The sequence below is a fragment of the Carcharodon carcharias genome, chromosome 12, assembly GCF_017639515.1.
Source record: "Carcharodon carcharias isolate sCarCar2 chromosome 12, sCarCar2.pri, whole genome shotgun sequence".
Classification (NCBI taxonomy): Eukaryota; Metazoa; Chordata; class Chondrichthyes; order Lamniformes; family Lamnidae; genus Carcharodon; species Carcharodon carcharias.
Genome location: NC_054478.1, coordinates 145,199,803 through 145,271,891, shown reverse-complemented (window position 1 = coordinate 145,271,891; position 72,089 = coordinate 145,199,803).

Below are 72,089 nucleotides of genomic sequence, written 5' to 3'. Positions count from 1 at the left end.
CACCTCTGGCCAGGCTGTTCACTATTCATTTCTGGCCGGGCTGTTGCCTATTCACCTCTGGCCAGGCTGTTCCCCATTCACCTCTGGCCAGGCAGTTCCCGATTTTCCTCTGGCCGGGCTATTCCCTATTCACCTCTGGCCAGACTGTTCCCTATTCAACTCTGGTCAGGCTGTTCCCTATTCACCTCTGGCCAGGCTGCTCCCTATTCACCTCTGGCCAGGCTGCTCCCTATTCACCTCTGGCCAGGCTGTTCCCTATTCACCTCTGGCCAGGCTGTTCCCTGTTCACCTCTGGCCAAACTGTTCCACATTCACCTCTGGCCGGACTGTTCCCTATTCACATCTGATCAGATTGTACCACATTCATCTCTGGCCAGACTGTTCGCTAATCACCTCTGGTCGGACTTTTCACGATTCACCTCTGGCCAGACTGTTCCCTAATCATCTCATATCAGGCTCTTCCCTACTCCCCTCTGGTCCGACTATTCCCTATTCACCTCTGGCCAGGCTCTTCCCTATTCTCCTCTGGTCCGACTATTTCCTATTCACCTCTGGCCAGACTGTTCCTGATTCACCAGTGGCCAGAATGTTCCCTATTCACCTCTGGCCAGCTGTTCCCTCATAACCTCTGTCCGGTCTGTTACCTATTCACCTCTGGCCGGGCTGTTCTCTATTCACCTCTGGTCAGAGTATTCCCTATTCACCTCTGGCCATGCTGTACCCTTTTCACCTCTGGCCAGGCTGTTTGATAATCACCCCTGGTCAGACTTTTCTCGATTCACCTCTGGTCAGATCGTTCACTATTCACTCCTAGTCGGACGGTTCCCTATTCAACCCTGGCCGGGCTGTTCCCTATTCAGCTCTGGTCGGACTGTTCCCTAATCACCTCTGGCCAGGCTGTTCCCTATTCACCTCTGGCCAGACTGTTCCCTATTCACCTCTGGCCCAAATGTTCTGGGTTCACCTTTGGTCGCATCGTCCCCTATTCAACTCTGGCCGGGCTGTTCCCTATTCACCTCTGTCCAGGCTGTTCCCTATTTACCTCTGGCAAAGATATTTCCCATTCACCTCTATTCAGACTGTTCCCTATTCACCTCTGGTCAGACTGTTCCTTATTCATCTCTGGTCAGACTGTTCCCTATTTACCTCTGGTCAGACTGTTCTCTACTCACCTCTGGCCAGACTGTTCCCTAATCATCTCTGATCAGCCTGTTCCCTACTCACGTCTGGCCAGGCTGTTCCCTATTCTCCTCTGGCCAGGTTGTTCCCGATTCTCCTCTGGCTGGGCTGTTCCCGATTCACCTCTGGTCAGACTGTTCACAGTTCAACTTTGGCCAGACTGTTCGCTATTCACATCTGGTCCAGTTGTTCAACATTCACCTCTGGACGGACTGTTCCCTATTCACCTCTGGCCGGGCTGCTCCCTATTCACCACTGGCCGGGCTGTTTCCTATTCACCTCTGTCCAGGCTGTTCCCTATTCAACCCTGGCCAGACTGTTCCCTATTCAACCCTGGTCAGACTGTTCCCTATTCAACATTGGCCAGGCTGTTCCCTATTCACCCCTGGCCAGACTGTTCCCTAATCACCTCTGGTTGGACTTTTCCCAATTCGCTTCTGGACAGACTGTTCCACATCAGCCCTGGCCAGACTGTTCCCTATTCACCTCTGATCAGACTGTTCCCTATTCACCTCTGGCCAGACTGTTCCCTATTCACATGTGGTCAGGCTGTTCCCTATTCACCTCTGGCAAGATTGTTCCCTATACACCTCAGGCCAGGCTGTTCCCTATTAACCTCTGGCCAGGCTGTTCTCTATTCACCTCTAGTCAGACTGTTCCCTACACATCTCAGGCCAGGCTGTTCCCTATTAACCTCTGGCCACAGCTGTTCCCTATTCACCTCTGGTCAGACTGTTCCCTATTTACCTCTTTTCAGACTGTTCCCTATTCAGCTCTGGTCACGCTCCTCCCTATTCACCACTGGCCGGGCTGTTCCCTATTCACCTCTGGCCAGACTGTTCCCTAATAACCTCTGTTCGGTCTGTTCCCTATTCCCCTCTGGCTGGGGTTTTCCCTATTGACCGCTGGCCGGACTGCTCCCTGTTCATCACTGGCCACTCTCTTCCCTATTCAATACTGGTCGAACTGTTCCATTTTAACCACTGGCCAGGCTGTTCCCTATTCATCTCTGGCCAGGCTGTTCCCTATTCATCTCTGGCCAGGCTGTTCCCTATTCATCTCCGGCCAGGCTGCTCCATTTTCACCTCTGGCCCGATGTTCCGTATTCACCTCTGGTCACGTTGTCCCCTATTCAACTCTGGCTGGGCTGTTCCCTATTCACCTCTGGTCAGGCTGTTCCCCAGTCACCTCTGGTCAGACTGTTCCCTATTTATCTCTGGTCAGACTGTTCCCTACTAACCTCTGGACGGACTATTCCCTATTCACCTCTGGCCAGGCTGTTCCCAATTTGTCTCTGGTCAGACTGTTCCCTATTCACCTTTGGCCTGCATGTTCCCTATTCACCTCTGGCCAGGCTGTTCCCTAATCACCTCTGGCCAGGCTGTTCCCTATTCACCTCGGGCCAGGCTGTTCCCTATTCATCTCTGGCCCGAATGTTCCGTATTCACCTCTGGTCGCGTTGTCCCCTATTCACCTCCCTCCAGGCTGTTCCCTATTTACCTCTGGCAAGGATATTGCCCATTCACCTCTGTTCAGACTGTTCCCTATTCACCTCTGGTCAGCCTGTTCCCTATTTTCCTCTGGTCAGACTGTTCCCTACTAACCTCTGGCCAGACTGTTTCCTAATCACCTCTGATCTGCCTGTTCCCTATTCAGCTCTGGCCGGGCTGTTTCCTGTTCATCTCTGGCCGGGCTGCTCCCTATTCACATCTGGTCAGACTGTTCCCCAATCAACTTTGGCTAGACTGTTCGCTATTCACATCTGGTCAGGTTGTTCAACATTCAACTCTGGACGGACTGTTCGCTATTCACCTCTGGCCAGGCTGTTGCCAATTCACCTCTGGTCAGACTGTTCGCTATTCACCTTTGGACTGCTTGTTCCCTATTCAACTCTGGCCGGGCTGTTCCCTATTTCCCTCTGCTCAGACTGTTCCGTATTAACAGCTGGTCACTTTGTACCATATTCACCTCTGTCCAGGCTGTTCCCTAATGACCTCTGGCCGGGCTATTTCCTATTCACCCATGGTTGGACTTCTCCCGATTCACCTCTGGCCAGACTGTTCCATATTCAGACCTGTTCAAACTGCTCCATATTCACCTCTGGCCAGTCAGTTACCTATTCACCTCTGTTCAGGCTGTTCCATATTCAGATCTGACCAGACTGTCCCGTATTCACGTCTGGACGGACTGATCCCGATTCACCTCTGGCCAGGCTGTTCCCAATCAACACTGGCCAGGCTGTTCCCGATTCACCAGTGGCCAGGCTGTTCCCAATCAAAACTGGCCGGGCTGTTCCCGATTCACCAGTGGCCAGACTGTTCCCTAATCTCCTCTGGCCGGGCTGTTTCCTATTCACACCTGGTTGGACTTTTCTCAGTTCGCTTCTGGACAGACAGTTCCACATCAGATCTGGCCGGACTGTTCCCTATTCACCTCTGGTCAGACTGTTCCGTATTCACCTCTGGTCAGGCTGTTCCCTATTCACATCTGGCCAGACTGTTCCGTATTTACATCTGACAAGGCTGTTCCCTATACACCTCTGGTGAGTCTGTTCCCTATACACCTCACACCAGGCTTTTCCCTATTAACCTCTGACCAGGCTGCTCCCTATTCACCTCTGGTCAGACTGTTCCCTATTCACCTCTGGTCAGACTGTTCCCTATTCAGCTCTGGTCACGCTCCTCCCTATTCACCACTGGGTGGGGTGTTCCCTATTCACCTCTGACCAGACTGTTCCATATTCACCTCTGGCCAGCTGTTCCCTAATAACCTCTGTATGGTCTGTTCCCTATTCCCCTATTGACCTCTGACCGGACTGCTTCCTGTTCACCACTGGCCATGCTGTTCACTATTCAACACTGGATGAACTGTTCCATTTTAACCTCTGGTTAGACTGTTCCCTCTTCACCTCTGGTCGCGTTGTCCTCTATTCAACTCTGGCCGGGCTGTTCTCTATTCAACACTCGCCAGGCTGGTCCCTATTCACCTCTGGTCGGGCTGTTCCCTATTCACCTCTGGCCAGGCTGTTCCCTATTCATCACGGTCAAACTGTTCCCTATTCACATCTGATCAGATTGTACCACATTCATCTCTGGCCAGACTGTTCCCTAATCACTTCTGGTCGGACTTTTCCCGATTCACCTCTCGTCTGACTGTTCCCTAATCAACTGTCTCCGGGCTGTTCCCTATTTACCTCTGGTCAGACTGTTCCCTACTCACCTCTGGCCAGACTGTTCCCTAATCATCTCATATCAGGCTCTTCCCTATTCTCCTCTGGTCCGACTATTCCCTATTCACCTCTGGCCAGGCTGTTCCCTATTCACCTCTGGTCCGACTATTCCCTATTTACCTCTGGCCAGGCTGTTCCCTATTCACCAGTGGCCAGACTGTTCCTGATTCACCAGTGGCCATACTGTTCCCTATTCTCCTCTGGCCAGCTGTTCCCTAATAACCTCTGTTCGGCTGTTCCCTATTCACCTCTGGTCAGGCTGTTTGATAATCACCCCTGGTCAGACTTTTCCTGATTCACCTCTGGTCAGATCGTTCCCTATTCACTCCTAGTCGGACTGTTCCCTATTCACCCCTGATCGAACTGTTCCCTATTCACCCCTGGCCGGGCTGTTCCCTATTCACCACTGGTCGGACTGTTCCCTATTCACCTCTGGCCAGGCTGTTTGATAATCACCCCTGGTCAGAATTTTCCCGATTCACCTCTGGTCAGAACGTTCCCTATTCACTCCTAATCGGACTGTTCCCTATTCACCCCTGATCGAACTGTTCCCTATTCACCCCTGGCCGGGCTGTTCCCTATTCACCACTGGTCGGACTGTTCCCTATTCACCTCTCTCCAGGCTATTCCCTATTTACCTCTGGCAAGGATATTCCCCATTCACCTCTGTTCAGACTGTTCCCTATTCACCTGTGGTCAGACTTTTCTCTATTTACCTCTGGTCAGACTGTTCCCTAATTATCTCTGATCAGCCTGTTCCCTCTTCACCTCTGGCCAGGCTGTTCCCTATTCACCTCTGGCCAGGCTGTTCCCTATTCACCTCTGGCCAGGCTGTTCCCTATTCACCTCTGGCCAGGCTGTTCCCTATTCACCTCTGGCCAGGCTGTTCCCTATTCTCCTTTGGCCAGGTTGTTCCCGAATCTCCTCTGGCTGGGCTGTTCCCTATTCACCTCAGGTCAGACTGTTCAATATTCGCCTCTGGTCAGACAGTTCCCAATTCATTCCTGCTCATTCTGTTCCCTATTCACCTCTGGCCAGGCTGTTCCTAATTCACCTGTGAGCAGGCTGTTCCCGATTCACCGCTGGTCAGACTGTTCCCGATTCACATCTGGTCAGATTGTTCCCCAATTCAATTTTGGCAAGACTGTTCGCTATTCACATCTGGTCAGGTTGTTCAACATTCAACTCTGGACGGACTGTTCGCTATTCACCTCTGGCCAGGCTGTTCCCAATTCGCCTCTGGTCAGACTGTTCGCTATTCACAGGAGAAGAAAAGAGTTGATGTTTCGAGTCCTCATGACCCTTCGACAGAAATTGAGTTCGAGTCCAGGAAAGAGCTGAAATATAAGCTGGTTTAAGGTGTGTGTGTGGGGGGCGGAGAGATAGAGAGACAGAGAGGTTGGGGGGGGGCGGGTGTGGTTGTAGGGACAAACAAGCAGTGATAGAAGCAGATCATCAAAAGATGTCAACGACAATAGTACAATAAAACACATAGGTGTTAAAGTTAAAGTTGGTGATATTATCTAAACGAATGTGCTAATTAAGAATGGATGGTAGGGCACTCAAGGTATAGCTCTAGTGGGGTTTTTTTTTATAATGGAAATAGGTGGGAAAAGGAAAATCTTTATAATTTATTGGAAAAAAAAGGAAGGGGGAAACAGAAAGGGGGTGGGGATGGGGGAGGGAGCTCACGACCTAAAGTTGTTGAATTCAATATTCAGTCCGGAAGGCTGTAAAGTCCCTAGTCGGAAGATGAGGTGTTGTTCCTCCAGTTTGCGTTGGGCTTCACTGGAACAATGCAGCAAGCCAAGGACAGACATATGGGCAAGAGAGCAGGATGGAGTGTTAAAATGGCAAGCGACAGGGAGGTTTGGGTCATTCTTGCGGACAGACCGCAGGTGTTCTGCAAAGCGGTCGCCCAGTTTACGTTTGGTCTCTCCAATGTAGAGGAGACCACATTGGGAGCAACGAATGCAGTAGACTAAGTTGGGGGAAATGCAAGTGAAATGCTGCTTCACTTGAAAGGAGTGTTTGGGTCCTTGGACGGTGAGGAGAGAGGAAGTGAAGGGGCAGGTGTTGCATCTTTTGCGTGGGCATGGGGTTGTGCCATAGGATGGGGTTGAGGAGTAGGGGGTGATGGAGGAGTGGACCAGGGTGTCCCGGAGGGAGCGATCCCTACGGAATGCCGATAAGGGGGGTGAAGGGAAGATGTGTTTGGTGGTGGCATCATGCTGGAGTTGGCAGAAATGGCGGAGGATGATCCTTTGAATGCGGAGGCTGGTGGGGTGATAAGTGAGGACAAGGGGGACCCTATCATGTTTCTGGGAGGGAGGAGAAGGCGTGAGGGCAGATGCGCGGGAGATGGGCCGGACACGGTTGAGGGCCCTGTCAACGACCGTGGGTGGAAAACCTCGGTTAAGGAAGAAGGAGGACATGTCAGAGGAACTGTTTTTGAATGTAGCATCCTCGGAACAGATGCGACGGAGACGAAGGAACTGAGAGAATGGGATGGAGTCCTTACAGGAAGCGGGGTGTGAGGAGCTGTAGTCAAGGTAGCTGTGGGAGTCGGTAGGTTTGTAATGGATATTGGTGGACAGTCTATCACCAGAGATTGAGACAGAGAGGTCAAGGAAGGGAAGGGAAGTGTCAGAGATGGACCACGTGAAAATGATGGAGGGGTGGAGACTGGAAGCAAAATTAATAAATTTTTCCAAGTCCTGACGAGAGCATGAAGCAGCACCGAAGTAATCATCGATGTACCGGAGAAAGAGTTGTGGAAGGGGGCCTGGAGTAGGACTGCAACAAGGAATGTTCCACATACCCCATAAAGAGACAGGCATAGCTGGGGCCCATGCGGGTACCCATAGCCACACCGTTGACAGGGCCCTCAACCGTGTCCGGCCCATCTCCCGCGCATCTGCCCTCACGCCTTCTCCTCCCTCCCAGAACCATGATAGGGTCCCCCTTGTCCTCACTTATCACCCCACCAGCCTCCGCATTCAAAGGATCATCCTCCGCCATTTCTGCCAACTCCAGCATGATGCCACCACCAAACACATCTTCCCTTCACCCCCCTTATCGGCATTCCGTAGGGATCGCTCCCTCCGGGACACCCTGGTCCACTCCTCCATCACCCCCTACTCCTCAACCCCCTCCTATGGCACAACCCCATGCCCACGCAAAAGATGCAACACCTGCCCCTTCACTTCCTCTCTCCTCACCGTCCAAGGACCCAAACACTCCTTTCAAGTGAAGCAGCATTTCACTTGCATTTCCCCCAACTTAGTCTACTGCATTCGTTGCTCCCAATGTGGTCTCCTCTACATTGGAGAGACCAAACGTAAACTGGGCGACCGCTTTGCAGAACACCTGCGGTCTGTCCGCAAGAATGACCCAAACCTCCCTGTCGCTTGTCATTTTAACACCCCATCCTGCTCTCTTGCCCATATGTCTGTCCTTGGCTTGCTGCATTGTTCCAGTGAAGCCCAACGCAAACTGGAGGAACAACACCTCATCTTCCGACTAGGGACTTTACAGCCTTCCGGACTGAATATTGAATTCAACAACTTTAGGTCGTGAGCTCCCTCCCCCATCCCCACCCCCTTTCTGTTTCCCCCTTCCTTTTTTTTCCAATAAATTATAAAGATTTTCCTTTTCCCACCTATTTCCATTATATAAAAAAAAACCCCACTAGAGCTATACCTTGAGTGCCCTACCATCCATTCTTAATTAGCACATTCGTTTAGATAATATCACCAACTTTAACTTTAACACCTATGTGTTCTATTGTACTATTGTCGTTGACATCTTTTGATGATCTGCTTCTATCACTGCTTGTTTGTCCCTAAAACCACACCACCCCCCCCACCTCTCTGTCTCTCTATCTCTCCGCCCCCCACACACACACCTTAAACCAGCTTATATTTCAGCTCTTTCCTGGACTCGAACTCAAGTTCTGTCGAAGGGTCATGAGGACTCAAAACGTCAACTCTTTTCTTCTCCGCCGATGCTGCCAGACCTGCTGAATTTTTCCAGGTAATTCTGTTTTTGTTTTGGATTTCCAGCATCCGCAGTTTTTTTGTTTTTATTTTTGTTCCCTATTCACCTCTGGCCAGGCTGTTCCCTATTCACCTCTGGCCGGGCTATTTCCTATTCACCTCTGGCAAGTCTGTTCCCTATTCACCTCTGTTCAGGCTGCTCCCTATTCAGATCTAACCAGACTGTTCCATATTCACCTCTGGATGGACTGATCCTGATTCACCTCTGGCCAGACTGTTCCCTATCAAAAGTGGCCAGGCTGTTCCCAAATCTCCTCTGGCCGGGCTATTTCCTATTCACACCTGGTTGGACTTTTCTCAATTCACTTCTGGACTGACTGTTCCACATCAGCCCTGGCCGGACTGCTCCATTTTCACCTCTGGTCAGACTGTTCCCTATTCACCTCTGGTCAGACTGTTCACTATTCACCTCTGGTCAGACTGTTCCCTATTCAGCTCTGGTCACGCTCCTCCCTATTCACCACTGGGTGGGGAGTTCCCTATTCACCTCTGAGCAGACTGTTCCATATTCACCTCTGGCCAGCTGTTGCCTAATTACCTCTGTATGGTCTGTTCCCTATTCCCCTATGGAGGACTGCTTCCTGTTCACCACTGGCCATGCTGTTCACTATTCAACACTGGTTGAACTGTTCCATTTTAACCTCTGGTTAGAATGTTCCCTCTTCACCTCCTGTCGCGTTGTCCCCTATTCAACTCTGGCCGGGCTGTTCCCTATTCACCACTCGCCAGGCTGTTCCCTATTCACCACGGTCAGACTGTTCCCTATTCACATCTAATCAGATTGTACCACATTCATCTCTGGCCAGACTGTTCCCTAATCACTTCTGGTCGGACCTTTCCCGATTCACCTCTCGTCTGACTGTTCCCTAATCAACTGTCTCCGGGCTGTTCCCTATTTACCTCTGGTCAGACTGTTCCCTACTCACCTCTGGCCAGACTGTTCCCCAATCATCTCATATCAGGCTCTTCCCTATTCTCCTCTTGTCCGACTATTCCCTATTCACCTCTGGCCAGGCTGTTCCCTATTCACCTCTGGTCCGACTATTCCTTATTCACCTCTGGCCAGGCTGTTCCCTATTCACCAGTGTCCAGACTGTTCCTGATTCACCAGTGGCCAGACTGTTCCCTATTCACCTCTGGCCAGCTGTTCCCTAATAACCTCTGTCTGGTCTGTTCCCTATTCACCTCTGGTCAGGATGCTCCATTTTCACCTCTGGTCATACTATTCCCTATTCACCTCTGGTCAGAGTGTTCCCTATTCTCCTCTGGCCGTGCTGTACCCTATTCACCTCTGGCCAGGCTGTTTGATAATCACCCCTGGTCAGACTTTTCCCGATTCATCTCTGGTCAGATCGTTCCCTATTCACTCCTAGTCGGACTGTTCCCTATTCACCCCTAATCGAACTGTTCCCTATTCACCCCGGGCCGGGCTGTTCCCTATTCACCACTGGTCGGACTGTTCCCTATTCACCCCGGGCCGGGCTGTTCCCTATTCACCACTGGTCGGACTGTTCCCTATTTACCCCTGGCCGGGCTGTTCCCTATTCAGCTCTGGTCGGACTGTTCCCTAATCACCTCTGGCCAGGATGTTTCCTATTCACCTCTGGCCAGATTGTTCCTATTCAACTCTGGTCAGACTGTTACCTAATCATCTCTAATCAGCCTGTTCCCTATTCACTTCTGGCTGGGCTGCTCCCTATTCAACTCTGGCCAGGTTGTTCCCTATTCTCCTCTGGCCAGGCTGTTCGCTATTCTCCTCTGGCCAGGTTGTTCCCTATTCTCCTCTGGCCAGGCTGTTCCCTATTCTCCTCTGGCCAGGCTGTTCCCTATTCTCCTCTGGCCAGGTTGTTCCCTATTCTCCTCTGGCCAGGCTGTTCCCTATTCACCTCTGGCCAGGCTATTCCCTATTCATCTCCTGTCCTACTGTTCCCTATTCTCCTCCGGCCAGGTTGTTCCTGATTCTCCTCTGGCTGGGCTGTTCCATATTCAGCTCTGGTCAGACTGTTCAATATTCGCCTCTGGTCAGACAGTTCCCAATTCATTCCTACTCGGGCGGTTCCCTATTCACCTCTGGCCAGGCTGTTCCTAATTCACCTGTGAGCAGGCTGTTCCCGATTCACCGCTGGTCAGACTGTTCCCGATTCACATCTGGTCAGATTGTTCCCCAATTCAATTTTGGCAAGACTGTTCGCTATTCACATCTGGTCAGGTTGTTCAACATTCAACTCTGGACGGACTGTTCGCTATTCACCTCTGGCCAGGCTGTTCCCAATTCGCCTCTGGTCAGACTGTTCGCTATTCACAGGAGAAGAAAAGAGTTGATGTTTCGAGTCCTCATGACCCTTCGACAGAAATTGAGTTCGAGTCCAGGAAAGAGCTGAAATATAAGCTGGTTTAAGGTGTGTGTGTGGGGGGCGGAGAGATAGAGAGACAGAGAGGTTGGGGGGGGGCGGGTGTGGTTGTAGGGACAAACAAGCAGTGATAGAAGCAGATCATCAAAAGATGTCAACGACAATAGTACAATAAAACACATAGGTGTTAAAGTTAAAGTTGGTGATATTATCTAAACGAATGTGCTAATTAAGAATGGATGGTAGGGCACTCAAGGTATAGCTCTAGTGGGGTTTTTTTTTATAATGGAAATAGGTGGGAAAAGGAAAATCTTTATAATTTATTGGAAAAAAAAGGAAGGGGGAAACAGAAAGGGGGTGGGGATGGGGGAGGGAGCTCACGACCTAAAGTTGTTGAATTCAATATTCAGTCCGGAAGGCTGTAAAGTCCCTAGTCGGAAGATGAGGTGTTGTTCCTCCAGTTTGCGTTGGGCTTCACTGGAACAATGCAGCAAGCCAAGGACAGACATATGGGCAAGAGAGCAGGATGGAGTGTTAAAATGGCAAGCGACAGGGAGGTTTGGGTCATTCTTGCGGACAGACCGCAGGTGTTCTGCAAAGCGGTCGCCCAGTTTACGTTTGGTCTCTCCAATGTAGAGGAGACCACATTGGGAGCAACGAATGCAGTAGACTAAGTTGGGGGAAATGCAAGTGAAATGCTGCTTCACTTGAAAGGAGTGTTTGGGTCCTTGGACGGTGAGGAGAGAGGAAGTGAAGGGGCAGGTGTTGCATCTTTTGCGTGGGCATGGGGTTGTGCCATAGGATGGGGTTGAGGAGTAGGGGGTGATGGAGGAGTGGACCAGGGTGTCCCGGAGGGAGCGATCCCTACGGAATGCCGATAAGGGGGGTGAAGGGAAGATGTGTTTGGTGGTGGCATCATGCTGGAGTTGGCAGAAATGGCGGAGGATGATCCTTTGAATGCGGAGGCTGGTGGGGTGATAAGTGAGGACAAGGGGGACCCTATCATGTTTCTGGGAGGGAGGAGAAGGCGTGAGGGCAGATGCGCGGGAGATGGGCCGGACACGGTTGAGGGCCCTGTCAACGACCGTGGGTGGAAAACCTCGGTTAAGGAAGAAGGAGGACATGTCAGAGGAACTGTTTTTGAATGTAGCATCCTCGGAACAGATGCGACGGAGACGAAGGAACTGAGAGAATGGGATGGAGTCCTTACAGGAAGCGGGGTGTGAGGAGCTGTAGTCAAGGTAGCTGTGGGAGTCGGTAGGTTTGTAATGGATATTGGTGGACAGTCTATCACCAGAGATTGAGACAGAGAGGTCAAGGAAGGGAAGGGAAGTGTCAGAGATGGACCACGTGAAAATGATGGAGGGGTGGAGACTGGAAGCAAAATTAATAAATTTTTCCAAGTCCTGACGAGAGCATGAAGCAGCACCGAAGTAATCATCGATGTACCGGAGAAAGAGTTGTGGAAGGGGCCCGGAGTAGGACTGCAACAAGGAATGTTCCACATACCCCATAAAGAGACAGGCATAGCTGGGGCCCATGCGGGTACCCATAGCCACACCGTTGACAGGGCCCTCAACCGTGTCCGGCCCATCTCCCGCGCATCTGCCCTCACGCCTTCTCCTCCCTCCCAGAACCATGATAGGGTCCCCCTTGTCCTCACTTATCACCCCACCAGCCTCCGCATTCAAAGGATCATCCTCCGCCATTTCTGCCAACTCCAGCATGATGCCACCACCAAACACATCTTCCCTTCACCCCCCTTATCGGCATTCCGTAGGGATCGCTCCCTCCGGGACACCCTGGTCCACTCCTCCATCACCCCCTACTCCTCAACCCCCTCCTATGGCACAACCCCATGCCCACGCAAAAGATGCAACACCTGCCCCTTCACTTCCTCTCTCCTCACCGTCCAAGGACCCAAACACTCCTTTCAAGTGAAGCAGCATTTCACTTGCATTTCCCCCAACTTAGTCTACTGCATTCGTTGCTCCCAATGTGGTCTCCTCTACATTGGAGAGACCAAACGTAAACTGGGCGACCGCTTTGCAGAACACCTGCGGTCTGTCCGCAAGAATGACCCAAACCTCCCTGTCGCTTGTCATTTTAACACCCCATCCTGCTCTCTTGCCCATATGTCTGTCCTTGGCTTGCTGCATTGTTCCAGTGAAGCCCAACGCAAACTGGAGGAACAACACCTCATCTTCCGACTAGGGACTTTACAGCCTTCCGGACTGAATATTGAATTCAACAACTTTAGGTCGTGAGCTCCCTCCCCCATCCCCACCCCCTTTCTGTTTCCCCCTTCCTTTTTTTTCCAATAAATTATAAAGATTTTCCTTTTCCCACCTATTTCCATTATATAAAAAAAAACCCCACTAGAGCTATACCTTGAGTGCCCTACCATCCATTCTTAATTAGCACATTCGTTTAGATAATATCACCAACTTTAACTTTAACACCTATGTGTTCTATTGTACTATTGTCGTTGACATCTTTTGATGATCTGCTTCTATCACTGCTTGTTTGTCCCTAAAACCACACCACCCCCCCCACCTCTCTGTCTCTCTATCTCTCCGCCCCCCACACACACACCTTAAACCAGCTTATATTTCAGCTCTTTCCTGGACTCGAACTCAAGTTCTGTCGAAGGGTCATGAGGACTCAAAACGTCAACTCTTTTCTTCTCCGCCGATGCTGCCAGACCTGCTGAATTTTTCCAGGTAATTCTGTTTTTGTTTTGGATTTCCAGCATCCGCAGTTTTTTTGTTTTTATTTTTGTTCCCTATTCACCTCTGGCCAGGCTGTTCCCTATTCACCTCTGGCCGGGCTATTTCCTATTCACCTCTGGCAAGTCTGTTCCCTATTCACCTCTGTTCAGGCTGCTCCCTATTCAGATCTAACCAGACTGTTCCATATTCACCTCTGGATGGACTGATCCTGATTCACCTCTGGCCAGACTGTTCCCTATCAAAAGTGGCCAGGCTGTTCCCAAATCTCCTCTGGCCGGGCTATTTCCTATTCACACCTGGTTGGACTTTTCTCAATTCACTTCTGGACTGACTGTTCCACATCAGCCCTGGCCGGACTGCTCCATTTTCACCTCTGGTCAGACTGTTCCCTATTCACCTCTGGTCAGACTGTTCACTATTCACCTCTGGTCAGACTGTTCCCTATTCAGCTCTGGTCACGCTCCTCCCTATTCACCACTGGGTGGGGAGTTCCCTATTCACCTCTGAGCAGACTGTTCCATATTCACCTCTGGCCAGCTGTTGCCTAATTACCTCTGTATGGTCTGTTCCCTATTCCCCTATGGAGGACTGCTTCCTGTTCACCACTGGCCATGCTGTTCACTATTCAACACTGGTTGAACTGTTCCATTTTAACCTCTGGTTAGAATGTTCCCTCTTCACCTCCTGTCGCGTTGTCCCCTATTCAACTCTGGCCGGGCTGTTCCCTATTCACCACTCGCCAGGCTGTTCCCTATTCACCACGGTCAGACTGTTCCCTATTCACATCTAATCAGATTGTACCACATTCATCTCTGGCCAGACTGTTCCCTAATCACTTCTGGTCGGACCTTTCCCGATTCACCTCTCGTCTGACTGTTCCCTAATCAACTGTCTCCGGGCTGTTCCCTATTTACCTCTGGTCAGACTGTTCCCTACTCACCTCTGGCCAGACTGTTCCCCAATCATCTCATATCAGGCTCTTCCCTATTCTCCTCTTGTCCGACTATTCCCTATTCACCTCTGGCCAGGCTGTTCCCTATTCACCTCTGGTCCGACTATTCCTTATTCACCTCTGGCCAGGCTGTTCCCTATTCACCAGTGTCCAGACTGTTCCTGATTCACCAGTGGCCAGACTGTTCCCTATTCACCTCTGGCCAGCTGTTCCCTAATAACCTCTGTCTGGTCTGTTCCCTATTCACCTCTGGTCAGGATGCTCCATTTTCACCTCTGGTCATACTATTCCCTATTCACCTCTGGTCAGAGTGTTCCCTATTCTCCTCTGGCCGTGCTGTACCCTATTCACCTCTGGCCAGGCTGTTTGATAATCACCCCTGGTCAGACTTTTCCCGATTCATCTCTGGTCAGATCGTTCCCTATTCACTCCTAGTCGGACTGTTCCCTATTCACCCCTAATCGAACTGTTCCCTATTCACCCCGGGCCGGGCTGTTCCCTATTCACCACTGGTCGGACTGTTCCCTATTCACCCCGGGCCGGGCTGTTCCCTATTCACCACTGGTCGGACTGTTCCCTATTTACCCCTGGCCGGGCTGTTCCCTATTCAGCTCTGGTCGGACTGTTCCCTAATCACCTCTGGCCAGGATGTTTCCTATTCACCTCTGGCCAGATTGTTCCTATTCAACTCTGGTCAGACTGTTACCTAATCATCTCTAATCAGCCTGTTCCCTATTCACTTCTGGCTGGGCTGCTCCCTATTCAACTCTGGCCAGGTTGTTCCCTATTCTCCTCTGGCCAGGCTGTTCGCTATTCTCCTCTGGCCAGGTTGTTCCCTATTCTCCTCTGGCCAGGCTGTTCCCTATTCTCCTCTGGCCAGGCTGTTCCCTATTCTCCTCTGGCCAGGTTGTTCCCTATTCTCCTCTGGCCAGGCTGTTCCCTATTCACCTCTGGCCAGGCTATTCCCTATTCATCTCCTGTCCTACTGTTCCCTATTCTCCTCCGGCCAGGTTGTTCCTGATTCTCCTCTGGCTGGGCTGTTCCATATTCAGCTCTGGTCAGACTGTTCAATATTCGCCTCTGGTCAGACAGTTCCCAATTCATTCCTACTCGGGCGGTTCCCTATTCACCTCTGGCCAGGCTGTTCCTAATTCACCTGTGAGCAGGCTGTTCCCGATTCACCGCTGGTCAGACTGTTCCCGATTCACATCTGGTCAGATTGTTCCCCAATTCAATTTTGGCAAGACTGTTCGCTATTCACATCTGGTCAGGTTGTTCAACATTCAACTCTGGACGGACTGTTCGCTATTCACCTCTGGCCAGGCTGTTCCCAATTCGCCTCTGGTCAGACTGTTCGCTATTCACAGGAGAAGAAAAGAGTTGATGTTTCGAGTCCTCATGACCCTTCGACAGAAATTGAGTTCGAGTCCAGGAAAGAGCTGAAATATAAGCTGGTTTAAGGTGTGTGTGTGGGGGGCGGAGAGATAGAGAGACAGAGAGGTTGGGGGGGGGCGGGTGTGGTTGTAGGGACAAACAAGCAGTGATAGAAGCAGATCATCAAAAGATGTCAACGACAATAGTACAATAAAACACATAGGTGTTAAAGTTAAAGTTGGTGATATTATCTAAACGAATGTGCTAATTAAGAATGGATGGTAGGGCACTCAAGGTATAGCTCTAGTGGGGTTTTTTTTTATAATGGAAATAGGTGGGAAAAGGAAAATCTTTATAATTTATTGGAAAAAAAAGGAAGGGGGAAACAGAAAGGGGGTGGGGATGGGGGAGGGAGCTCACGACCTAAAGTTGTTGAATTCAATATTCAGTCCGGAAGGCTGTAAAGTCCCTAGTCGGAAGATGAGGTGTTGTTCCTCCAGTTTGCGTTGGGCTTCACTGGAACAATGCAGCAAGCCAAGGACAGACATATGGGCAAGAGAGCAGGATGGAGTGTTAAAATGGCAAGCGACAGGGAGGTTTGGGTCATTCTTGCGGACAGACCGCAGGTGTTCTGCAAAGCGGTCGCCCAGTTTACGTTTGGTCTCTCCAATGTAGAGGAGACCACATTGGGAGCAACGAATGCAGTAGACTAAGTTGGGGGAAATGCAAGTGAAATGCTGCTTCACTTGAAAGGAGTGTTTGGGTCCTTGGACGGTGAGGAGAGAGGAAGTGAAGGGGCAGGTGTTGCATCTTTTGCGTGGGCATGGGGTTGTGCCATAGGATGGGGTTGAGGAGTAGGGGGTGATGGAGGAGTGGACCAGGGTGTCCCGGAGGGAGCGATCCCTACGGAATGCCGATAAGGGGGGTGAAGGGAAGATGTGTTTGGTGGTGGCATCATGCTGGAGTTGGCAGAAATGGCGGAGGATGATCCTTTGAATGCGGAGGCTGGTGGGGTGATAAGTGAGGACAAGGGGGACCCTATCATGTTTCTGGGAGGGAGGAGAAGGCGTGAGGGCAGATGCGCGGGAGATGGGCCGGACACGGTTGAGGGCCCTGTCAACGACCGTGGGTGGAAAACCTCGGTTAAGGAAGAAGGAGGACATGTCAGAGGAACTGTTTTTGAATGTAGCATCCTCGGAACAGATGCGACGGAGACGAAGGAACTGAGAGAATGGGATGGAGTCCTTACAGGAAGCGGGGTGTGAGGAGCTGTAGTCAAGGTAGCTGTGGGAGTCGGTAGGTTTGTAATGGATATTGGTGGACAGTCTATCACCAGAGATTGAGACAGAGAGGTCAAGGAAGGGAAGGGAAGTGTCAGAGATGGACCACGTGAAAATGATGGAGGGGTGGAGACTGGAAGCAAAATTAATAAATTTTTCCAAGTCCTGACGAGAGCATGAAGCAGCACCGAAGTAATCATCGATGTACCGGAGAAAGAGTTGTGGAAGGGGCCCGGAGTAGGACTGCAACAAGGAATGTTCCACATACCCCATAAAGAGACAGGCATAGCTGGGGCCCATGCGGGTACCCATAGCCACACCGTTGACAGGGCCCTCAACCGTGTCCGGCCCATCTCCCGCGCATCTGCCCTCACGCCTTCTCCTCCCTCCCAGAACCATGATAGGGTCCCCCTTGTCCTCACTTATCACCCCACCAGCCTCCGCATTCAAAGGATCATCCTCCGCCATTTCTGCCAACTCCAGCATGATGCCACCACCAAACACATCTTCCCTTCACCCCCCTTATCGGCATTCCGTAGGGATCGCTCCCTCCGGGACACCCTGGTCCACTCCTCCATCACCCCCTACTCCTCAACCCCCTCCTATGGCACAACCCCATGCCCACGCAAAAGATGCAACACCTGCCCCTTCACTTCCTCTCTCCTCACCGTCCAAGGACCCAAACACTCCTTTCAAGTGAAGCAGCATTTCACTTGCATTTCCCCCAACTTAGTCTACTGCATTCGTTGCTCCCAATGTGGTCTCCTCTACATTGGAGAGACCAAACGTAAACTGGGCGACCGCTTTGCAGAACACCTGCGGTCTGTCCGCAAGAATGACCCAAACCTCCCTGTCGCTTGTCATTTTAACACCCCATCCTGCTCTCTTGCCCATATGTCTGTCCTTGGCTTGCTGCATTGTTCCAGTGAAGCCCAACGCAAACTGGAGGAACAACACCTCATCTTCCGACTAGGGACTTTACAGCCTTCCGGACTGAATATTGAATTCAACAACTTTAGGTCGTGAGCTCCCTCCCCCATCCCCACCCCCTTTCTGTTTCCCCCTTCCTTTTTTTTCCAATAAATTATAAAGATTTTCCTTTTCCCACCTATTTCCATTATATAAAAAAAAACCCCACTAGAGCTATACCTTGAGTGCCCTACCATCCATTCTTAATTAGCACATTCGTTTAGATAATATCACCAACTTTAACTTTAACACCTATGTGTTCTATTGTACTATTGTCGTTGACATCTTTTGATGATCTGCTTCTATCACTGCTTGTTTGTCCCTAAAACCACACCACCCCCCCCACCTCTCTGTCTCTCTATCTCTCCGCCCCCCACACACACACCTTAAACCAGCTTATATTTCAGCTCTTTCCTGGACTCGAACTCAAGTTCTGTCGAAGGGTCATGAGGACTCAAAACGTCAACTCTTTTCTTCTCCGCCGATGCTGCCAGACCTGCTGAATTTTTCCAGGTAATTCTGTTTTTGTTTTGGATTTCCAGCATCCGCAGTTTTTTTGTTTTTATTTTTGTTCCCTATTCACCTCTGGCCAGGCTGTTCCCTATTCACCTCTGGCCGGGCTATTTCCTATTCACCTCTGGCAAGTCTGTTCCCTATTCACCTCTGTTCAGGCTGCTCCCTATTCAGATCTAACCAGACTGTTCCATATTCACCTCTGGATGGACTGATCCTGATTCACCTCTGGCCAGACTGTTCCCTATCAAAAGTGGCCAGGCTGTTCCCAAATCTCCTCTGGCCGGGCTATTTCCTATTCACACCTGGTTGGACTTTTCTCAATTCACTTCTGGACTGACTGTTCCACATCAGCCCTGGCCGGACTGCTCCATTTTCACCTCTGGTCAGACTGTTCCCTATTCACCTCTGGTCAGACTGTTCACTATTCACCTCTGGTCAGACTGTTCCCTATTCAGCTCTGGTCACGCTCCTCCCTATTCACCACTGGGTGGGGAGTTCCCTATTCACCTCTGAGCAGACTGTTCCATATTCACCTCTGGCCAGCTGTTGCCTAATTACCTCTGTATGGTCTGTTCCCTATTCCCCTATGGAGGACTGCTTCCTGTTCACCACTGGCCATGCTGTTCACTATTCAACACTGGTTGAACTGTTCCATTTTAACCTCTGGTTAGAATGTTCCCTCTTCACCTCCTGTCGCGTTGTCCCCTATTCAACTCTGGCCGGGCTGTTCCCTATTCACCACTCGCCAGGCTGTTCCCTATTCACCACGGTCAGACTGTTCCCTATTCACATCTAATCAGATTGTACCACATTCATCTCTGGCCAGACTGTTCCCTAATCACTTCTGGTCGGACCTTTCCCGATTCACCTCTCGTCTGACTGTTCCCTAATCAACTGTCTCCGGGCTGTTCCCTATTTACCTCTGGTCAGACTGTTCCCTACTCACCTCTGGCCAGACTGTTCCCCAATCATCTCATATCAGGCTCTTCCCTATTCTCCTCTTGTCCGACTATTCCCTATTCACCTCTGGCCAGGCTGTTCCCTATTCACCTCTGGTCCGACTATTCCTTATTCACCTCTGGCCAGGCTGTTCCCTATTCACCAGTGTCCAGACTGTTCCTGATTCACCAGTGGCCAGACTGTTCCCTATTCACCTCTGGCCAGCTGTTCCCTAATAACCTCTGTCTGGTCTGTTCCCTATTCACCTCTGGTCAGGATGCTCCATTTTCACCTCTGGTCATACTATTCCCTATTCACCTCTGGTCAGAGTGTTCCCTATTCTCCTCTGGCCGTGCTGTACCCTATTCACCTCTGGCCAGGCTGTTTGATAATCACCCCTGGTCAGACTTTTCCCGATTCATCTCTGGTCAGATCGTTCCCTATTCACTCCTAGTCGGACTGTTCCCTATTCACCCCTAATCGAACTGTTCCCTATTCACCCCGGGCCGGGCTGTTCCCTATTCACCACTGGTCGGACTGTTCCCTATTCACCCCGGGCCGGGCTGTTCCCTATTCACCACTGGTCGGACTGTTCCCTATTTACCCCTGGCCGGGCTGTTCCCTATTCAGCTCTGGTCGGACTGTTCCCTAATCACCTCTGGCCAGGATGTTTCCTATTCACCTCTGGCCAGATTGTTCCTATTCAACTCTGGTCAGACTGTTACCTAATCATCTCTAATCAGCCTGTTCCCTATTCACTTCTGGCTGGATATTCCCCTATTCAACTCTGGCCAGACTGTTCCCTATTCTCCTCTGGCCAGGCTGTTCGCTATTCTACCTCTGGCAGACTGTTCCCTATTCTCTCTGCTCAGCCTGTTCCCTATTCACCTCTGGCCAGGCTGTTCCCTATTCACCTCTGGCCAGGCTGTTCCCTATTCTCCTCTGGCCAGGCTGTTCCCTATTCACCTCTGGCCAGGCTATTCCCTATTCATCTCCTGTCCTAGCTGTTCCCTATTCTCCTTCGGCCAGGTTGTTCCTGATTCTCCTCTGGCTGGGCTGTTCCCTATTCAGCTCTGGTCAGACTGTTCAATATTCGCCTCTGGTCAGACAGTTCCCAATTCATTCCTACTCAGGCTGTTCCCTATTCACCTCTGGCCAGGCTGTTCCTAATTCACCTGTGAGCAGGCTGTTCCCGATTCACCGCTGGTCAGACTGTTCCCGATTCACATCTGGTCAGATTGTTCCCCAATTCAATTTTGGCAAGACTGTTCGCTATTCACATCTGGTCAGGTTGTTCAACATTCAACTCTGGACGGACTGTTCGCTATTCACCTCTGGCCAGGCTGTTCCCAATTCGCCTCTGGTCAGACTGTTCGCTATTCACAGGAGAAGAAAAGAGTTGATGTTTCGAGTCCTCATGACCCTTCGACAGAAATTGAGTTCGAGTCCAGGAAAGAGCTGAAATATAAGCTGGTTTAAGGTGTGTGTGTGGGGGGCGGAGAGATAGAGAGACAGAGAGGTTGGGGGGGGGCGGGTGTGGTTGTAGGGACAAACAAGCAGTGATAGAAGCAGATCATCAAAAGATGTCAACGACAATAGTACAATAAAACACATAGGTGTTAAAGTTAAAGTTGGTGATATTATCTAAACGAATGTGCTAATTAAGAATGGATGGTAGGGCACTCAAGGTATAGCTCTAGTGGGGTTTTTTTTTATAATGGAAATAGGTGGGAAAAGGAAAATCTTTATAATTTATTGGAAAAAAAAGGAAGGGGGAAACAGAAAGGGGGTGGGGATGGGGGAGGGAGCTCACGACCTAAAGTTGTTGAATTCAATATTCAGTCCGGAAGGCTGTAAAGTCCCTAGTCGGAAGATGAGGTGTTGTTCCTCCAGTTTGCGTTGGGCTTCACTGGAACAATGCAGCAAGCCAAGGACAGACATATGGGCAAGAGAGCAGGATGGAGTGTTAAAATGGCAAGCGACAGGGAGGTTTGGGTCATTCTTGCGGACAGACCGCAGGTGTTCTGCAAAGCGGTCGCCCAGTTTACGTTTGGTCTCTCCAATGTAGAGGAGACCACATTGGGAGCAACGAATGCAGTAGACTAAGTTGGGGGAAATGCAAGTGAAATGCTGCTTCACTTGAAAGGAGTGTTTGGGTCCTTGGACGGTGAGGAGAGAGGAAGTGAAGGGGCAGGTGTTGCATCTTTTGCGTGGGCATGGGGTTGTGCCATAGGATGGGGTTGAGGAGTAGGGGGTGATGGAGGAGTGGACCAGGGTGTCCCGGAGGGAGCGATCCCTACGGAATGCCGATAAGGGGGGTGAAGGGAAGATGTGTTTGGTGGTGGCATCATGCTGGAGTTGGCAGAAATGGCGGAGGATGATCCTTTGAATGCGGAGGCTGGTGGGGTGATAAGTGAGGACAAGGGGGACCCTATCATGTTTCTGGGAGGGAGGAGAAGGCGTGAGGGCAGATGCGCGGGAGATGGGCCGGACACGGTTGAGGGCCCTGTCAACGACCGTGGGTGGAAAACCTCGGTTAAGGAAGAAGGAGGACATGTCAGAGGAACTGTTTTTGAATGTAGCATCCTCGGAACAGATGCGACGGAGACGAAGGAACTGAGAGAATGGGATGGAGTCCTTACAGGAAGCGGGGTGTGAGGAGCTGTAGTCAAGGTAGCTGTGGGAGTCGGTAGGTTTGTAATGGATATTGGTGGACAGTCTATCACCAGAGATTGAGACAGAGAGGTCAAGGAAGGGAAGGGAAGTGTCAGAGATGGACCACGTGAAAATGATGGAGGGGTGGAGACTGGAAGCAAAATTAATAAATTTTTCCAAGTCCTGACGAGAGCATGAAGCAGCACCGAAGTAATCATCGATGTACCGGAGAAAGAGTTGTGGAAGGGGCCCGGAGTAGGACTGCAACAAGGAATGTTCCACATACCCCATAAAGAGACAGGCATAGCTGGGGCCCATGCGGGTACCCATAGCCACACCGTTGACAGGGCCCTCAACCGTGTCCGGCCCATCTCCCGCGCATCTGCCCTCACGCCTTCTCCTCCCTCCCAGAACCATGATAGGGTCCCCCTTGTCCTCACTTATCACCCCACCAGCCTCCGCATTCAAAGGATCATCCTCCGCCATTTCTGCCAACTCCAGCATGATGCCACCACCAAACACATCTTCCCTTCACCCCCCTTATCGGCATTCCGTAGGGATCGCTCCCTCCGGGACACCCTGGTCCACTCCTCCATCACCCCCTACTCCTCAACCCCCTCCTATGGCACAACCCATGCCCACGCAAAAGATGCAACACCTGCCCCTTCACTTCCTCTCTCCTCACCGTCCAAGGACCCAAACACTCCTTTCAAGTGAAGCAGCATTTCACTTGCATTTCCCCCAACTTAGTCTACTGCATTCGTTGCTCCCAATGTGGTCTCCTCTACATTGGAGAGACCAAACGTAAACTGGGCGACCGCTTTGCAGAACACCTGCGGTCTGTCCGCAAGAATGACCCAAACCTCCCTGTCGCTTGTCATTTTAACACCCCATCCTGCTCTCTTGCCCATATGTCTGTCCTTGGCTTGCTGCATTGTTCCAGTGAAGCCCAACGCAAACTGGAGGAACAACACCTCATCTTCCGACTAGGGACTTTACAGCCTTCCGGACTGAATATTGAATTCAACAACTTTAGGTCGTGAGCTCCCTCCCCCATCCCCACCCCCTTTCTGTTTCCCCCTTCCTTTTTTTTCCAATTTTTTTGTTTTTATTTTTGTTCCCTATTCACCTCTGGCCAGGCTGTTCCCTATTCACCTCTGGCCGGGCTATTTCCTATTCACCTCTGGCAAGTCTGTTCCCTATTCACCTCTGTTCAGGCTGCTCCCTATTCAGATCTAACCAGACTGTTCCATATTCACCTCTGGATGGACTGATCCTGATTCACCTCTGGCCAGACTGTTCCCTATCAAAAGTGGCCAGGCTGTTCCCAAATCTCCTCTGGCCGGGCTATTTCCTATTCACACCTGGTTGGACTTTTCTCAATTCACTTCTGGACTGACTGTTCCACATCAGCCCTGGCCGGACTGCTCCATTTTCACCTCTGGTCAGACTGTTCCCTATTCACCTCTGGTCAGACTGTTCACTATTCACCTCTGGTCAGACTGTTCCCTATTCAGCTCTGGTCACGCTCCTCCCTATTCACCACTGGGTGGGGAGTTCCCTATTCACCTCTGAGCAGACTGTTCCATATTCACCTCTGGCCAGCTGTTGCCTAATTACCTCTGTATGGTCTGTTCCCTATTCCCCTATGGAGGACTGCTTCCTGTTCACCACTGGCCATGCTGTTCACTATTCAACACTGGTTGAACTGTTCCATTTTAACCTCTGGTTAGAATGTTCCCTCTTCACCTCCTGTCGCGTTGTCCCCTATTCAACTCTGGCCGGGCTGTTCCCTATTCACCACTCGCCAGGCTGTTCCCTATTCACCACGGTCAGACTGTTCCCTATTCACATCTAATCAGATTGTACCACATTCATCTCTGGCCAGACTGTTCCCTAATCACTTCTGGTCGGACCTTTCCCGATTCACCTCTCGTCTGACTGTTCCCTAATCAACTGTCTCCGGGCTGTTCCCTATTTACCTCTGGTCAGACTGTTCCCTACTCACCTCTGGCCAGACTGTTCCCCAATCATCTCATATCAGGCTCTTCCCTATTCTCCTCTTGTCCGACTATTCCCTATTCACCTCTGGCCAGGCTGTTCCCTATTCACCTCTGGTCCGACTATTCCTTATTCACCTCTGGCCAGGCTGTTCCCTATTCACCAGTGTCCAGACTGTTCCTGATTCACCAGTGGCCAGACTGTTCCCTATTCACCTCTGGCCAGCTGTTCCCTAATAACCTCTGTCTGGTCTGTTCCCTATTCACCTCTGGTCAGGATGCTCCATTTTCACCTCTGGTCATACTATTCCCTATTCACCTCTGGTCAGAGTGTTCCCTATTCTCCTCTGGCCGTGCTGTACCCTATTCACCTCTGGCCAGGCTGTTTGATAATCACCCCTGGTTAGACTTTTCCCGATTCATCTCTGGTCAGATCGTTCCCTATTCACTCCTAGTCGGACTGTTCCCTATTCACCCCTAATCGAACTGTTCCCTATTCACCCCGGGCCGGGCTGTTCCCTATTCACCACTGGTCGGACTGTTCCCTATTCACCCCGGGCCGGGCTGTTCCCTATTCACCACTGGTCGGACTGTTCCCTATTTACCCCTGGCCGGGCTGTTCCCTATTCAGCTCTGGTCGGACTGTTCCCTAATCACCTCTGGCCAGGATGTTTCCTATTCACCTCTGGCCAGATTGTTCCTATTCAACTCTGGTCAGACTGTTACCTAATCATCTCTAATCAGCCTGTTCCCTATTCACTTCTGGCTGGGCTGCTCCCTATTCAACTCTGGCCAGGTTGTTCCCTATTCTCCTCTGGCCAGGCTGTTCGCTATTCTCCTCTGGCCAGGTTGTTCCCTATTCTCCTCTGGCCAGGCTGTTCCCTATTCTCCTCTGGCCAGGCTGTTCCCTATTCTCCTCTGGCCAGGTTGTTCCCTATTCTCCTCTGGCCAGGCTGTTCCCTATTCACCTCTGGCCAGGCTATTCCCTATTCATCTCCTGTCCTACTGTTCCCTATTCTCCTCCGGCCAGGTTGTTCCTGATTCTCCTCTGGCTGGGCTGTTCCATATTCAGCTCTGGTCAGACTGTTCAATATTCGCCTCTGGTCAGACAGTTCCCAATTCATTCCTACTCGGGCGGTTCCCTATTCACCTCTGGCCAGGCTGTTCCTAATTCACCTGTGAGCAGGCTGTTCCCGATTCACCTCTGGCCAGACTGTTCCCTATTCACCTCTGGTCCGGTTGTTCAACATTCACCTCTGGACGGTCAGTTCCCTATTCACCTCTGGCCAGGCTGCTTCCTATTCACCTCTGGCCAGGTTGTTCCCTATTCTCCTCTGGCCAGGCAGTTCCTAATTCACCTGTGAGCAGGCTGTTCCCTATTCACCTCTGGCCAGGCTGTTCCCTATTCACCTCTGGCCCGGCTGTTCCCTATTCAACCCTGGCCCGACTGTTCCCTAATCACCTCTGCCCGGGCTGTTTCCTTATCACCCATGTTTGGACTTCTCCCGATTCACTTCTGGACAGGCTGTTCCATAATGCAGCCCTGGCCAAACTGCTCCTTATATACCTCTGGCCAGGCAGTTCCCTATTCACCTCTGGCAAGTTTGTTCCCTATTCACCTCTGGTCAGGCTGTACCATATTCAGATCTGACCAGACTGTTCCGTGTTCAGCTCTGGACGGACTGATCCCGATTCACCTCTGGCCAGGCTGTTCCCAATCAACACTGGCCAGGCTGTTCCCAATCAACACAGGCCAGTCTGTTCCTGATTCACCAGTGGACAGACTGTTCCCTCATCTCCTCTGGCAAAGATATTCCCCATTCACCTCTGTTCAGACTGTTCCCTATTCACCTCTGGTCAGACTGTTCCCTATTCAGCTCTGGTCACGCTCCTCCCTATTCACCACTGGCCGGGCTGTTCCCTATTCACCTCTGGTCAGACTGTTCCCTATTCAGCTCTGGTCACGCTCCTCCCTAATCACCACTGGGCGGGCTGTTCCCTATTCACCTCTGGCCAGACTGTGCCATATTCACCTCTGGCCAGCTGTTCCCTAATAACCTCTGTCCGGTCTGTTCCCTATTCCCCTCTGGCCGGGCTTTTCCCTATCGACCTCTGACCGCACTGCTTCCTGTTCACCACTGGCCACGCTGTTCCCTATTCAACACTGGTTGAACTGTTCCATTTTAACCTCTGGTTAGACTGTTCCCTGTTCACCTCTGGTCGCGTTGTCCCCTAATCATCTCTGGCCAGACTGTTCCCTAATCACCTCTGGCCGGGCTGTTTCCTATTCACCCATGTTTGGACTTCTCCCGATTCACCTCTGGACAGACTGTTCCATATTCAGCCCTGGCCAAACTGCTCCGGACTGAATATTGAATTCAACAACTTTAGGTCGTGAGCTCCCTCCCCCATCCCCACCCCCTTTCTGTTTCCCCCTTCTTTTTTTTTCCAATAAATTATAAAGATTTTCCTTTTGCCACCTATTTCCATTATTAAAAAAAAACCCACTAGAGCTATACCTTGAGTGCCCTACCATCCATTCTTAATTAGCACATTCGTTTAGATAATATCACCAATTTTAACTTTAACACCTATGTGTTCTATTGTACTATTGTCGTTGACATCTTTTGATGATCTGCTTCTATCACTGCTTGTTTGTCCCTACAACCACACCAACCCCCTCCACCTCTCTGTCTCTCTATCTCTCTGCCCCCCACACACACACCTTAAACCAGCTTATATTTCAGCTCTTTCCTGGACTCGAACTCAAGTTCTGTCGAAGGGTCATGAGGACTCGAAACGTCAACTCTTTTCTTCTCCGCCGATGCTGCCAGACCTGCTGAGTTTTTCCAGGTAATTCTGTTTTTGCTCCCTAGTTACCTCTGGCCAGACTGTTCCCTAGTCATCTCATATCAGGCTCTTCTCTATTCTCCTCTGGTCCGACTATTTCCTATTCACCTCTGGCCAGGCTGTTCCCTATTCACCTCTGGTCCGACTATTTCCTATTCACCTCTGGCCAGACTGTTCCTGATTCACCAGTGGCCGGGCTGTTCCCTATTCACCTCTGGCCAGCTGTTCCCTAATAACCTCTGTCTGGTCTGTTCCCTATTCACCTCTGGTCAGTCTGTTCTCTATTCACCTCTGGTAAGGCTGCTCCATATTCACCTCTGGACAGACTGTTCCATATTCAGCCCTGGCCAAACTGCTCCCTATTTACCTCTGGCCAGGCTGATCCCTATTCACCTCTGGCGAGTCTGCTCCCTATTCACCTCTGGTCAGGCTGTACCATATTCAGATCTGACCAGACTGTTCCGTGTTCAGCTCTGGACGGACTGATCCCGATTCACCTCTGGCCAGGCTGTTCCCAATCAACACTGGCCAGGCTGTTCCCAATCAACACAGGCCAGTCTGTTCCTGATTCACCAGTGGACAGACTGTTCCCTCATCTCCTCTGGCAAAGATATTCCCCATTCACCTCTGTTCAGACTGTTCCCTATTCACCTCTGATCAGGCTGTTCCCTATTCACCTCTGGTCAGACTGTTCCCTATTCAGCTCTGGTCACGCTCCTCCCTATTCACCACTGGCCGGGCTGTTCCCTATTCACCTCTGGTCAGACTGTTCCCTATTCAGCTCTGGTCACGCTCCTCCCTAATCACCACTGGGCGGGCTGTTCCCTATTCACCTCTGGCCAGACTGTGCCATATTCACCTCTGGCCAGCTGTTCCCTAATAACCTCTGTCCGGTCTGTTCCCTATTCCCCTCTGGCCGGGCTTTTCCCTATCGACCTCTGACCGCACTGCTTCCTGTTCACCACTGGCCACGCTGTTCCCTATTCAACACTGGTTGAACTGTTCCATTTTAACCTCTGGTTAGACTGTTTCCTGTTCACCTCTGGTCGCGTTGTCCCCTATTCATCTCTGGCCAGACTGTTCCCTAATCACCTCTGGTCGGTCTTTTCCCTATTTACCTCTGGTCAGACTGTTCCCTACTCACCTCTGGCCAGACTGTTCCCTAATCATCTCATATCAGGATCTTCCCTATTCACCTCTGGCCGGGCTGTTCCCTATTCAAACTGGCCAGGCTGTTCCCGATTCATCAGTGGCCAGACTGTTCCCTATTCCCCTCTGGCCAGCTGTTCCCTCATAACCTCTCTCCGGTCTGTTCCCTATTCCCCTCTGGCTGGGGTTTTCCCTACTGACCGCTGGCCGGACTGCTCTCTGTTCCCCACTGGCCAAGCTGTTCCCTATTCATCTCTGGCCAGGCTGCTCCATTTTCACCTCTGGCCCGATGTTCCGTATTCACCTCTGGTCGCGTTCTCCCCTATTCACCTCTGGCCGGGCTGTTTCCTATTCACCTCTGGTCTGACTGTTCCCTATTCCGCCCTAGCCAGGCAGTTCCCTATTCACCATTGACCGTTCTGTTACCTATTCACCTCTGGCCACGCTGTTTCTTATTCACCTCTGGCCGGACTGTTCCCTATTCACCCGTGATCGGACTGTTCCCTAATCACCACTGGCCGGGCTGTTCCCTATTCATCTCTGGCCGCACTGTACCCGATTCAACTCTGGCCAGGCTGTTTCCTATTCACCTCTGGCCGGGCCATTCCCTATTCACCTCTGGCCAGTCTGTTCTCTATTCATCTCTGGCCGGACTGCTCCCTGTTCACCTCGGGCCACACTGTTCCCTATTCAACACTGGTTGAACATTTCCCTATTGACCTCTGGCCAGGCTGCTCCATTTTCACCTCTGGTCAGACTGTTCCCTATTCTCCTCTGGTCGCATTGTTCCCTATTTTCCTCTGGCCGTTCTGTTCCCTATTCACCTCTGGCCAGGCTGTTTCATATTCACCCCTGGTCAGACTTTTCCCGATTCACCTCTGGTCAGATCGTACCCTATTCACTCCTAGTCGGACTGTTCCCTATTCACCTCTTGTCAGATCGTTCCCTATTCACTCCTGGTCAGACTGTTCCCTATTGACCCCTGGCCAGGCTGTTCCCTATTCACCTCTGGTCCGACTATTCCCTATTCACTTCTGGCCGGGCTGTTCCCTATTCAATACCGGCCAGTCTGTTCCCGATTCACCAGTGGCCAGACTGTTCCCTAATCTCCTCTGTCCGGGCTGTTTCCTATTCACCCATGGATGGACTTTTCCCGATTTGCTTCTGGACAGACTGTTCAACATCAGCCCAGGCCGGACTGCTCCCTATTCACCTCTGGCCAGACTGTTCCCTATTCACCTCTGGCCAGACTGTTCCCTGCTCACCTCTGTCCGGTCTGTTCCCTACTCCCCTCTGGCTGGGCTTTTCCATATTGACCGCTGGCCGGACTGCTCCCTGTTCACCACTGGCCACACTGTTCCCTATTCAACACTGGTCGAACTGTTCCATCTTAATCTCTGGCCAGGCTGTTCCCTATTTATCTCTGGCCAGGTGGTTCTCTATTCACCTCTGGCGAGTCTGTTCCCTATTCACCTCTGGCCAGGCTGTTCCGTATTCACATCTGGACGGACTGATCCCGATTCACCTCTGGCCAGGCTGTTCCCAATCAACACTGGCCAGGCTGTTCCCGATTCACCAGTGGCGAGACTGTTCCCTAATCTCCTCTGGCCGGGCTGTTCCCTATTCACCTCTGGTCAGACTGTTTCCTATTCAGCTCTGTTCACGCTCCTCCCTATTCATCACTGGGCCGGCTGTTCCCTATTCTCATCTGTTCAGATTGTACCACGTTCATCTCTGGCCAGACTGTTCCCTGATCACCTCTGGCCAGACTGTTCCCTAATCACCACTGGTCAGGCTGTTCCTGATTCACCTCTGGCCAGACTGTTCCCTAATCACCTCTGGCCGGGCTGTTTCCTATTCACCTCTGTCCAGACTGTTCCCTATTCACCACTGGTCAGGCTGTTCCTGATTCACCTCTGGCCAGACTGTTCCCTAATCACCTTTGTCTAGACTGTTCTCTATTCACCGCTGTCCAGACTGTTCCCTGTTCACCTCTAGCCGTGCTGTTCCCTAATCAACTCTCTCTGGGCTGTTCCCTAGTCATCTCTGGTCAGACTGTTCCCTATTTACCTGTGGCCAGGCTGTTCCCTATTCACCTCTGCTCCGACTGTTCCCTATTCACATCTGGTCCGACTGTTCCCTATACAAGTCTGTTTTGGCTGTTCCTTATTAACCTCTGGCCAAGCTGTTCCCTATTCACTTCTGGTCTGGCTGTTCCCTAATCTCCTCTGGCCGCGCTGTTCCCTAATCAACTCTCTCTGGGCTGTTCCCTAATCACCTGTGGTCAGACTGTTCCCTATTTACCTCTAATCAGACTGTTCCCTAATCATCTCTGATCAGACTGTTCCCTATTCAGGTCTGGTCAGCCTGTTTCCTATTCACCCCTGACCGGTCTGTTCCCTATTCACCTCTGGCCAGGTTGTTCCCTATTTACCTCTGTCAAAGATATTCCCCATTCACCTCTGGCCGTGCTGTTCCCTATTCATCTTTGGTCCGACTATTCCCGATTCACCTCTTGCCAGGCTGTTCCCTATTCAACACTGGCCAGGCTGTTCCCGATTCACCAGTGGCCAGATTGTTCCCTTATCTCCTCTGGCCGGGCTGTTTCCTATTCACCCCTGTATGGACTTTTCCTGATTCGCTTCTGGACAGACTGTTCCACATCAGCCCTGGCCGGACTGCTCCCTATTCACCTCTGGTCAGACTGTTCCATATTCACCTCAGACCAGGCTGTTCCCTATTCAGCTCTGGCCAGACTGTTCCCTGCTCATCTCTGGCCAGACTGTTCCCTATTCACCTCATGCCAGCTGTTCCCTAATAACCTCTGTCCAGTCTGTTCCTATTCACCTCTGTCCGGGCTTTTCCCTAATGACCGCTGGCCGGACTGCTCCCTGTTCACCACTGGCCACGCTGTTCCCTATTCAACATTTGATGAAATGTTCCATTTTAACCTCTTGCCAGTCTGTTCCCTATTCATCTCTGGGCAGGCTGCTCCATTTTCACCTCTGGCCCGAATGTTCCCTAATCACCTCTGGTCGCATTGCTCCTATTCAACTCTGGCCGGGCTGTTCCCTAGTCAGCTCTGTCCAGGCTGTACCATATTTACCTCTGGTCAGACTGTTCCCTATTCAACTCTGGTCAGACTATTCCCTAATCATCTCTGATCAGCCTGTTCCCTATTCACCTCTGGCCAGGCTGCTCCCTATTCATCTGTGGCCAGGCTGTTCCCTAATCAGCTTTGGCCGGGCTGTTCCCTATTCACCACTGGTCAGGCTGTTCCTGATTCACAACTGTCCAGACTATTCCCTATTACCTCTGGCCGGGCTCTTCCCTACTCACCTCTGTTCCAACTGTTCCCTACACAACTCTGTTTTGGTTGTTCCCTATTAACCTCTGGCCACACTTTTCCCTGTTCACCTCTGGCCGGACTGTTCCCTATTCACCTCTGGTCCTGCTGTTCCCTAATCACCTCTGTGAAGTCGGTTCCCTATTCACCTCTGTCCAGGCTGTTCCCTATTCACTTCAGGCCAGACTGTTCCTTATTCACCTCTGGACAGCTGTTCCCTAATAACCTCTGTCCAGTCTGTTCCTATTCCCCTCTGGCTGGGCTTTTCCCTATTGACCGCTGGCCGGACTGCTCCCTGTTCACCACTGGCCACGCTGTTCCCTATTCAACACTGCTCGAACTGTTCCATTTTAACTTCTGTCCAGTCTGTTCCCTATTCACCTCTGGCCAGGCTGTTCCCTATTCAACTCTGGTCAGACTGTTCCCTACTCACCTCTGGCCAGACTATTCCCTAATCATCTCTGATCAGCCTGTTCCCTATTCACCTCTGGCCAGGCTGCTCCCTATTCATCTGTGGCCAGGCTGTTCCCTAATCAGCTTTGGCCGGGCTGTTCCCTATTCACCACTGGTCAGGCTGTTCCTGATTCACAACTGTCCAGACTATTCCCTATTACCTCTGGCCGGGCTCTTCCCTACTCACCTCTGTTCCAACTGTTCCCTACACAACTCTGTTTTGGCTGTTCCCTATTAACCTCTGGCCACACTTTTCCCTGTTCACCTCTGGCCGGACTGTTCCCTATTCACCTCTGGTCCTGCTGTTCCCTAATCACCTCTGTGAAGTCGGTTCCCTATTCACCTCTGTCCAGGCTGTTCCCTATTCACTTCAGGCCAGACTGTTCCTTATTCACCTCTGGACAGCTGTTCCCTAATAACCTCTGTCCAGTCTGTTCCTATTCCCCTCTGGCTGGGCTTTTCCCTATTTACCGCTGGCCGGACTGCTCCCTGTTCACCACTGGCCACGCTGTTCCCTATTCAACACTGCTCGAACTGTTCCATTTTAACTTCTGTCCAGTCTGTTCCCTATTCACCTCTGGCCAGGCTGTTCCCTATTCAACTCTGGTCAGACTGTTCCCTACTCACCTCTGGCCAGACTATTCCCTAATCATCTCTGATCAGCCTGTTCCCTATTCACCTCTGGCCAGGCTGCTCCCTATTCATCTGTGGCCAGGCTGTTCCCTAATCAGCTTTGGCCGGGCTGTTCCCTATTCACCACTGGTCAGGCTGTTCCTGATTCACAACTGTCCAGACTATTCCCTATTACCTCTGGCCGGGCTCTTCCCTACTCACCTCTGTTCCAACTGTTCCCTACACAACTCTGTTTTGGCTGTTCCCTATTAACCTCTGGCCACACTTTTCCCTGTTCACCTCTGGCCGGACTGTTCCCTATTCACCTCTGGTCCTGCTGTTCCCTAATCACCTCTGTGAAGTCGGTTCCCTATTCACCTCTGTCCAGGCTGTTCCCTATTCACTTCAGGCCAGACTGTTCCTTATTCACCTCTGGACAGCTGTTCCCTAATAACCTCTGTCCAGTCTGTTCCTATTCCCCTCTGGCTGGGCTTTTCCCTATTGACCGCTGGCCGGACTGCTCCCTGTTCACCACTGGCCACGCTGTTCCCTATTCAACACTGCTCGAACTGTTCCATTTTAACTTCTGTCCAGTCTGTTCCCTATTCACCTCTGGCCAGGCTGCTCCCTATTCATCTCTGGCCAGGCTGCTCCATGTTCACCTCTGGCCCAAATGTTCCCTAATCACCTCTGGTCGCGTTGTCCCCTATTTAACTCTGGCCGGGCTGTTCCCTGTTGAGCTCTGTCCAGGCTGTACCATATTTACCTCTGGTCAGACTGTTCCCTATTCAACTCTGGTTAGACTGTTCCCCAATCATCTCAGATCAGCCTGTTCCCTATTTACATCTGGCCAGACTGTTCCCTAATCTTCTCTGATCAGCTTGTTCCCTATTCACCTCTGGCCAGGCTGTTTCCTAATCATCTGTGGCCAGGCTGTTCCCTATTCACCTCTGGCCGAGCTGTTTCCTATTCACCCCTGGTTGGACTTTACCCGATTCGCTTCTGAACAGACTGTTCCACATCAGCCCTGGCCGGACTGCTCCCTATTCACCTCTGGTCAGACTGTTCATTATTCATATCTGGCCAGGCTGTTCCTTATTCACCTCTGGCGAGTCTGTTCCCTATTCACCTCTAGTCAGACTGTTCCCTATACACCTCTGGTCAGGCTGTTCCCTATTAACCTCTGGCCACGCTGTTCCCTATTCACCTCTGGCCAGGCTGTTCCATATTCACCTCTGGCCAGCTGTTCCCTAATAACCTCTGTCCGGTCTGTTCCCTATTCCCCTCTGGCCGGGCTTTTCCCTATTGACATCTGGCCGGACTGCTCCCTGTTCACCACTGGCCACGCTGTTCCCTATTCAACACTGGTTGAACTGTTCCATTTTCACCTCTGGCCGGGTTGTTCCCTATTCATCTCTGGTCTGTCTGTTCCCTATTCAGCCCTAGCCAGGGTGTTCCCTATTCATCCCTGATCGGTCTGTTACCTATTCACCGCTGGCCACGCTCTTCCCAATTCACCGCTGGCCACGCTATTCCCTATTCACCTCTGTTTTGGCTGTTCCCTATTGACCTCTGGCCAGGCTGTTCCCTATTCACCTCTGGCCAGGCTGTTCCCTATTCACCTCTGTTTTGGCTGTTCCCTATTGACCTCTGGCCAGATTGTTCCCTATTCACCTCTGGCCAGGCTGTTCCCTATTCACCTCTGGCCAGACTGTTCTCTATTCACCTCTGTCCAGAATGTTCCCTCTTCACCACAGCTCAGGCTGTTCCTGATTCACCTCTGTCCAGACTGTTCCCTATTTACCTCTGGCCGGGCTGTTCCCTATTCACCTCTGTTCCAACTGTTCCCTATACAACTCTGTTTTGGTTGTTCCCTATTAACCTCTGGCCACGCTTTTCCCTATTCACCTCTGGCCAGACTGTTCCCTATTCACCCCTGGTCCGGCTGTTCCCTAATCACCTCTGTGAATTTGGTTCCCTATTCACCTCTGGCCACGCTGTTCCTGATTCAACTCTCTCCGGGCTGTTCCCTGTTCACCTCTGGTCAGACAATTCCCTACTCACCTCTGGCCAGACTGTTCTCTAATCATCTCTGATCAGCCTGTTCCCTATTCACCAGTGGTCAGCCACGGTCCCTATTCAACTCTGGCCAGGCTGTTCCTTATTCACCTCTGGACGGGCTGATCCCGATTCACCTCTGGCCAGGCTGTTCCCAATCAACACTGGCCAGGCCGTTCCCGATTCACCAGTAGCCAGACTGTTCCCTAATCTCCGCTGGCCGGGCTGTTCCCAATTCATCTCTGGTCAGACTGTTCCCTATTCAGCTCTGGTCAGACTGTTCCCTAATCACCTCTGGCCAGACTGTTCCCTAATCACCTCTGGCCAGACTGTTCCCTAATCACCTCTGGCCGGGCTGTTTCCTATTCACCTCTGGTCTGACTGTTCCCTATTCACCCCTGATTGGACTGTCCCCTAATCACCACAGGCCGGGCTGTTCCCTGTTCAGCACTGGTCAAACTGTCCCCGATTCAACTCTGACCAGGCTGATCACAATTCATATCTGGCCAGGCTGTTCCCTATTCACCTCTGGCCGGACTGCTCCCTGTTCACCTCGGGCCTCACTATTCCCTATTCACGTCTGGTCAGGCTGTTCCATTTTAACCTCTGGCCAGCCTGTTCCCTATTCAGCTCTGGCCAGGCTGTTCCATTTTGACTCTGGTCAGACCGTTCCCTATTCTCCTCTGGTCGCTTTGTTCCCTATTCACCTCTGGCCAGGCTGTTTCATATTCACCCCTGGTCAGTCTTTTCCTGATTCACCTCTGGTCAGATCATTCCCTACTCACTCCTAGTCGGACTATTTCCTATTCACCGCTGGTTGGACTGTTTCCTAATCACCTCTGGCCAGGCTGTTCCCTAATCACTTCTGGCCAGACTGTTCTCTATTCACCTCTGTCCAGACTGTTCCCTGTTCGCCCTTGGTCAGGCTGTTCCTGATTCACTTGTGGCCAGACTGTTCCCTAATAACCTTTGTCCAGACTGTTCTCTATTCACCTCTGGCCGCGCTGTTCCCTAATCAACTCTCTCCGGGCTGTTCCGTATTCACCTCTGGCCAGACTGTTCCCTACTCACCTCAGGCCGGGCTGTTTCCTATTCATCTCTGGTCTGACGGTTCCCTATTCAGCCCTAGCCAGGGTGTTCCCTATTCATCCCTGATCGGTCTGTTACCTATTCACCTCTGGCGCACGCTATTCCCTATTCACCTCTGGGCGGACTGTTCCCTATTCACCGATGATTGGACTGTTCCCTAATCACCACAGGCCTGGCTGTTCCCTATTCACCTCTGTTTTGGCTGTTCCCTATTGACCTCTGGCCAGGTTGTTCCCTATTCGCCTCTGGCCAGGCTGTTCCCTATTCACCTCTGTTTTGGCTGTTCCCTAATGATCTCTGGCCAGGTTGTTCCCTATTCACCTCTGGCCAGGCTGTTCCCTATTCACCTCTGGCCAGAATGTTCCCTCTTCACCACTGGTCAGGCTGTTCCATATCACCTCTGTCCAGACTGTACCCTATTTACCTCTGGCTGGGCTGTTCACTATTCACCTCTGTTCCAACTGTTCCCTATACAACTCTGTTTTGGTTGTTCCCTATTAACCTCTGGCCACGCTTTTCCTTATTCACTTCTGGCCGGACTGTTCCCTATTCACCTCTGGCAAGGATATTCCCCATTTACCTCTGTTCAGACTGTTCCCTATTCACCTCAGGCCAGGCTGTTCCCTATTCACTTCTGGTCAGTATGTTCCCCATTCACCGCTGGCCGCGCTGTTCCCTAATCAACTCTCTCCGGGCGGTTCCCTATTCACCTCTGGTCGGACTCTTCCCTATTTACCTCTGGTCAGACTATTCACTACTCACCTCTGGACAGCTGTTCCCTAATAACATCTGTCTGGTCTGTTCCTATTCCCCTCTGGACGGGCTTTTCCTTATTGACCGCTGGCCGGACTGCTCCCTGTTCACCACTGGCCACGCTGTTCCCTATTCAACACTGCTCGAACTGTTCCATTTTCACCTCTGTCCAGTCTGTTCCCTATTCATCTCTGGGCAGGCGGCTCCATTTTCACCTCTGGCCCGAATGTTCCCTAATCACCTCTGGTCGGATTGTCCCCTATTGAACTCTGGCCAGACTGTTCCCTATTCCCCTCTGGCCGCGCTTTTCCCTATTGACCGCTGGCCGGAATGCTCCCTGTTCACCACTGGCCAGACTGTTCCTTATTCAACACTGCTCGAATTGTTCCATTTTAATCTCTGGCCAGTCTGTTCCCTATTCATCTTTGGCCAGGCTGCTCCATTTTCACCTGTGGCCCGAATGTTTCCAAATTACCTCCAGTTAGACTGTTCCCTATTCACCTCTGGTCGCATTGTCCCCTATTCAACTCTGTCCAGGCTGTTCCCTATTTACCGCTGGCAGACGGTTCCCTATTCACCTCTGGCCAGGCTGTTCCCTATTCACCTCTGGCCAGGCTATTCCCTATTCATCTCCCGTCCTACTGTTCCCTATTCTCCTCCGGCCAGGTTGTTCCTGATTCTCCTCTGGCTGGGCTGTCCCATATTCACCTCTGGTCAGACTGTTCAATAATCGCCTCTGGTCAGACAGTTCCCAATTCATTCCTGCTCGTTCTGTTCCCTATTCACCTTTGGCCAGGCTGTTCCTAATTCACCTGTGAGCAGGCAGTTTCCGATTCACATCTGGTCAGACTGTTCCCAATTCACCTCTGGCCGGGCTGTTCCCTAATCAACTCTGGCTGGGCAGTTTCCTATTCAACCCTGGTTGGACTTCTACCGATTCACCTGTGCACAGAATGTCCCATTTTAACTTCTGTTCAGACTGTTCCCCATTCGCCTCTGGCCAGGCTGTTCCCTATTCACCTCTGGCCAGGCTGTTCCCTATTCACCTCTGGTCAGGCTGTTCCCTATTTACCTCTGTTCAGACTGTTCCCCATTCACCTCTGGCCAGGCTGTTCCCTATTCACCTCTGGCCAGGCTGTTCCCGATTCACCTCTGGCCAGGCTGTTTCATATTCACAGAATTACCTGGAAAAACTCAGCAGGTCTGGCAGCATCGGCGGAGAAGAAAAGAGTTGACGTTTCGAGTCCTCATGACCCTTCGACAGAACTTGAGTTCGAGTCCAAGAAAGAGTTGAAATATAAGCTGGTTTAAGGTGTGTGTGTGGGGGGCGGAGAGATAGAGAGACAGAGAGGTGGGGGGGTGTGGTGTGGTTGTAGGGACAAACAAGCAGTGATAGAAGCAGATCATCAAAAGATGTCAACGACAATAGTACAATAGAACACATAGGTGTTAAAGTTAAAGTTGGTGATATTATCTAAACGAATGTGCTAATTAAGAATGGATGGTAGGGCACTCAAGGTATGGCTCTAGTGGGGTTTTTTTTATATATAATGGAAATAGGTGGGAAAAGGAAAATCTTTATAATTTATTGGAAAAAAAAGGAAGGGGGAAACAGAAAGGGGGTGGGGATGGGGGAGGGAGCTCACGACCTAAAGTTGTTGAATTCAATATTCAGTCCGGAAGGCTGTAAAGTCCCTAGTCGGAAGATGAGGTGTTGTTCCTCCAGTTTACGTTGGGCTTCACTGGAACAATGCAGCAAGCCAAGGACAGACACTCCACCCTGCTCTCTTGCCCACATGTCTGTCCTTGGCTTGCTGCATTGTTCCAGTGAAGCCCAACGTGAACTGGAGGAACAACACCTCATCTTCCGACTAGGGACTTTACAGCCTTCCGGACTGAATATTGTATTCAACAACTTTAGGTCGTGGGCTCCCTCCCCCATCCCCACCCCCTTTCTGTTTCCCCCTTCCTTTTTTTTTCCAATAAATTATAAAGATTTTCCTTTTCCCACCTATTTCCATTATATAAAAAAAAACCCCACTAGAGCCATACCTTGAGTGCCCTACCATCCATTCTTAATTAGCACATTCGTTTAGATAATATCACCAACTTTTAACTTTAACACCTATGTGTTCTATTGTACTATTGTCGTTGACATCTTTTGATGATCTGCTTCTATCACTGCTTGTTTGTCCCTACAACCACACCACAACACCCACCTCTCTCTCTCTCTATCTCTCCGTCCCCCACACACACACCTTAAACCAGCTTATATTTCAACTCTCTCTTGGACTCGAACTCAAGTTTTATCGAAGGGTCATGAGGACTCGAAACGTCAACTCTTTTCTTCTCCGCCGATGCTGCCAGACCTGCTGAGTTTTTCCAGGTAATTCTGTTTTTGTTTTGGATTTCCAGCATCCGCAGTTTTTTTGTTTTTATCTCTGTGTTTCATATTCACCCCTGGTCAGACATTTCCCGATTCACCTCTGGTCAGACCGTTCCCTATTCACTCCTAGTCGGACTGTTTCCTATTTACCGCTGGTTGGATTGTTCCCTCATCACGTCTGGCCAGGTGTTCCTTATTCACGTCTGGCCAAACTGTTCTCTATTCACCTCTGTCCAGACTGTTCCCGGTTCACCCTTGGTCAGGCTGCTCCTGATTCACCTGTGGCCAGACTGTTCCCTAATCACTTTTGTCCAGACTGTTCTCTATTCACCACTGTCCAGACTGTTCCCTGTTCACCTCTGGCCGTGCTGTTCCCTAATCAACTCTCTCCGGGCTGTTCCCTATTTACCTCTGGTCAGGCTGTTCTCTATTCACCTGTGGACAGACTGTTCCCTATTAACATCTGGCCAGGCTGTTCCCTATTCACCTCTGTTCCGACTGTTCCCTATTCACCTCTGGTCTGACTGTTCCCTATACCAGTCTGTTTTGGCTGTTCCCTATTAACATCTGGCCACGCAGTTCCCTATTCACCTCTGGCCAGACTGTTCCCTATTTGTCTCTGGTCTGGCTGTTCCCTATACACCTCCTGCCGCGCTGTTCCCTAATCAACTCTCTCTGGGCTGTTCCCTAATCACCTGTGGTCAGTCTGTTCCCTATTTACCTCTCGTCAGACTGTTCCCTACTCACCTCTGGCCAGATTGTTCCCTAATCATCTCTGATCAGACTGTTCCATATTCAGCTCTGGTCAGCCTGTTCCCTATTCACCTCTGGCCAGGCTGTTCCCTATCCAACTCTGGCCAGACTGTTCCCTAATCATCTCTGGCCCGGCTGTTTCCTATTCATCTCTGGTCTGACTGTTCCCTATTCAGCCCTAGCCAGGCTGTTCCTTATTCACTCTTGACCAGTCTGATACCTATTCACTGGTGGCCACGCTGTTCCTTATTCACCTCTGGCCAGGTTGTTCCGTATTTAACACTGGTCGAACAATTCACTATTCACCTCTGGTCAGGCTGCTCCATTTTCACTTCTTGTCAGACTGTTCCCTATTCTCCTCTGGCCAGGCTGTTTCATATTCATCTCTGGCCAGGCTGTTTCATATTCACCTCTGGCCAGGCTGTTTCATATTCACCTCTGGTCAGACTTTTCCCAATTCACCTCTGGTCAGATCGTTCCCTATTCACTCCTAGTCTGACTGTTTCCTATTCACCGCTGGTTGGACTGTTCTCTATTCACCTCTGGCCAGACTGTTCCCTGTTCACCCTTGGTCAGGCTGTTCCTTATTCACCTCTGGTCAGACTGTTCCCTATTCACCTCGGGTCAGACTATATCCTACTCACCTCTGGCCAGGCTGTTCCCTATTCACCTCTGGCCAGGCTGTTCCCTATTCACCTCTGGCCAGGCTGTTCCCTATTCACCTCTGGCCAGGCTGTTCCCTATTCACCTCTGGCCAGGCTGTTCCCTATTCACCTCTGGCCAGGCTGTTCCCTATTCACCTCTGGCCAGGCTGTTCCCTATTCACCCCTGGCAGGGCTGTTCCCTATTCACCTCTGGCCAGGCTGTTCCCTATTCACCTCTGGCCAGGCTGTTCCCTATTCACCTCTGGCCAGGCTGTTCCCTATTCACCTCTGGCAGGGCTGTTCCCCATTCTCCCCTGGCTGGCCGGTTCCATATTCACCTCTGGCGAGTCTGTTCCCTATTCACCTCTGGTTAGACTGTTCCCAATTCAACTCTTGCCAGACGGTTCGCTATTCACATCTGGTCAGGCTGTTCCCCGTTTGCCTCTAGACAGACTGTTCCCGATTCACCTCTGGCCAGGCTGTTCCCTATTCAACACTGGCCAGGCTGTTCCCCAATCTCCTCTGGCCGGGCTGTTTCCTATTCACCCCGGTTGGATTTTTCCCAATTCACTTCTGGACAGACTATTCCACATCAGCCCTGGCCGGACTGCTCTCTGTTCAGCTCTGGCCAGACTGTTCCCTGCTCAACTCTGGCCAGCTGTTCCTGAATAACCTCTGTCCGGTCTGTTCCCTATTCCCCTCTGGCCGTTCTTTTCCCTATTGACCTCTGACCGGACTGCTCCCTGTTCACCACTGGCCATGCTGTTCCCTATTCAACACTGGACGAACTGTTCCATTTTAACCTCTGGCCAGGCTGTTCCCTATTCACCCATGGTTAGACTGTTCCCTATTCGCTTCTGGTCGCGTTGTCCCCTATTCACCTCTGGCCAGGCTGTTCCCTATTCACCTCTGGTCAGACTGTTCCCTATTCACCTCTGGTCAGACTGTTCCCTATTCACCTCTGGACGGAAGGTTCCCTATTCACCTCTGGCCAGACTGTTCCCTATTCACCTCTGGCCGGTCTGCTCCCTAATCAACTCCATCTGGGCTGTTCCCTACTCACCTCTGGTCAGTCTGTTCCCTATTCACCTCTGGCCAGGCTGTTCCATATTCAACACTGGCTGCCCTGTTCCCTATTCACCTCTGGCTGGCCTGTTCCCTATTCACCTCTGGTCAGACTGTTCCCTATTCACCTCTGGATGGACGGTTCCCGATTCAACTCTTGCCAGACTGTTCCCTATTCACATCTGGCCAGGCTGTTCCCCATTCGCTTCTGGACAGACGGTTCCATATTCACCTCTGGCCAGGCTGTTCCCTATTCACCTCTGGCCAGGCTGTTCCCGATTCAGCTCTGGTCTCGATGTTCCCAATGCAGATCTGTGCAGGCTGTTCCCTATGTAGCTCTGCTCAGACTGTTCTGTATTCACATCTGGTCAGGCTGTTCCGTATTCACCTCTGCCCAGACTGTTCCATATTCACCTCTGGCTGAGCAGTTCCCGATTCACCTCTGGTAAGACTGTTCCCTGTTCATCTCAGGTGAGATTGTTCCCTATTTACATCTGCCCACCCTGTTTCCTATTCACCTCTGGTGTGGCTGTTCCCTATTCACCTCTGCTTGGACTGTTCCCTTTTCACCTCTCTCCGGTCTGTTCCCTATTAACCTCTGGCCGCACTGCTTCCGGTTCACCTCTGGCCACGCTGTTCCCTATTCACCTCTGGTCAGACTTTTCCCTATTTACCTCTAGCCAGACTGTTCCCTATTCACCCCTGGTCAGTCTGTTCCCTAAACACCTCTGGTCAGACTGTTCCTGATTCACCTCTGGCCAGGCTGTTCCCTATTCACATCTGGTAAGGCTGTTCCCCATTCGCCTCTGCACAGATTGTTCCTGATTCACCAGTGGCCAGGCTGTTCCCAATCAACACTGGCCAGGCTGTTCCCGATTCACCAGTGGCCAGACTGTTCCCTAATCTCCTCTGGCCGGGCTGTTTCCTATTCACCCCTGGTTGGACTTTTCCCGATTTGCTTCTGGACAGACTGTTCCACATCAGCCCTGGCCGGACTGCTCCCTATTCACCTCTGGTCAGACTGTTCCCTATTCACCTCAGGCCAGGCTGTTCCCTATTTACCTCTGGCCAGACTGTTCCCTATTCACCTCAGGCCAGGCTGTTCCCTATTTACCTCTGGTCAGATTGTTTCATATTCACCTCTGTTCAGTCTATTTCCTATTCACCATTGGCCAGGCTGCTCCCTAATCACCTCTGGTTGCACTGTTCACGATTCACCTCTGGCCAGAATGTTCCCTATTCAGCACTGGTCAGGCTGTTCCCTATTCACCTTTGGCCAGGCTGTTCACTATTCACCTCTGTCCAGGCTGTTCCCTAAGCACCTTTGGCAAGGATATTCCCTATTCACCTTTAGTCAGATATTCCCAATTCACCTCTGATCAGAATTACCTGGAAAAACTCAGCAGGTCTGGCAGCATCGGCGGAGAAGAAAAGAGTTGACGTTTCGAGTCCTCATGACCATTCGACAGAAGGGTCATTAGGACTCGAAACGTCAACTCTTTTCTTCTCCGCCGATGCTGCCAGACCTGCTGAGTTTTTCCAGGTAATTCTGTTTTTGTTTTGGATTTCCAGCATCCGCAGTTTTTTTGTTTTCACCTCTGATCGGGTTGTTCCCTATTCCTCTGGCCCGGCTTTTCCCTATTCATCTCTGGCCAGGCTGTTCCCTATTCCTCACTGGCCGGGCTGTTCCCTATTCACCTCTGGTCAGACCCTTCCCTACTCACCTCTGTCCAGACTGTTCCCCATTCACCTCTGGTCAGGCTGTTCCCTATTCACCTCTGGCGAGGCTGTTCCCTATTCGCCTCTATCCGCGCTGTTCCCTAAACAATTCTGTCCGGTCTGTTCCCTATTCACCTCTGGTCAGACCCTTCCCTACTTACCTCTGTCCAGGCTGTTCCCTATTCACCTCTGTCCAGGCTGTTCCCTATTCACCTCTGGTCCGACTGTTCCCTATTCACCTCTGGCCGCGTTGTTCCTAAAGTATTCTGTCCGTTCTGTTCCCTATTCACCTCTGGTCAGACCCTTCCCTACTCACCTCTGTCCAGGCTGTTCCATATTCACCTCTGGTCTGACTGTTCCCTATTCACCTCTGACTGGGATGTTCCCTATTCACCTCTGGTTCGACTGTTCCTTATTCACCTCTGGCCGCGCTGTTCCCTAAACAATTCTGTCCGGTCTGTTTCCTATTCAACTCTCGTCAGACTGTTCCATATTTAAAAACAAAAAAACTGCGGATGCTGGAAATCCAAAACAAAAACAGAATTACCTGGAAAAACTCAGCAGGTCTGGCAGCATCGGCGGAGAAGAAAAGAGTTGACGTTTCGAGTCCTCATGACCCTTCGAGAGCTTGAGTGAATCCAAGAAAGGGGTGAAATATAAGCTGGTTTAAGGTGAGTGTGTGTGTGGAGGGGGGGAGGTTTGGGTGGGGGGGAGAGAAGTGGAGGGGGTTGGTGTTGTTGTAGGGACAAACAAGCAGTGATAGAAGCAGATCATCAAAAGATGTCACAGACAACAGAACACAAGAACACAGAGGTGTTAAAGTTGGTGATATTATCTAAACGAATGTGCTAATTAAGAATGGATGGTAGGGCACTCAAGGTATAGCTCTATTGGGTGTGGGGGGAGCATAAAAGATTTAAAAATATTTAAAAATAATGGAAATAGGTGGGAAAAGAAAAATCTATATAATTTATTGGAAAAAACAAAAGGAAGGGGGAAGAAACAGAAAGTGGGTGGGGATGGAGGAGGGAGCTCAAGGCCTAAAGTTGTTGAATTCAATATTCTGTCCAGAAGGCTGTAAAGTGCCTAGTCGGAAGATGAGGTGTTGTTCCTCCAGTTTGCGTTGGGCTTCACTGGAACAATGCAGCAGGCCAAGAACAGACATGTGGGCAAGAGAGCAGTGTGGAGTGTTAAAATGGCAAGCGACAGGGAGGTTTGGGTCATTCTTGCGGACAGAACGCAGGTGTTCTGCAAAGTGGTCGCCCAGTTTACGTTTGGTCTCTCCAATGTATAGGAAACCACATTGGGAGCAACGAATACAGTAGCCTAAGTTGGGGGAAATGCAAGTGAAATGCTGCTTCACTTGAAAGGAGTGTTTGGGCCCTTGGACGGTGAGGAGAGAGGAAGTGAAAGGGCAGGTGTTACATTTTTTGCGTGGGCATGGGGTGGTGCCATAGGAGGGGGTTGAGGAGTAGGGGGTGATGGAGGAGTGGACCAGGGTGTCCTGGAGGGAACGATCCCTACGGAATGCCGATAGGGGGGGTGAAGGGAAGATGTGTTTGGTGGTGGCATCATGCTGGAGTTGGCAGAAATGGCGGAGGATGATCCTTTGAATGCGGAGGCTGGTGGGGTGATAAGTGAGGACAAGGGGGACCCTATCATGGTTCTGGGGGGGAGGAGAAGGCGTGAGGGTGGATGCGCTGGAGATGGGCCGGACACGGTTGAGGGCCCTGTCAACGACCGTGGGTGGAAAACCTCAGTTAAGGAAGAAGGAGGACATGTCAGAGGAACTGTTTTTGAAGGCAGCATCATCGGAACAGATGCGACAGAGGCGAAGGAACTGAAAGAATGGGATGGAGTCCTTACAGGAAGCAGGGTGTGAGGAGCTGTAGTCAAGGTAGCTGTGGGAGTCGGTAGGTTTGTAATGGATATTGGTGGACAGTCTATCACCAGAGATTGAGACAGAGAGGTCAAGGAAGGGAAGGGAAGTGTCAGAGATGGACCACGTGAAAATGATGGAGGGGTGGAAATTGGAAGCAAAATTAATAAATTTTTCCAAGTCCCGACGAGAGCACGAAGCAGCACTGAAGTAATCATCGATGTACCGGAGAAAGAGTTGTGGAAGGGGGCCGGAGTAGGACTGCAACAAGGAATGTTCCACATACCCCATAAAGAGACAGGCATAGCTGGGGCCCATGCGGGTACCCATAGCCACACCTTTTATTTGGAGGAAGTGAGAGGAGTTGAAGGAGAAATTGTTCAGCGTGAGAACAAGTTCAGCCAGACGGAGGAGAGTAGTGGTGGATGGGGATTGTTCGGGCCTCTGTTCGAGGAAGAAGCTAAGGGCCCTCAGACCATCTTGGTGGGGCATAGGCAGCTTTGAAAAAGGGTACGGCGGTGCTGCTGGAGGGAGAGGTCGAGTGTGTTCATATGGCGGCGCATGGCACTGAGTTTGGATCTCAGAATGTGACGGGAACAGCAGTCCGAGAAACGTTTTATGTCCCAGAGATACCTGTAATCCTGGGTGGGTTCGAAACATGAGGGGTGGAATTTCAGTTGAAATCCATGTGGGGTAAGTCGGAGATGGAGACAGTCACCATGACCCCACCACTGAACATCAAGCCATTGTTTCCAGGACTGTCACTGACCTCATCTCCTCTGGGGATCTTCCTCCCACAGCTTCCAACCTGATAGTCGCCCAACCTAGGACGGCCCGCTTCTACCTCCTACTCAAACTCCACAAACAGAACTGTCCCGGCAGACCGATCGTGTCAGCCTGTTCCTGCCCCACGGAACTCATTTCTCGCTATCTTGACTCCCTTCTCTTTCCCCTTGTCCAGTCCATCCCCACCTACATCCGTGATTCCTCTGACACCTTACGTCACATCAACAATTTCCAGTTCCCTGGCCCCAACCGCTTCCTCTTCACCATGGACGTCCAATCGCTCTACACCTCCATCCCCCACCAGGATGGTCTGAGGGCCCTTAGCTTCTTCCTCGAACAGAGGCCCGAACAATCCCCATCCACCACTACTCTCCTCCGTCTGGCTGAACTTGTTCTCACACTGAACAATTTCTCCTTCAACTCCTCTCACTTCCTCCATATAAAAGGTGTGGCTATGGGTACCCGCATGGGCCCCAGCTATGCCTGTCTCTTTATGGGGTATGTGGAACATTCCTTGTTCCAGTCCTACTGTGGCCCCCTTCCACAACTCTTTCTCCAGTACATCGATGATTACTTCGGTGCTGCTTCATGCTCTCGTCAGGACTTGGAAAAATTTATTAATTTTGCTTCCAATCTCCACCCCTCCATCATTTTCATTTGGTCCATCTCTGACACTTCCCTTCCCTTCCTTGACCTCTCTGTCTCAATCTCTGGTGATAGACTGTCCACCAATATCCATTACAAACCTACCGACTCCCACAGCTACCTTGACTACAGCTCCTCACACCCCACTTCCTGTAAGGACTCCATCCCATTCTCTCAGTTCCTTCACCTCCGTCGCATCTGTTCCGATGATGCTACCTTCAAAAACAGTTCCTCTGACATGTCCTCCTTCTTCCTTAACCGAGGTTTTCCACCCACGGTCGTTGACAGGGCCCTCAACCGTGTCCGGCCCATCTCCTGCGCATCCGCCCTCACACTTTCCTCCCCCTCCCAGAAACATGATAGGGACCCCCTTGACCTCACTTATCATCCCACCAGCCTCCGCATTCAAAGGATCATCCTCCGCCATTTCTGCCAACTCCAGCATGATGCCACCACCAAACACATCTTCCCTTCACCCCCCCATCGGCATTCCGTAGGGATCGTTCCATCTGGGACACCCTGGTCCACTCCTCCATCACCCTCTACTCCTCAACCCCCTCCTATGGCACCACCCCATGCCCACGCAAAAAATGTAACACCTGCCCCTTCACTTCCTCTCTCCTCACCGTCCAAGGACCCAAACACTCCTTTCAAGTGAAGCAGCATTTCACTTGCATTTCCCCCAACTTAGTCTACTGCATTCATTGCTCCCAATGTGGTCTCCTCTATAATGGAGAGACCAAACGTAAACTGGGCAACTGCTTTGCAGAACACCTGCGGTCTGTCCGCAAGAATGACCCAAACCTCCCTGTCGCTTGCCATTTTAACACTCCACCCTGCTCTCTTGCCCACATATCTGTCTTGCTGCATTGTTCCAGTGAAGCCCAACGCAAACTGGGGGAACAACACCTCATCTTCCGACTAGGCACTTTACAGTCTTCCGGACTGAATATTGAATTCAACAACTTTAGGTCTTGAGCTCCCTCCTCCATCCCCACCCCCTTTCTGTTTCTTCCCCCTTCCTTTTGTTTTTTCCAATAAATTATATAGATTTTTCTTTTCCCACCTATTTCCATTATTTTTAAATATTTTTAAATCTTTTATGCTCCCCCCACCCCCAATAGAGCTATACCTTGAGTGCCCTACCATCCATTCTTAATTAGCACATTCATTTAGATAATATCACCAACTTTAACACCTATGTGTAGTTCTGTCAAAGAGTCATGAGGACTCGAAACGTCAACTCTTTTCTTCTCCACCGATGCTGCCAGACCTGCTGAGTTTTTCCAGGTAATTCTGCTTTTGTTTTTGTTCCTTTGTTCTGTTTTCTGTGACATCTTTTGATGATCTGCTTCTATCACTGCTTGTTTGTCCCTACAACCACACCAAACCCCTCCACTTCTCTCGCCCTACCCAAACCTCCCCCCCACCTCCCTACACACACACCTTAAACCAGCTTATATTTCACCCCTTTCTTGGATTCACTCAAGTTCTGTCGAAGGGTCATGAGGACTCGAAACGTCAACTCTTTTCTTCTCCGCCAATGCTGCCAGACCTGCTGAGATTTTCCAGGTAATTCTGTTTTTGTTCCATATTTAACTCTGGTCAGAATATTCCCTACTCACCTCTGGCCAGACTGTTTCCTAATCACCTCTGATCAGCCTGTTCCCTATTCACCTCTGGCTGGGCTGTACCCTATTCACCTCTGGCTGGGCTGTACCCTATTCACCTCTGGCTGGGCTGTACCCTATTCACCTCTGGTCCGGCTGTTCCCTATTCACCTCTGGTCCGTCTGTTCCCTATTCACCTCTGGCCGCGTTGTTCCCTAAACAATTCTGTCCGGTCTGTTTCATATTCACCTCTTGTCAGACTGTTCCATATTTAACTCTGGTCAGAATATTCCCTACTTACTTCTGGTTAGACTGTTTCCCAATCACCTCTGATCAGCCTGTTCCCTGTTCACCTCTGGTCAGACTGTTGCTTATTCACCTCTGGTCTGGCTGTTCCCTATTCACCTCTGGCAAGGATTTTCCCTGTTCACCTCTGGTCAGACCGTTCCCTATTCAGCTCTGGTCAGTCTATTACTTATTCACCTCTGGTCTGACGGTCCCCTATTCACCTCTGGCCGGGCTGTTCCCTATTCACCTCTGGTCAGACCTTTCCCTATTCACCTCTGACCGGGATGTTCCCTATTCGCCTCTGGCCAGGCTGTTGCTTATTTACCTCTGGTCAGACTGTTTCCAATTCAACTCTGGTCGGGCTGTTCCCTATTCACCTCTGGCCAGGCTGTTCCCGATTCACCCCTGGCCAGGCTGTTCCCTATTCTCCTCTGGCCAGGCTGTTCCCGATTCACCTCTGGCCAGGCTGTTCCCTATTCTCCTCTGGCCAGATTGTTTCATATTCACCTCTGTTTAGACTATTTACTATTCACCTCTGGCCTGGCTGCTCCCTAATCACCTCTGGTCAGATGTTCAAGATTCACCTCTGGCCAGAGTGTTCCCTATTCAGCACTGGTCAGACTCTTTCCTAATCACCTCTGGCCAGCCTGTTCCCTATTCACATCTGGTCCGACTGTTCCTTATTCACCTCTGGTCGGGCTGTTCCCAATTCACCTCTGTTCAGACTATTTCCTATTCACCATTGGCCAGGCTGCTCCCTAATCACCTCTGGTCGCACTGTTCACTATTCACCTCTGGTCAGACTGTTCCCTACTCACCTCTTGCCAGGCTGTTCCCAATTCACCTCTGGCCGCGCTGTTCCCTAAACAATTCTGTCTGGTCTGCTTCCTATTCACCTCTTGTCAGACTGTTCCATATTTAACTCTGGTCAGAATATTCCCTACTCACCTCTAGCCGGACTGTTCCTTATTCACCTCTGGTCAGACTGTTCCTTATTCACCTCTGGTCAGACTGTTCCTTATTCACCTCTGGTCAGACTGCTCCCTATTCTCCTCTGGTCAGATTGTTTCATCTTCACCTCTGTTCAGACAATTTACTATTCACATCTGGCCAGGCTGCTCCCTAATCACCTCTGGTCGGACTTTCAAGATTCACCTCTGGCCAGAGTGTTCCCTATTCAGCATTAGTCAGACTCTTTCCCATTCACCTCTGGCCAGGCTGTTCCCTATTCACCTCTAGCCACGCTGTTCCCTAAACAATTCTGTCCGGTCTGTTTCATATTCACCTCTTGTCAGACTGTTCCATATTTAACTCTGGTCAGAATATTCCCTACTCACCTCTGATCAGACTGTCCCTTATTCACCTCTGGTCAGACTGTTCCTTATTCACCTCTGATCAGCCTGTTCCCTATTCACCTCTGGTCAGACTGTTCCTTATTCACCTCTTGTCGAACTGTTCCTTATTCACCTCTGGTCAGACTGTTCCTTATTCACCTCTGATCAGCCTGTTCCCTATTCACCTCTGATCAGCCTGTTCCCTATTCACCTCTGATCAGACTGTCCCTTATTCACCTCTGGTCAGACTGTTCCTTATTCACCTCTGATCAGCCTGTTCCCTATTCACCTCTGGTCAGACTGTTCCTTATTCACCTCTTGTCGAACTGTTCCTTATTCACCTCTGATCAGCCTGTTCCCTATTCACCTCTGATCAGCCTGTTCCCTATTCACCTCTGGTCAGACTGTTCCTTATTCACCTCTTGCCGGGCTGTTCCCTTTTCACCTCTGTTCTGTCTATTTCCTATTCTCCATTGGCCAGGCTGCTCCCTATTCACCCTTGGTCGCACTGTTCACGTTTCACCTCTGGCCAGACTGTTCCCTATTCAGAACTAGTCAGGCTGTTCCCTATTCACCTCTGGCCAGGCTGTTCCCTATTCACCTGTGGCCGGGCTATTCCCTATTCACCTCTGGCCAGGCTGTTCCCTATTCACCTGTGGCCGGGCTATTCCCTATTCACCTCTGGCCAGGCTGTTCCCTATTCACCTCTGTCCAGGCTGTTCCCTAAACAATTCTGTCCGGTCTGTTTCCTATTCACCTCTGGTCAGACTGTTCCTTATTCACCTCTGGTCCGACTGATCGCTATTTACCTCTGTCTTGGCTGTTCCCTATTGGCCTCTCATCTGGCTGTTCCCTATTCCTCTGGCAAGGATTTTCCCTGTTCACCTCTGGTCAGACCGTTCCCTATTCAGCTCTGGTCAGTCTATTCCTTATTCACCTCTGGTCAGACCGTTCCCTATTCACCTCTGGCCTGGCTGTTCCCTATTTGCCTCTGGTCAGACCTTTCCCTATTCACCTCTGGCCGCGCTGTTCCCTAAACAATTCTGTCCGGTCTGTTTCCTATTCACTTCTTGTCAGACTGTTCCATAATTAACTCTGGTCAGAATATTCCCTACTCACCTCTAGCCAGACTGTTCCTTATTCGCCTCTGGTCAGACTGTTCCTTATTCACCTCTGACCGGGATGTTCCCTATTTACCTCTGGCCAGGCTGTTCCCTATTCGCCTCTGGTCAGGCTGTTCCCTATTCACCTCTGGCCACGCTGTTCCCTAAACAATTCTGTCTGGTCTGCTTCCTATTCACCTCTTGTCAGACTGTTCCATATTTAACTCTGGTCAGAATATTCCCTACTCACCTCTAGCCGGACTGTTCCTTATTCACCTCTGGTCAGACTGTTCCTTATTCACCTCTGGTCAGACTGTTCCTTATTCACCTCTGGTCAGACTGCTCCCTATTCTCCTCTGGTCAGATTGTTTCATCTTCACCTCTGTTCAGACAATTTACTATTCACATCTGGCCAGGCTGCTCCCTAATCACCTCTGGTCGGACTTTCAAGATTCACCTCTGGCCAGAGTGTTCCCTATTCAGCATTAGTCAGACTCTTTCCCATTCACCTCTGGCCAGGCTGTTCCCTATTCACCTCTAGCCACGCTGTTCCCTAAACAATTCTGTCCGGTCTGTTTCATATTCACCTCTTGTCAGACTGTTCCATATTTAACTCTGGTCAGAATATTCCCTACTCACCTCTGATCAGACTGTCCCTTATTCACCTCTGGTCAGACTGTTCCTTATTCACCTCTGATCAGCCTGTTCCCTATTCACCTCTGGTCAGACTGTTCCTTATTCACCTCTTGTCGAACTGTTCCTTATTCACCTCTGGTCAGACTGTTCCTTATTCACCTCTGATCAGCCTGTTCCCTATTCACCTCTGATCAGCCTGTTCCCTATTCACCTCTGATCAGACTGTCCCTTATTCACCTCTGGTCAGACTGTTCCTTATTCACCTCTGATCAGCCTGTTCCCTATTCACCTCTGGTCAGACTGTTCCTTATTCACCTCTTGTCGAACTGTTCCTTATTCACCTCTGATCAGCCTGTTCCCTATTCACCTCTGATCAGCCTGTTCCCTATTCACCTCTGGTCAGACTGTTCCTTATTCACCTCTTGCCGGGCTGTTCCCTTTTCACCTCTGTTCTGTCTATTTCCTATTCTCCATTGGCCAGGCTGCTCCCTATTCACCCTTGGTCGCACTGTTCACGTTTCACCTCTGGCCAGACTGTTCCCTATTCAGAACTAGTCAGGCTGTTCCCTATTCACCTCTGGCCAGGCTGTTCCCTATTCACCTGTGGCCGGGCTATTCCCTATTCACCTCTGGCCAGGCTGTTCCCTATTCACCTGTGGCCGGGCTATTCCCTATTCACCTCTGGCCAGGCTGTTCCCTATTCACCTCTGTCCAGGCTGTTCCCTAAACAATTCTGTCCGGTCTGTTTCCTATTCACCTCTGGTCAGACTGTTCCTTATTCACCTCTGGTCCGACTGATCGCTATTTACCTCTGTCTTGGCTGTTCCCTATTGGCCTCTCATCTGGCTGTTCCCTATTCCTCTGGCAAGGATTTTCCCTGTTCACCTCTGGTCAGACCGTTCCCTATTCAGCTCTGGTCAGTCTATTCCTTATTCACCTCTGGTCAGACCGTTCCCTATTCACCTCTGGCCTGGCTGTTCCCTATTTGCCTCTGGTCAGACCTTTCCCTATTCACCTCTGGCCGCGCTGTTCCCTAAACAATTCTGTCCGGTCTGTTTCCTATTCACTTCTTGTCAGACTGTTCCATAATTAACTCTGGTCAGAATATTCCCTACTCACCTCTAGCCAGACTGTTCCTTATTCGCCTCTGGTCAGACTGTTCCTTATTCACCTCTGACCGGGATGTTCCCTATTTACCTCTGGCCAGGCTGTTCCCTATTCGCCTCTGGTCAGGCTGTTCCCTATTCACCTCTGGCCACGCTGTTCCCTAAACAATTCTGTCCGGTCTGTTTCCTATTCACCTCTTGTCAGACTGTTCCATAATTAACTCTGGTCAGAATATTCCCTACTCACCTCTAGCCAGACTGTTCCTTATTCGCCTCTGGTCAGACTGTTTCTTATTCACCTCTGGTCAGGGTGTTCCCTATTTACCTCTGGTCAAGCTGTTCCCGATTCACCTCTGGCCGGGCTGTTCCCTATTCACCTCTGGTCAGACTATTTCCTATTCACCATTGGCCAGGCTGCTCCCTAATCACCTCTGGTCGCACTGTTCACGATTCACCTCTGGCCAGACTGTTCCTTATTCAGCACTGGTCAGGCTTTTCCCTATTCACCCTAGGCCGGGCTGTTCCCTATTCACCACTGACTGGGCTATTCCCTATTCACCTCTGTCCAGACTGTCCCCTATGCACCTTTGGCAAGGATATTCTCTATCGACCTTTAGTCAGGCTATTCCCAATTCACCTCTGGTCAGGGTATTCCCCAATGACCTCTGGCCCGGCTTTTCCCTATTCATCTCTGGCCGGGCTGTTCCCTATTCATTTCTGGTCCGGCTGTTCCCTATTCACCTCTAGCAAGGATATTCCCTAATCACCTCTGGTCAGACTGTTCCCTATTCAGCTCTGGTCAGTCTATTTCTTATTCACCTCTGGTCAGACGGTTCCCTATTCACCTTTGGCCGGGCTGTTCCCTATTGACCTCTGTCCAGGCTGTTCCCTAGTCACCTCTGGCCAGACTGTTCCCTATTCACCTCTGGTCAGACCATTCCCTATTCACCTCTGGCCAGGCTGTTCCCTATTTACCTCTGGTCAGACAGTTTCCTATTCACCTCTGGTCGGGCTGCTCCCTATTCACTTCTGGCCGAGCTGTTCCCGATTCACCTCTGGCCAGGCTGTTCCCTATTCTCGTCTGGCTGCGCTGTTCCCTAAACAATTCTGTCTGGTCTGTTCCCTATTCACCTCTGGTCAGACCCTTCCCTACTCACCTCTGTCCAGGCATTTCCCTATTCACCTCTGGTTGGGCTGTTCCCTATTCACCTCTGGCCGGGCTGTTCCCCATTCACCTCTGGTCCGACTGTTCCCTATTCACATCTGGCTGCGCTGTTCCCTAAACAATTCTGTCCGGTCTGTTTCCTATTCACCTCTTGTCAGACTGTTCCATATTTAACGCTGGTCAGAATATTCCCTACTCACCTCTGGTCAGGCTGTTCCCTATTCACATCTGGCTGCGCTGTTCCCTAAACAATTCTGTCTGGTCTGTTTCCTATTCACCTCTTGTCAGACTGTTCCATATTTAACGCTGGTCAGAATATTCCCTACTTACCTCTGGTTAGACTGTTTCCCAATCACCTCTGATCAGCCTGTTCCCTGTTCACCTCTGGCCAGGCTGTTCCCTATTCACCTCTGGTCTGACTGTTTTGGCTGTTGCCTATTGGCCTCTGGTCCAGCTGTTCCCTATTCACCTCTGGCAAGGATTTTCCCTGTTCACCTCTGGTCAGACCGTTCCTTATTCACCTCTGGTCAGACGGTCCCTTATTCACCACTAGCCGTGCTGTTCCTTATTGATCTCTGTCCAGGCTGTACCCTGTTCAACTCTGGCCGGGCTGTTCCTATTCACCTCTGGTCAGACCTTTCCCTATTCACTTCTGGCCTGGCTGTTCCCTATTCACCTCTGGTCAGACCTTTCCCTATTCACCTCTGACCTGGCTGTTCCCTATTCGCCTCTGGTCAGAGCTTTCCTTATTCACTTCTGACCGGGATGTTCCCTATTCACCTCTGGCCGGGCTGTTCCCTATTCACCTCTGGTCAGACCTTTCCCTATTCACCTCTGGCCTGGCTGTTCCCTATTCGCCTCTGGTCAGAGCTTTCCTTATTCACTTCTGACCGGGCTGTTCCCTAAACAATTCTGTCTGGTCTGTTTCATATTCACCTCTTGTCAGACTGTTCCATATTCAACTCTGGTCAGAATATTCCCTACTCACCTCTAGCTAGACTGTTTCCTAATCACTTCTGATCAGCCTGTTCCCTATTTGCCTCTGGTCAGACTGTTCCCTATTCACCTCTGGTCAGACTGTTCCTTTATCACCTCTGATCAGCCTGTTCCTTATTCACCTCTGGTCAGACTGTTCCCTATTTACCTCTGGTCAGGCTGTTCCCTATTCACCTTTGGCCGGGCTGTTCCCTATTCACCTGTGGCCGGACTGTTCCCTATTCTTCTCTGGTCAGGCTGGTCCCTAATCACCTCTGTGAAGTCTGTTCCCTATTCACCACTGGCCGGGCTATTCCCTATTCGCCTCTGTCCAGACTGTCCCCTATGCACCTTTGGCAAGGATATTCTCTATTGACCTTTAGTCAGGCTATTCCCAATTCACCTCTGGTCAGGGTATTCCCCATTGACCTCTGGCCCGGCTTTTCGTTATTCACCTCTGGCCGGGCTGTTCCCTATTCATCTCTGGTCCGGCTGTTCCCTATTCACCTCTAGCACGGATATTCCCTTATCACTTCTGCTCAGACTGTTCCCTATTCAGCTCTGGTCAGTCTATTTCTTATTCACCTCTGGTCAGACGGTTCCCTATTCACTTTTGGCCGAGCTGTTCCCTATTGACCTCTGTCCAGGCTGTATCCTAGTCACCTCTGGCCAGGCTGTTTCTTATTCACCTGTGGCTGGGCTGTTCCCTATTCTCCTCTGGTCTGGCTGGTCCCTAATCACCTCTGTGAAGTCTGTTCCCTATTCACCACTGGCCGGGCTATTCCCTATTCACCTCTGGCCAGGCTGTTCCCTATTCACCTCTGGCTGCGCTGTTCCCTAAACAATTCTGTCCGTTCTGTTCCCTATTCACCTCTGGTCAGACCCTTCCGTACTCACCTCTGTCCAGGCTGTTCCCTATTCACCTCTGGTCTGACTGTTCCCTATTCACATCTGGCTGCGCTGTTCCCTAAACAATTCTGTCCGGTCTGTTTCCTATTCACCTCTTGTCAGACTGTTCCATATTTAACTCTGGTCAGAATATTCCCTACTCACCTCTGGTCAGGCTGTTCCCTATTCACCTCTGGTCAGACTGTTCCTTATTCACCTCTGGTCCGACTGTTCGCTATTTACCTCTGTTTTGGCTGTTGCCTATTGGCCTCTGGTCCGGCTGTTCCCTATTCACCTCTGGCAAGGATTTTCCCTGTTCACCTCTGGTCAGACCGTTCCTTATTCAGCTCTGGTCAGTCTATTACTTATTCACCTCTGGTCAGACGGTCCCCTATTCACCACTGGCCGTGCTGTTCCGTATTGATCTCTGTCCAGGCCGTACCCTGTTCAATTCTGGCCGGGCTGTTCCCTATTCGCCTCTGGCCAGAGCTTTCCTTATTCACTTCTGACCGGGATGTTCCCTATTCACCTCTGGTCAGAGCTTTCCTTATTCACTTCTGACCGGGATGTTCCCTATTCACCTCTGGCCTGGCTGTTCCCTATTCACCTCTGGCCGGGCTGTTCCCTATTCACCTCTGGCCGGGCTGTTCCCTATTCACCTCTGGCCGGGCTGTTCCCTATTCACCTCTGGTCCGTGTGTCCCCTATTCACCTCTGGCCAGTCTGTTCCTTATTCACCTCTGGCCAGGCTGTTCCCTATTCACCTCTAGCAAGGATATTCCCTAATCACCTCTGGTCAGACTGTTCAGAATTCAGCTCCAGCAAAACTGTTCCCTATTCACCCCTGGCCAGGCTGTTCCTGATTAAGCTCTGGTCTGGATGTTCCCAATGCAGATCTGGGCAGTCTGTTCCATATGTACCTCTGGTCAGACTGTTCCATATTCACCTCTGCCCAGACTGTTCCATATTCACCTCTGCCCAGACTGTTTCATATTCACCTCTGGCTTAGCAGTTCCCAATTCACCTCTGGTCAGACTGTTCCCTGTTCACCTCAGGTCAGATTGTTCCCTATTCACCTCTGGTAAGACTGTTATGTGTTCACTTCAGGTCAGATTGTTCCCTATTCACAGCTGCCCACCCTGTTTCCTATTCACCTCTGGCCGGACTGTTCCCTATTCACCTCTAATCGGACTGATCCCTATTCACCACTGGGTGGGCTGTTCCCTATTCACTACTGGTTGCTCTGTTCCCTTTTCGCCTCTCTCCGGTCTGTTCCCTATTTCCCTCTGGCCGGGCTTTTCCCTATTCATCTCTGGCCAGGCTTTTCCCTATTCACCTCTGGCCGGACTACTCCCTATTCACCTCTGGTCAGTCTGTTCCCTATTCACACCTGGTCAGTCTGTTCCCTATTCACCTCTGGCCAGGCTGTTCCCTATTCACCCCTGGTCAGTCCCTTCTCCATTCACCTCTGGCCGGGGTGTTCCCCATTCACCACTGGCTGGCCTGGTCCCTATTCACCTCAGGTCAGACTGTTCTCAATTCAACTCTGGCCAGACTTCACCATTCACATCTGGTCAGGCTGTTCCCCATTCACCTCTGGTCAGACTGTTCCCAATGCAACTCTGGCCAGGCTGTTCACTATTCACATCTGGTCAGACTGTTCCCAATTCGCCTCTGGACAGGCTGTTCCCGATTCAACAGTGGCCAGACTGTTCCCTAATTTCCTCTGGCCGGGCTGTTTCCTATTCACCCCTGGTTGGACTTTTCCAGATTCGCTTCTGGACAGACTGATCCATATAGTCCCTGGCCAGACTGCTCCCTATTCAGCTCTGGCCAGACTGTTCCCTGCTCAACTCTGGCCACATTGTTCCCTATTCACCTCTGGCCAGCTGTTCCATGATAACCTCTGTCCGGTCTGTTCCCTATTCACCTCTGGTCAGACTGTTCCCTATTTACCTCTGGGAGGGATATTCCCCATTCACCTCTGTTCAGACTGTTCCCTATTCACCTCTGGCCAGACTCTCCCCTAATCATCTCTGATCAGGCACTTCCCTTTTCACCTCTGGCCGGGCTGTTCCTTATTCACCTCTGGTCTGACAGTTCCCTATTGACCTCTGTTTTGGCTGTTCCCTACTCACCTCTGACCGGGATGTTCCCTATTCACCTCTGGCCAGACTGTTCCCCATTTACCTCTGGTCAGACTGTTTCCTATTCACCTCTGGTCAGGCAGTTCCCCATTCACCTCTGGCTGGGCAGTTCCCGATTCACCTCTGGTCAGACTGTTCCCTGTTCAACTTTGGACAGACCGTTCCCTTTTCACATCTGGCCAGGCTGATCGATATTCACATCTGGCCGGGCTGTTCCCTAATCAACTCTGTCCGGTCTGTTCCCTATTCACCTCTGGCTGGGCTGTTCCTTATTCACCTCTGGTCTGACAGTTCCCTATTGACCTCTGTTTTGGCTGTTCCCTACTCACCTCTGACCGGGATGTTCCCTCTTCACCTCTGGCCAGACTGTTCCCCATTTACCTCTGGTCTGACTGTTCCCTATTCACATCTGGCTGCGCTGTTCCCTAAACAATTCTGTCCGGTCTGTTTCCTATTCACCTCTTGTCAGACTGTTTCCTAATCACCTCTGATCAGCCTGTTCCCTATTCACCTCTGGCTGGGCTGTACCCTATTCACCTCTGGTCAGACTGTTCCCTATTCACCGCTGGCCGTGCTGTTCCCTATTGATCTCTGTCCAGGCTGTACCCTGTTCAATTCTGGCCGGACTGTTCCCTATTCACCTCTGGTCAGACCTTCCCCTATTCACCTCTGGCCTGGCTGTTCCCTATTCGCCTCTGGTCAGAGCTTTCCTTATTCACTTCTGACCGGGATGTTCCCTATTCACCTCTGGCCTGGCTGTTCCCTATTCACCTCTGGCCGGGCTGTTCCCTATTCACCTCTGGCCGGGCTGTTCCCTATTCACCTCTGGCCGGGCTGTTCCCTATTCACCTCTGGTCCATGTGTCCCCTATTCACCTCTGGCCAGTCTGTTCCTTATTCACCTCTGGCCAGGCTGTTCCCTATTCACCTCTAGCAAGGATATTCCCTAATCACCTCTGGTCAGACTGTTCCCTATTCACCTCTGCTCAGACTGTTCAGAATTCAGCTCCAGCAAAACTGTTCCCTATTCACCCCTGGCCAGGCTGTTCCTGATTAAGCTCTGGTCTGGATGTTCCCAATGCAGATCTGGGCAGTCTGTTCCATATGTACCTCTGGTCAGACTGTTCCATATTCCTCTGACACCTTACGTCACATCAACAATTTCCAGTTCCCTGGCCCCTACCGCTTCCTCTTCACCATGGACGTCCAATCCCTCTACACCTCCATCCCCCACCAGGATGGTCTGAGGGCCCTTAGCTTCTTCCTCGAACAGAGGCCCGAACAATCCCCATCCACCACTACTCTCCTCCGTCTGGCTGAACTTGTTCTCACGCTGAACAATTTCTCCTTCAACTCCTCTCACTTCCTCCAAATAAAAGGTGTGGCTATGGGTACCCGCATGGGCCCCAGCTATGCCTGTCTCTTTATGGGGTATGTAGAACATTCCTTGTTGCAGTCCTACTCCGGCCCCCTTCCACAACTCTTTCTCCGGTACATCGATGATTACTTTGGTGCTGCTTCATGCTCTCGTCAGGACTTGGAAAAATTTATTAATTTTGCTTCCAATCTCCACCCCTCCATCATTTTCACGTGGTCCATCTCTGACACTTCCCTTCCCTTCCTTGACCTCTCTGTCTCAATCTCTGGTGATAGACTGTCCACCAATATCCATTACAAACCCACCGACACCCACAGCTATCTCGACTACAGCTCCTCACACCCCACTTCCTGTAAGGACTCCATCCCATTCTCTCAGTTCCTTCGCCTCCGTCGCATCTGTTCCGATGATGCTACATTCAAAAACAGTTCCTCTGACATGTCCTCCTTCTTCCTTAACCGAGGTTTTCCACCCACGGTCATTGACAGGGCCCTCAACCGTGTCCGGCCCATCTCCCGCGCATCCGCCCTCACTCCTTCTCCTCCCTCCCAGAAACATGATAGGGTCCCCCTTGTCCTCACTTATCACCCCACCAGCCTCCGCATTCAAAGGATCATCCTCCGCCATTTCCGCCAACTCCAGCATGATGCCACCACCAAACACATCTTCCCTTCACCCCCCTTATCGGCATTCCGTAGGGATCGCTCCCTCCGGGACACCCTGGTCCACTCCTCCATCACCCCCTACTCCTCAACCCCCTCCTATGGCACAACCCCTTGCCCACGCAAAAGATGCAACACCTGCCCCTTCACTTCCTCTCTCCTCACCGTCCAAGGACCCAAACACTCCTTTCAAGTGAAGCAGCATTTCACTTGCATTTCCCCCAACTTAGTCTACTGCATTCGTTGCTCCCAATGTGGTCTCCTCTACATTGGAGAGACCAAACGTAAACTGGGCGACCGCTTTGCAGAACACCTGCGGTCTGTCCGCAAGAATGACCCAAACCTCCCTGTCGCTTGCCATTTTAACACTCCACCCTGCTCTCTTGCCCACATGTCTGTCCTTGGCTTGCTGCATTGTTCCAGTGAAGCCCAACGCAAACTGGAGGAACAACACCTCATCTTCCGACTAGGGACTTTACAGCCTTCCGGACTGAATATTGAATTCAACAACTTTAGGTCGTGAGTCCCCTCCCCCATCCCCACCCCCTTTCTGTTTCCCCCCCTTTTTTTTTCCCAATAAATTATAAAGATTTTCCTTTTCCCACCTATTTCCATTATATAAAATAAAAAAAAACCCACTAGAGCTATACCTTGAGTGCCCTACCATCCATTCTTAATTAGCACATTCGTTTAGATAATATCACCAACTTTAACTTTAACACCTATGTGTTCTATTGTACTATTGTTGTTGACATCTTTTGATGATCTGCTTCTATCACTGCTTGTTTGTCGCTACAACCACACCAACCCCCTCCACCTCTCTGTCTCTCTATCTCTCCGCCCCCCACACACACACCTTAAACCAGCTTATATTTCAGCTCTTTCCTGGACTCGAACTCAAGTTCTGTCGAAGGGTCATGAGGACTCGAAACGTCAACTCTTTTCTTCTCCGCCGATGCTGCCAGACCTGCTGAGTTTTTCCAGGTAATTCTGTTTTTGTTTTGTTCCATATTCACCTTTGCCCAGACTGTTTCATATTCACCTCTGGCTTAGCAGTTCCCAATTCACCTCTGGTCAGACTGTTCCCTGTTCACCTCAGGTCAGATTGTTCCCTATTCACCTCTGGTAAGACTGTTATGTGTTCACTTCAGGTCAGATTGTTCCCTATTCACAGCTGCCCACCCTGTTCCCTATTCACCTCTAATCGGACTGATCCCTATTCACCACTGGGTGGGCTGTTCCCTATTCACTACTGGTTGCTCTGTTCCCTTTTCGCCTCTCTCCGGTCTGTTCCCTATTTCCCTCTGGCCGGGCTTTTCCCTATTCATCTCTGGCCAGGCTTTTCCCTATTCACCTCTGGCCGGACTACTCCCTATTCACCTCTGGTCAGGCTGTTCCCTATTCAGCACTGGTCGACCAATTCCCTATTCACCTCTGGTCAGTCTGTTCCCTATTCACACCTGGTCAGTCTGTTCCCTATTCACCTCTGGCCAGGCTGTTCCCTATTCACCCCTGGTCAGTCCCTTCTCCATTCACCTCTGGCCGGGGTGTTCCCCATTCACCACTGGCTGGCCTGGTCCCTATTCACCTCAGGTCAGACTGTTCTCAATTCAACTCTGGCCAGACTTCACCATTCACATCTGGTCAGGCTGTTCCCCATTCACCTCTGGTCAGACTGTTCCCAATGCAACTCTGGCCAGACTGTTCACTATTCACATCTGGTCAGACTGTTCCCAATTCGCCTCTGGACGGGCTGTTCCCTATTCAACACTGGCCAGGCTGTTCCCGATTCAACAGTGGCCAGACTGTTCCCTAATTTCCTCTGGCCGGGCTGTTTCCTATTCACCCCTGGTTGGACTTTTCCAGATTCGCTTCTGGACAGACTGATCCATATAGTCCCTGGCCAGACTGCTCCCTATTCAGCTCTGGCCAGACTGTTCCCTGCTCAACTCTGGCCACATTGTTCCCTATTCACCTCTGGCCAGCTGTTCCATGATAACCTCTGTCCGGTCTGTTCCCTATTCACCTCTGGTCAGACTGTTCCCTATTTACCTCTGGGAGGGATATTCCCCATTCACCTCTGTTCAGACTGTTCCCTATTCACCTCTGGCCAGACTCTCCCCTAATCATCTCTGATCAGGCACTTCCCTTTTCACCTCTGGCCGGGCTGTTCCTTATTCACCTCTGGTCTGACAGTTCCCTATTGACCTCTGTTTTGGCTGTTCCCTACTCACCTCTGACCGGGATGTTCCCTATTCACCTCTGGCCAGACTGTTCCCCATTTACCTCTGGTCAGACTGTTTCCTATTCACCTCTGGTCAGGCAGTTCCCCATTCACCTCTGGCTGGGCAGTTCCCGATTCACCTCTGGTCAGACTGTTCCCTGTTCAACTTTGGACAGACCGTTCCCTTTTCACATCTGGCCAGGCTGATCGATATTCACATCTGGCCGGGCTGTTCCCTAATCAACTCTGTCCGGTCTGTTCCCTATTCACCTCTGGTCAGACTGTTCCCTATTTACCTCTGGTCAGACAGTTTCCTATTCGCATCTGGTCAGGCAGTTCCCCATTCACCTCTGGCTGGTCAGTTCCCCATTCACCTCTGGCTGGTCAGTTCCCGATTCACCTCTGGTCAGACTGTTCCCTGTTCAACTTTGGACAGACCGTTCCCTTTTCACATCTGGCCAGGCTGTTCGATATTCACATCTGGCCGGGCTGTTCCCTATTCACCTCTGCTCAGGCTGTTCCCAATTCGCCTCTGGTCAGACTGTTCCCTGTTCAACTCTGGACAGACAGTTCCCTATCACATCTTGCCAGGCTGTTCGATATTCACCTCTGGCCGGGCTGTTCCCTATTCATCTCTGGCCGGACTGTTCCCTAATCTTCTCTGGCCGGGCTGTTCCCTAATCATCTCTGATCAGCCTGTTCCCTATTCAGATTTGGTCAGACTGTTCCCTATTCACCTCTGGCCCGACTGTTCCCCAATCACCTCTGGTCAGACTGTTCCCTATTCAACTCTGTTTTGGCTGTTCCCTATTAACCTCTGGCCAGGCTGTTCCCTATTCACCTCTGGTCAGTCTGTTCCCTATTCACCTCTGGTCAGACTGTTCCCTATTTACGTCTAGTCAGTCTGTTCCCTACTCACCTCTCGCCAGACTGTTCCCTAATCATCTCTGATCAGCCTGTTCCCTATTCACCTCTGGTCAGTCTGTTCCCTATTCACCTCTAGTCAGACTGTTCCCTACTCACCTCTGCCCAGACTGTTCCCTAATCATCTCTGATCAGCCTGTTCCCTATTCACCTCTGGTCAGACTGTTCCCTATTTACATCTAGTCAGACTGTTCCCTACTCAACTCTGGCGAGACTGTTCCCTAATCATCTCTGATCATCCTGTTCCCCATTCACCTCTGGCCAGGCTGTTCCCTACTCACCTCTGGTCAGACTGTTCCCTAATCATCTCTGATCAGCCTGTTCCCTATTTACCTCTGGTCAGACTGTTCCCTAATCATCTCTGATCAGACTGTTCCCTATTTACCTCTGGTCAGACTGTACCCTAATCATCTCTGATCAGCCTGTTCCCTATTTACCTCTGGTCAGACTGTTCCCTATTCACCTCTGATCAGCCATGTTCCCTATTCACTTCTGGTCAGACTGTTCCCTATTTACCTCTAGTCAGAGTGTTCCCTACTCACCTCTGGTCAGACTGTTCCCTAATCATCTCTGATCAGACTGTTCCTTTTTCACCTCTGGCCGTGCTGTTCCCTGTTCACCTCTGTTTTGGCTGTTCCCTATTCACCTCTGTCTGGGCTGTTCCCTATTCACCTCTGACCGGAATGTTCCTTATTCACCTCGGCCAGGCTGTTCCCTATTTACCTCTGGTCAGCCTGTTTCCAATTCACCTCTGGCTGGGCTGTTTCCGATTCAACTCTGGCCTGGCTGTTCCCTATTCACCTCGGCCAGGCTGTTCCCTATTTACCTCTGGTCAGACTTTTTCCTATTCACCTCTGGTCAGGCTGTTTATGAATCAACTCCGGCCGGGATGTTCCCTATTCTACTCTGGTCAGATTGTTTCATATTCACCTCTGTTCAGACTATTTCCTATTCACCATTGGCCAGGCTGCTCCCTAATCACCTCTGGTCGCACTGTTCACTATTCAACTCTGGCCAGACTGTTCCCTATTCAGCACTGGTCAGGCTGTTCCCAATTCACCTCTGGTCAGGCAGTTTCCCCATTCAACTCTGGGGAGACTGTTCCCTACTGACCTCTGGCCAGGATGTTCCCTGTTCAACTCTGGTCAGACTGTTCCCTACTGACCTCTGGCCAGGCTGTTCCCTGTTCAAATCTGGTCAGACTGTTCCCTACTGACCTCTGGCCAGGCTGTTCCCTGTTCAGCTCTGGTCAGGCGGTTCCCTATTCGCCTCTGGTCAGACTGTTCCCTATTCAACTTTGGACAGACAGTTCCCTATTCACAGCTAGCCAGGCTGTTCCATATTCACCTCTGGTCAGGCTGTTCACTATTCGCCTCTGCCCAGGCTGTTCACTATTCACCTCTTACCAGACTGTTCCCTATTCAGCACTGGTCAGACTCTTTCCTATTCACCTGTGGCCAGGCTATTCACTATTCCCCTCTGGTCAGGCAGTTCCCCATTCAACTCTGGTCAGACTGTTCCCTGTTCAACTTTGGAGAGACAGTTCCCTTTTCACATCTGGCCGGGCTGTTCCCTAATCACCTCTGGCCAGGCTGTTCACTATTTGCCTCTGGTCAGACTGTTCCCTGTTCACCTGTGGCCAGGCTGTTCCCTATTCGCCTCTGGTCCGGCTGGTCCCTAATCACATCTGTGAAGTCTGTTCCCTATTCACCACTGGCCGGGCTATTCCCTATTCGCCTCTGTCCAGACTGTTCCTTATGCACCTTTGGCAAGGATATTCTCTATTGACCTTTAGTCAGGCTATTCCCAATTCACCTCTGGTCAGGTTGTTCCCTATTGACCTCTGGCCTGGCTTTTCCCTATTCACCACTGGTCGGGCTATACCCTATTCACCTCTGGTCAGGCTGTTCCCTATTCACCTCTGTCCAGGCTGTTCCCTATGCACCTTTGGCAAGGATATTGCCTATTCACCTTTGGTCCGACTGTTCCCTATTCACCTCTGGATGCGCTGTTCCCTAAACAATTCTGTCCGGTCTGTTTCCTATTCACCTCTTGTCAGACTGTTCCATATTTAACGCTGGTCAGAATATTCCCTACTCACCTCTAGCCGGACTGTTCCTTATTCGCCTCTGATCAGCCTGTTCCCTGTTCACCTCTGATCAGCCTGTTCCCTGTTCACCTCTGGTCAGACTGTTCCTTATTCACATCTGGTCTGACTGTTCGCTATATACCTCTGTTTTGTCTGTTGCCTGTTGGCCTCTTGTCCAGCTGTTCCCTATTCACCTCTGGCAAGGATATACCCTATTCACCTCTGGTCAGACTGTTCCCTACTCACCTCTGGCCAGACTGTTCCCTAATCATCTCTGATCTGCCTGTTCCCTATTCACCTCGGCCAGGCTGTTCCCTAATTACCTCTGGTCAGACTGTTTCCTATTCACCTCTGGTCAGACTGTTCCCTATTCACCCCTGTCCAGGCTGTTCCCTATTCTCCTCTGGTCAGATTGTTTCATATTCACCTTTGTTCAGACTATTTCCTATTACCATTGGCCAGACTGCTCCCTATTCAGCACTGGTCAAACTCTTTCCTATTCACCTCTGGCCAGGCTATTCCCTATTCCCCTCTGGTCAGGCAGTTCCCCATTCAACTCTGGTCAGACTGTTCCCTGTTCAACTTTGGAGAGACAGTTCCCTTTTCACATCTGGCCGGGCTGTTCCCTAATCACCTCTGGCCAGGCTGTTCACTATTTGCCTCTGGTCAGACTGTTCCCTGTTCACCTGTGGCCAGGCTGTTCACTATTTGCCTCTGGTCAGACTGTTCCCTGTTCACCTGTGGCCAGGCTGTTCACTATTTGCCTCTGGTCAGACTGTTCCCTGTTCACCTGTGGCCAGGCTGTTCACTATTTGCCACTGGTCCGGCTTGGCCCATAATCACCTCTGTGAAGTCTGTTCCCTATTCACCACTGGCCGGGCTATTCCCTATTCGCCTCTGTCCAGACTGTTCCTTATGCACCTTTGGCAAGGATATTCCCTATTCACCTTTAGTCAGACTATTCCCAATTCACCTCTGGTCAGGTTGTTCCCTATTGACCTCTGGTCAGACCCTATCCTACTCGCCTCTGGCCAGGCAGTTGCCTATTCACCTCTGGCCAGGCTGTTCCCTATTCACCTCTGGCTGGGCTGTTCCCGATTGACCTCTGTCCCGGCTGTTCCCTATTCAACTCTGGCTGGGCTGTTCCCTATACACCTCTAGTCAGACCTTTCCCTATTCACCTCTTGTCAGACTGTTCCCAACTCTGGTCAGAGTGTTCACTATTCACCTTTGGTCAGACCGTTCCTTATTCACCTAGGGCCAGGCTGTTCCCTATTCACCTCTGCTCAGACTGTTCCCTGTTCACATCTGGCCAGGATGATCCCGATTCACCTCTGCTCTGACTGTTCCCTATTCACCTCTGGTCAGTCTGTTTCTCATTCACCTCTGTTCAGGCTGTTCCCGATTCACCTCTAGCCAGACTGTTTAATAGTCACCTCTGTTCAGACAGTTTCCTATTCACCATTGGCGAAGCTGCTCCCTATTCACCTCTGGTCGGACTGTTCAAGATTCACCTCTGGCCAGACTGTTTCCTATTCACTTCTTGCCAGGGTGTTCCCTATTCACTTCTGTTCAGACTGTTCCCTACTCACATCTGGTCGGGCTCTTCCCGATTCACATCTGGCCCAGCTGATCCCTATTCATCTCTGCTCAGACTGTTCCCTATTCACTTCTTGCCAGGGTGTTCCCTATTCACTTCTGTTCAGACTGTTTCCTATTCATCATTGGTCAGGCTGTTGCCTATTCACCTCTTGTCAGACTGTTCCCTATTCAGCACTGGTCGGACTGTTCAAGATTCACCTCTGGCCAGGCTGTTCCCTATTCACTTCTGTTCAGGCTGTTCCCTATTCACCTCTGGTCGGGCTGTTCCCGATTCACCTCTGGCCAGACTATTTGCTATTCACCATTGGCCAGGCTGCCCCCTATTCACCTCTGGTCGGACTGTTCAAGATTCACCTCTGGCCAGACTGTTCCCTATTCACCTCTGGTCGGGCTGTTCCCGATTCACCTCTGGCCCAGCTGATCCCCATTCACCTCTGGTCAGACTGTTCCCCATTCACCTCTGGTCAGACTGTTTCCTATTCACCATTGGCCAGGCTGCTCCCAATTCACCTCTGGCCGGGCTGTTCAAGATTCACCTCTGGCCAGACTGTTCTCTATTCACCTCTGGTTGGGCTGTTCCCGATTCACCTCTGGCCCAGCTGATCCCTATTCACCTCTGTTCAGACTGTTTCCTATTCACCATTGGTCAGGCTGTTGCCTATTCACCTCTGGTCAGACTGTTCCCTATTCAGCACTGGTCAGACCCTTTCCTATTCCCCTCTGGCTGGGCTGCTCCCTATTGACCTCTGGCCATTCTGTTCCCTATTCAACTCTGTCCGGTCTGTTCCCAATTCACTTCTGGTCAGACCATTTCCTATTCACCTCTGGCCAGGCTCTACCCAATTGACCTCTGGCCACACTGTTCCCTTTTCAAATCTGGCCAGACTGTTCCCTATTCACCTCTGCTCAGACTGTTCCCACCTCTGATCAGAGTGTTACCTATTCACCTTTGGTCAGACTGTTCCCTATTCACCTCTGCTCAGACTGTTTCCTATTCACCTCTTGTCAATCTGTTCCCTATTCACCTCTGGTCATTCTGTTCCCTATTCACTTCTGGCCAGATTGTCCCCTATTCACCTCTGGCCAGGCTGTTCCCTGTTCACCTCTTGTCAGACTGTTCCCTATTCGACTCTTGTCACACTGTTCCCTATTCACCTCTGTTCAGACTGTTCCCACCTCTGGTCAGACTGTTCCCTATTCACCCCTTGTCAGACTGTTCCCTATTCACCACTGCTCAGACTGTTCCCACCTCTGGTCAGACTGTTCCCTATTCACCTCTGCTCAGACTGTTCCCACCTCTGGTCAGACTGTTCCCTATTCACCTCTGGTCACACTATTCCCTATGCACCTCTTGTCATTCTGTTCCCTATTCACCTCTTGTCAGACTGTTCCCTATTCACCTCTGGTCAGACTGTTCCCGATTCACCTCTGGTCAGAATGATCCCACATCTGGTCAGACTGTTCCCTATTCACCTAGGGCCAGACTGTTCCCTATTCACCTCTGGCCAGGCTGTTCCCTATTCACTTCTGTCCAGGCTGTTCCCTATTCACCTCTGGTCAGACTGTTTCCTATTCACCTCTGTTCAGACTGTTTGCTGTTCACCTCTGGCCAGGCTGTTCCCTATTTACCTCTGGTCAGACTGTTCCCCATTCACCATTGGCCAGGCTGCCCCCTATTCACCTCTGGTCGGACTGTTCCCTATTCACTTCTGGCCAGACTGTTCCTTATTCACCTCTGGCCAGGCCGTTCCCTATTCACCTCTGTTCAGACTGTTTCCTATTCACCATTGGTCAGGCTGTTGCCTATTCACCTCTGGTCAGATTGTTCCCTATTCAGCACTGGTCAGACCCTTTCCTATTCCCCTCTGGCTGGGCTGCTCCCTCTTGACCTCTGGACATTCTGTTCCCTATTCAACTCTGGCCAGGCTGTTCCCAATTCACTTCTGGTCAGACCATTTCCTAGAGTGTTAGTCAGAGTGTTACCTATTCACCTTTTGTCAGACTGTTTCCTATTCATCTCTGCTCAGACTGTTCCCTATTCACTTCTGGCCAGATTGTCCCCTATTCACCTCTGGCCAGGCTGTTCCCTGTTCACCTCTTGTCACACTGTTCCCTATTCACCTCTGCTCAGACTGTTCCCACCTCTGGTCAGACTGTTTCCTATTCACCTCTTGTCAGACTGTTCCCTATTCACCACTGCTCAGACGGTTCCCACCTCTGGTCAGACTGTTCCCTATTCACCTCTGGTCACACTATTCCCTATTCACCTCTTGTCATTCTGTTCCCTATTCACCTCTTGTCAGACTGTTTCCTATTCACCTCTGGTCAGACTGTTCCCTATTCACCTCTGACACGGCTGTTCCTTATTCACCTCTGGCTGGGCTGTTCCCTATTCACCTCTGGCCATACTGTTCCCTCTTCATTTCTGGCCGCGCTGTTCCCTATTGACCTGTGGCTGTGCTGTTCCCAATTCACTTCTGGTCAGCCGTTTTCCTATTCCCCTCTGGCCAGGCTGTTCCCTATTGACCTCTGGCCAGGCTGTTCCTTGTTCAACTCTGGCCAGACTGTTCCCTATTCACCTCTTGCCAGGCTGTTCCCTATTCACCTCTGCTCAGATTGTTCCCAATTCACCTCTGGTCAGACCCTTTCCTATTCCCCTCTGGCCAGGCTGTTCCCTATTGACCTCTGGCCAGGCTGTTCCTTGTTCAACTCTGGCCAGACTGTTCCCTATTCACCTCTGGCCAGGCTGATCCCTATTCACATCTGGTCAGACTGTTCCCACCTCTGGTCAGAGTGTTACCTATTCACCTTTAGTCAGACTGTTCCCTATTCACCTCTGGCCAGACTGTTCCCTATTCATCTCTGGTCAGAGTGTTCCCTGTTCACCTCTGGCCAGACTCTTCCCTATTCATCTCTGGTCAGAGTGTTCCCTGTTCACCTCTGGCCAGGCTGACCCCTTTCACCTCTGGTCAGATTGTTTCCTGTTCACCATTGGCCAGGCTGTTCCCTATTGGCCTCTGGTCTGGCTGTTCCCTATTCACCTCTGGCAAGGATATTCCCTATTCACCTCTGGCAAGGATATTCCCTATTCACCTCTGGTCAGACTGTTCCTACCTCTGGTCAGATTGTTTCCTGTTTACCATTGGTCAGACTGTTCCCTATTCACCTCTGATCAGGCTCTTCCCTATTCACCTCTGGCCAGACTGTTCCCTTTTCACCTCTGGCCGGGCTGTTCCCTATTCACATCTGGTCCGACTGTTCTCTATTCACCTCTGTCCAGGCTGTTCCATATTCACCTCTGGCAAGGATATTCCCTATTAACCTGTTGACAGACTGTTCCCTATTCAGCCCTGGTCAGACTGTTCCCTATTCACCTCTGGTCAGACTGTTCCCTATTCACCTCTGGCCATACTGTTCCCTCTTCATCTTTGGCCGCTCTGTTCCCTATTGACCTGTGGCTGTGCTGTTTCCAATTCACTTCTGGTCAGTCGCTTACCTATTCCCCTCTGGCCAGGCTGTTCCCTATTGACCTCTGGCCAGTCTGTTCTCTATTCACCTCTGGCCGGACTGTTCCCTATTCACCTCCGATCACACCTTTCCCTATTCACTTCTGGCGAGGCTGATCCAGATTCACCTCTGCTCAGACTGTTCCCACCTCTGGTCAGAGTGTTCACTATTCACCTTTGGTCAGACTGTTCCCTATTCACCTCTGGTCAGAGTGTTCCCTATTCACCTCTGGCCAGTCTGTTCCCTATTCAACTCTGGCCAGGTTGTTCCCTATTCACCTCTGCTCAGACTGTTCCCTATTCACCTCTGGCCAGACCATTTCCTTGTCACCTCTGGTCAGACTGTTCCCTATTCATCTCTGGTCAGACTGTTGCCTTTTCACCACTGTCCGGGCTGTTCATGATTCACCTCTGGCTGGGCTGTTCCCTAATCACCTTTGTGAAGTCTGTTAATCTGTTCTCCTCTGTCCAGGCTGTTCCCTATTCACCTCTGGTCAGACTGTTCCCTATTCAGCTCTTGACAGACTGTTCCCTATTCAGCTCTGGACAGACTGTTCCCTATTCACCTCTGGCCATGTTGTTCCCTATTCATCTCTGGCTGCGATGTTCCCTATTGACCTGTGGCTGTGCTGTACCCAATTCACTTCTGGGCAGACCCTTTCCTATTCTCCTCTGGCCAGGCTGTTCCCTATTGACCTCTGGCCAGGCTGTTCCCTGTTCACCTCTGGTGAGACCTTTCCCTATTCACCTCTGGCCAGGCTGATCCCGATTCACCTCTGGTCAGAATGTTCCCACATCTGGTCAGAGTGTTCACTATTCACCTTTGGTCAGACTGTTCCCTATTCACCTAGGGTCAGTCTGTTCCCTATTCACCTCTGGCTAGGCTGCTCCATATTCACCTCTGGCCAGGCTGTTCCTTATTCACCTCTGGCCAGGCAGTTCCCTATTCACCTCTGCTCAGACTGTTCCCTATTCACCTCTGGCCAGTCCCTTTGCTAGTCACCTCTGGTCAGACTGTTCCCTATTCATCTCTGGCCAGGCTGTTCCCTATTCACCTCTGGTCAGACTGTTGCCTATTCACCTCTGTCCGGGCTGTTCACGATTCACCTCTGGCTGGGCTGTTCCCTATTCGCCTCTGGTCCAGCTGTTCCCTAATCACCTCTGTGAAGTCTGTTAATCTGTTCTCCTCTGTCCAGGATGTTCCCTATTCACCTCTGGCCAGATTGTTCCCTGTTCACCTCTGGTCAGACTGTTCCTTATTCACCTTTGGACAGGTTGTTCCCTATTCACCTCTGGCCGGGCTGTTCCCTATTCACCTCTGGCCGGGCTGTTCCCTATTCACCTCTGGCCGGGCTGTTCCTTGTTCACCCTACAACCGGGCTGTTCCCTATTCACCCTGTGACCGGACTGTTCCTTATTCACCTCTCGCCAGGCCGTTCCCTAATTACCTTTGGTCTGACTGTTCGCTATTCATCTCTGTCCGGGCTGTTCCCTATTCACCTTCATTTCTGCTATGGCCCACTTATCTGCATATCTGCTGTGGCTTGGTTTACTGCTTCTCTGCTGTAGTTCAATTTGATACATATCTTCTCTGGCTCATCTTGCTGCATGTCTGCTGCAGCTCACTTGGCTGCATGTCTGCTGCAGCTCACTTGGCTGCATGTCTGCTGCAGCTCACTTGGCTGCATGTCTGCTGCAGCTCACTCGGCTGTATGTCTGCTGCAGCTCACTTTGCTCTATTTCTGTGTGGCTCTCTTTGCTGCCTGTATGCTCTTGTTCATCATGCTGCTTGTCTGCTGTTGTTCTCTTGGCTGCATGCCTGCTCTGCGTCACTTGCCTGCATGTCTGCTGTAGCTCATTTTGCTGCATGTCTGCTGCAGCTCAGTTTGCTGCATGTCTGCTGCAGCTCAGTTTGCTGCATGTCTGCTGCGGCTCAGTTTGCTGCATGTCTGCTGCGGCTCAGTTTGCTGCATGTCTGCTGCGGCTCAGTTTACTGCATGTCTGCTGCGGCTCAGTTTACTGCATGTCTGCTG